Consider the following 72,089-nt stretch of genomic DNA (forward strand, 5'->3'; position numbering starts at 1 on the left):
GCGGAGAGGTCTTCGCACTTGCTTCGCAACTGGGACAGCAGGTAAGTACTGTGGTGTTTGTTTTTCTGATTCCTGCAGTAACCCCTTTGTCGCATTTCAGGTTTCAGGTGCTGCCATGTATCCTCCCCTCTCTTCTCGCCACTGTTTCCATCTGCGTTCCCCGCCATATACCGGTTTTAAAATTTTGTTTCGATTTTTTTTAATTTGTTTTTTTAAACTTTATTTCGGTTGCTCCTCAAACACCCTCGTGCCCGCGACCCCTAACGTAACCCGGAACGCGCGCCCATCTCTCCTTATGCGCACGCTGCCCCTGCCGCCCAGGATGCGGGCCTCTCTTACCGCCGGTGTCTCCGCGATCCCCTCGGGCCACTCGTGCTCCTCGATCGCGCGCCACCGCTGGCCCCCCGGCGCCGACACCGTCCGCGACAACTTCGGACGTGCCACCACCTCGGACACTTCGGGCGCAGAGTGCTGCCGCTTGAGCGGAGGTCGGCCACCATCCACGGGTTCGGGCCACACCCAGGGCCCCCGTTCCAGCGGCTCGTCTGGATCCGAGGCTGCCGTCGCGCTCTCTGTCTCTGCTGGCGCTGGCGTCGCCGGCCCGGTGCTTGGCGTCCTCGGTCCGGTGCCGGTGTCGGTGGGGCCCAATGCTCCGGTCTGCCGCGGGTCCTGGGGTCCAGTGGGTTCACCCGGGGACCTCTCTCCTCCCAGATTCGGGGCTCCTCCGCCGCCGCCGTCTCCTCCACAGGTTCCTCCGGCCACGTCCAGACGACTGTCTGCTGCCGCCACCTCACCCCTTCGGCAACGAAAGTCCGGGTGCTATGACTTACGTGGGCAGCCGGGATGTCCGTTCGGACGTGGTGTCCCACCGGGTACCCTCGCTGGTGCTGTGGTTGCTCTGGTCGTTTTTGCTCGCTCAGCTGCTCGCGCGTTGGCTCCGTCGTCTGAAAGTATGTAACAGGCAGAAGGGAGCGTTTCCGACCCCATAAAGTATATATATTCTTGATCAGGATCACTAGCCGAGTCGATCTAGCCATGTCCGTCTGTTCGTCTGTCTGTCTGTCCGTATGAACGCTTAGATCTCGGAAACTATAAGAGCTAGGATATTGGGATTTGGCATGTAGATTCCTGAGCTTCCTGAACGCAGATATCTCGGAAACTGTCAGAGATAGATAATTGGGATTTCGTAGCCTTGAACGCAGCGCAAGTTTCTTACGTGAATATGCCATGCCCACAAGCCGCAAAAGCCAGTGGCAGCCACAATTTTCATGCTAGAAAAAAATTTTAACTGATATGTATGATATATCTAATGCCCATAACGCTTAAATCAATCTACCGCCCACATAACCATATATTGAGATCAAGGGTAGGTGGCGCATTAAATCTCGCTTTGCTGCTTGCATATCTCCATATCCCTTTGGTCCCTTAGGCTGAGTAACGGGTATCTAGTAGTAGAGGTACTTGACTAAAGCGTTCTTCCTTGTTTATACTTTACAGTCTGATTTAATTGCTAAAGCTCATGGATTTTCGGTCTGTAGAGCTACGGAGCCTTCATTTGCTGAGACCTGACTGGCATTCACAGGCCAAAACAAGGTCAAAGAAGCTGTTACCAGATCGGAGGATATAGGTTTTCCATTTGATGTTTAAAGTCCAAGAGGAAATTTTAGTGATTTTTTAAATTCCAAATAAGGGTCTGCGAGAAAGTCTGTACTTCTGTTCAAAATATTGTTTGGAGAATTAATTTTGTGAATACATGTCTATAATAATAATTGTAAAAAATAAATCGAAGTTTTAGTACTTTTTGCAGGTCTATCGACATGGATCGAAAAACAAATACCAATTATTAAATATAAAACGTAGTAAATATCTTTAAAATCACATTAATCTGATGGTTTACAGTATTCTTCCTATGGTAGGTATAGCCAATTTGGCACGCAATAAATAAAAAGACGAAACTGACGTATTACTCGAGTTGGAATGGGACTATTTTGTCACAACACAGCTTATTTTATATATATGATGGACGTTGATACACTACGAGCAGAACAAACAAGTGGCCCAACGACACCAAGCACGTGCTTGTTACGCGCGGGGCCCTTTTATCAATTTGGGCAAAAATGCGAGTTCGCGAGATAGATACAAAAAACAAATAGAGACGGGACACAAATGAAAATAAAAGAAGCAACTAAGAATGAAGCAAATGAGTTAAAATATTAGTTTTTAGTACCGGGATAGAAGTTGAAGTGCAAATTAAATGGTAAAGGTTGTTATAATTATTACATAGAACGCGAAAGGGCTCGTGCAGACAAATTTTGATGTACATCGTGGCAAATTTAGGGGACAATAATTTCGTGTTAGTTTAGCAGGGACACTGAAAGTTAGGCGGCTTACAAGTTCTACAGAATCAATATCACCTCTAATAAGATTTTGCATAAAAATAGTACCAAGCATTGTTCTACGATTTACAAGTGTAGGTAAATTAAGCAATAGTAATCTACTCTGATAGGAAGGTAGCCTTACGTTTTGATCCCAGTTCAAACTACGAAGGGCAAAAAGAAGAAATTTTTTTTGTACCGACACAATACGGTCAATGTGCACTTGATATTGTGGACTCCAAACCGAAGAACAATATTCTAAAATAGGACGGACAATGTGGTTGTGTAAGGGTCATCAAATTCTTCTGACCAACGCTTTATAAACCCAAGAACACTCATGGCCTTGTTGACAGTGGACATTATGTGGCAGTCAAATTTAAGTTTTGGGTCCAGAAGAACGCCTAAGTCATTAACTGAATATATACGGTCGAGTGACGTATTTTGAAGAGAGTAACTAACAAAAGTAGGAGTACCCCTATAAAAGTCATAACGTTGCATTTAAGGCAGTTCAAATTTAAAAGGTTGTACTCACACCATCCCTGAAAACAATCAATATCTGACTGTAAGTTGAAACCCGACGCTATATCATTATATGATAAACAAAGCTTAACATCATCAGCATACATTAGTACACGAGAATGTGTTATGGTAGAGGGAAGATCGTTAATAAACAAAGTAAACAGCAAAGGACCCAAATGACTACCCCGAGGCACTCCAGATGTCACGTAGATCAATTTTGAAGCAGCGTTCTTGAATATAATTCTCTGGGTCCTACCATTCAAATAACTTGAAATCCGAGTTAATAGATAACATGGAAACCCAAGCTGATTTAATTTGAATAATAGAAGAGAGTGGTTGACAGAGTCAAAGGCCTTACTAAAATCTGTATATGTAACGTCAGTCTGCATTTTTTCTTAAATCCATTAATAACAATAGATGACAATTCAAGAAGGTTGGTGGCGGTCGATCTTCGCTTAACAAAACCATGCTGACACGGTGATATTAGCGAGGAACTTAAATGTTGCAAATGAGAAGTAATAATTCGTTCAAATGCTTTAGGAATTGCCGATAATTTAGAAATACCTGTATAATTCTGGGCATCCGCCTTCGCACCCTTTTTGTGAAGTGGAATGATAAAAGAGTCCTTCCAGATGGTAGGAAAAACTGATGCTGAAATAGACAAATTAAAAAGTTTAAGAATCCGCTTACATATGGGGAGTCCATCTGGACCGGGAGAATAATTTGGCGTTGTTGTTGCTAAGTCTCTTAAGAGAGAACTTTCCGTGATTTCAGGGGTAAAAATACAATTCGCCCTATTTAAGGGATTAGGGTAGTTAGAATTTGAGCCGAGCAGCCGAACTATAAGTAGTTTGGAAAAACTCGGCAAATAAATCAGCAATTTCAGAATCCGTCGATGCCTCCATTGAGTTAAAACGTACCGATGAAGGCAATGCCGACGACTTACGCTTGGCATTAACAAAGTTATTAAACTGCTTCGGATCATTTGAAAATTCGAATTTACATCGACTTAAATAGAATTAAATAGAATAGCAATGACTTTTGAGAACATTAAAGTCCGATCGAGCCACCACATATTTCGAAAAATCCGATGGCTTACCCGATTTTTTATACTTCTTATAGGTGTTTGTTTTGAAGTTTTTAAGTCTTTGAAGCGCATTGGTAAACTAAGGAGGCCTGTTTAGCTTTTTGAGATCATCTCATTTTAGTTTGAGGAACTAAAGGAGAGCGGGTATCAACGCATCCATTGTTGGATGATATCGGTCTTCAGGTACAACAAGAGCGTCAATTCTAGATACCGTGACTTCAGACGGGTCTGAAACAAACACAAGATCTAGTTGTCTATTTAATGAATTCCGTATAAAGCTTACTTGCTGTAACGGTAATTCTAAAAGACCATCTACAAAATCATGGACGGATAAGGGTATAGCGACAAGTGAGTCAGTAGGAGGATACCAAGAAATATCAGGGAGATTAAAGTCACCCAAAACAATCAAAAGGTCTCTCTTAGAAAGAAGGGATAGAACAGATTTTATCGCAGACAGATGGTGCTCATAAATTATTAGATCAGAGCCAGGTGGAATATAGGAACATGTATCAAAAATAGTTAAGGATTGCAAGGAAACTTTCACACTAACAAATTCAATTTTTTTAGGGGTATGATAGTGAATTTTTTCAGATGTTAGGCTAGTGGTAACGGCAATCAGCACACCGCCTCCCCTACGTGAGGATCGATCGGTCCTATAGGCATTAAAGTTATTTGACAGAACTTCAGAGTCAGATATCTCTGGGTTCAGCCAAGTTTCCGTAAAAGCCAAAATATCTGCAGTAAATGCAGAGGAGTCAGCATAAAGCTTGGGTAGCTTCATATTTAGTCCCCTAACATTTTGATAAGCCAAAAATAAACTTTTTAGTTTTTTGGCGCAGTGGAAGGTCTGTTACTTGTTCTCGGTTTATTGGGAACAAATTCTTTTATTACTAAATCATCATTAAGCCAAAAGCTTTCAGAAAGTAGTACCTTAAACACATCAAGCGGTGCAAATATTTTAAAAGAGGATATACTACGAGCGTATGAAAATCGAAATTGTTCAACTGAAATATTCTCGGATGGGAATTTTTCACGCATACATTTTCAAAACATTCTCAGATGTGGTTTCTGGTGTGAGTCTATTAACAAATAATTGCTTCCTATGTGGAACAACTGACAGAGCCAGAAACGGTACCTTATGTACCTATAGGTACGGTAGGCACCGTAGCCGACACTGAAGATTTTTTTTACCACCAGACTTCGAGAAACAGTGACTCTACCTGAATCAGCTGTATCCCTAGGTGCAGTTGGTTCACTTACTGCAGTGTCAACAGAAACTGCTGCAGCTACCAAGTTCGGATTTGGGGAGGATATCGGGACCGTAGTAATTGGGCACAAATGGAATTGAACCCCTCATTGAGCTGTTTAAAAGCACCTGAAAGATTCAAAAGGCTTTCTCGAGTCTGCTTCATAAAGCCGCTCATCTCAACTACCATTTCCTTGCAGGATCCACATAACCACATGAGACCAGAATTCAGATCAATGAAGTCTTTGACTCTGCCAGTAAATCCTGCGCATTTAACGTGCATCATCGATTCGCAGAGCCAGCAGAAAATAAAAGGGTCTTTAGTTGAAGACGAAAGAGTACAATTTTTCTTAGAGCAGACAAGAGCCATTTAAAGGAGATGAAATAAAATAAAATAAAATATGAAAATACCTCAAGTAAATTTGGCACTGGGATCAAATTCCAAAACCACAAAGGCACAAAACACGAAAAAAATAAGAGCGCGAGATCGCATTTTAATTTAATTGTAAGAGAGCACGAGAGAATAAATCTTCTATCAACTGAGCGTTGCTTGTGGGACACTGACAACTTTACACAGTTACAATGTAAAGCAAGCAAGAGAGAGAGAGAATAAGGAAACAGCACATTAAAAGTCTACCAAAAATTCGGCAGGTTCCGAGAGAGTTTAAATTACAGATGTAATAAAGAGATGGAGAGAAAATGGGAATAAAAGAGTTTTAGCAAGATTAGTGAGTGTTAAATTACACTAACAAAGCTAGGAGATTAAACAAATCTAATATAGATGTTAAAATAACTATAACCACATACCCGTTTAATGGGGGATCTAGTCAAAAACACTAACACAACTATTAGGCTAAGCTTTGTTAAAAAACAAACACAAGAAACTCGCAAAAAATCACTGAATAAGACAAAAACTCAGAGCACAAAAGTAAACACATCTGTTCACAAGCGACGCTAAATCGAATATGTTGATATAAATAATAATCTATTTCATATTGGTGATAAAGTAATTCAACTTCCAATAGGATCATATGAACTCAATGATATTAATGATTTTCTAAAAAATAAACTATAAGATTATGATCTTGAGAAAACATTTCAAATGGAGATTAATAATACCACACTTCAAGTTCATATTACAACAACCAAGGAACCTATTTATTTTAATAGAAACAATTCCATTGGACTATTGCTTGGTTTCAATAAAAAAATAATTTACCCCGACTTGAAAAAAACATACATATCTCATCAACCTGTCAACATTTTAAAAATAATCACAATACGCTTAGTATGTAGTATTGTAAGCGGATTATATATTGATAGTAGACAAGATCATTCATTATACGAATTTGGAATTAATGTTTTACCGGGCTATAAAGTGAATATCACACCACACAATCTTATTTACTTACCAGTCAACACAAGAGAAATAATTACACTCTCTATACACATAACTGAACAGAACGGTGAACTAATAGATTTACGCGGTCAAAACTGTACAATTCGTTTACATTTAAGATTAATACAATAATTATATACAATAAAAGAGGTGATACTTACCATCATCAGCACACTTTAAAACATAAAGTTATAGGAAGAGGATCGAAACCAAAAATACACACACTTACATTAAAAAATAACTTAATTCTTAAATCACTGGGCTTCAAACTGCGAGTTTAACTAAAGTTATGGGGTTGAATGAAATATTGGCAGTACGAGAAAATCCTTTCTCTGATGATAGTATCAACAATCATTTAAACCAAATGATGAGATAAGAATTACAATCCAAAATCAAGATTTATATGTACTCCCCCATGACAGTCTTCTAAGTTTTCAAGGAGATATTACCCTAATTAAGGAAGGGGGAGCGGTAGAAACTCAAAATGTTATTGGGAGGATGAGAAATATTTGTATGGCATACTTTTTAGATGAAATACGCTTTGAAATAAATGGTGTTGAGATAGATAGAACAAGATTTAGTGGTATTACTTCTACAATAAAAAACTTTGTTTCTTTAAATCAATTTGAAAGCAAGAGACTTTAAAATTCTGGATGGAGTGGAGACTCCGATTTCAATTTAAGCCCTCACTTGGATTTGCTGAAGATTTCAAAAAAGTATTATTAAATTGAAAACATGAACTAGTACTATTAATATCAAACATTTTTAATGATGTACTTGAGCAAGATAAATTTGAGAATGCAGAATTAGTCGGAAAACATCATCTCAATATGACTAATATTACATGGAAAATTCCTCATATAACACCCAGCGATTCAACGAAAATTAAAATGTATGATATTATAAAAAGTGAAACCAATCTACCGATTGCATTCCGTAGTTGGGATACATACATTAATCCTAAGCTTAGTAATGGAACAGATCATGTTTGGAATGTTAAATTAGTTGCAAACCGAAAACGTCCACGATTTGCTTTAATTGGATTTAAAGATAACCACCATCTGATTACAAACAATTTAAGTAATCAAAGGTCTACTTAAACTCTGAAACATATCCCTACGATGACTTAAGCTTAGACTTTGAAAAAGATCGATTTGCTCGCCTATATGAAATGTATTGCAAGTTTCAAACTAGCTACTATAACCGAAGTGAATCTCCTTTACTTTCACCTACAGAGTTTAAGACTAAAGCTCCTATTATCGTAAGTGACTTATCATATCAAAATGAAATGGTTAAATCGGGACCCATTGATGTTAGGATTTCAATTCAACTTGCCAATTACACTATCGAAAATGTTCAAGTAAATTGCGTGCTCATACATAATCGTTTAGTTGAATATAACCCGTTGAATGGTCTAGTTCAGCGGATTGTCTAACAATCAATCAATCAATAATGAGTGAAGACATTGTTGCGATTGATGTTCAAGGATTTCTTGGGAATAATAATAAATTTATTCTAAAAGAAATTGGAGTCGTATTCAAAAACGAAACAATCTTGAATTCTAACTTTATTATACACTCTCCACATGATTTTATTGATTTGAATAAAACATGTAGAAAAACAGCTACTTGGCTAACATAAAAACATCATAAAATTTATTGGAATGATGGAGTATACTTTTTCAAAGAAACACAATTGTATTTAAGAGATATAATTAGAAAAAAGGAAATAATTTGTAAGGGATATCATAAAAGGTTATTCCTACAAAAATTTTAAAAAATTGATGATGTAATTAACATAATGAAATTGGTTGTTCCTCTCTAAAAATAATGGATGGAAATCACTTTCCACATTGTTCATTACATGCTCAGGATGGTGTCTGCTCTCTCAACAATGCTCATAAAATCTTAAACTTTCACACAAACGAAAACTCCTAAGCACCTTTTCACCATTCATTCACATTTTGAGAGTCGGAAAAGAAGTTAACGATATGACTGATTCTAATAACAATCTTTATATACCGACTTATTCTTTTTTAATAAATAAGATTTATTTATTTATTAATACATTTGGAAATATGATTTCAAAAGAGAACTTAAAATTACTACTGGAGTCAAGGAACATGTTCATGGGTATTGACGTAAAGGAGTTTATACGTATTTGACTAAATAAAAGATCTCATTTGATTTTGTGTATATTCTGTCAGGAACCACCACCACCATCATCTCCACCTCCACGATATAATTGAAACATTTAAGATTACCCTCCCCTTAACTTAATATAAGTTAGAAGAAACATACTTTAGATACTCATGCTCACTTTCCCATCTAATGCTCGCTAAAGCGGGGGATCGATCTCACGCTTGTTTCACACCACAAAAGTATGCGGTCTAATATCCCTCAAACCAACACCTTTTGACCACAAGACCGAAGACAGGTTACACTAACAGATATCATATACAACCCTAATTGAATCAACAAAACGGCCACGCATAATAAAACAACTTCCGCCTCTTCCTTCTCCTAAATGTCGTTTTACAAATTCCTACGCATGACAAAAGGGCAAGCATAATAAACCACTCCCCCCTCCTCCTCCACCTCCTCCACCGCCTAAATATCGTTTTACAAATTCCTACGCATGACAAAACACCCCTCTCACACTCCTACACACCCTTTTCGGGTAAAGATCACTCTAAACAAAAACAAATTCCTACGCATGACAAAACATACCTCACACACAAGCAATCACAAATTCCTACGCATGACAAAAGACCCCTCTCTCACACTACGACACTCCCTATTCGGGTAAAGATCACTCTAAGCAACCACACATTTTTACGTATGACATTGGCACCCCTCACACACAAGCAATCACAAATTCCTACGCATGACAAAGCACCCCTCTCTCACACTCCTACACACCCTATTCGGTAAAGATCACTCTAAGCAACCACACATTTTTACGTATGACAAAACACCCCTCACACACACACACCTTTGGGGTGAGAAAAAGACAAGACAAGACAAGACATGACATGACAAAATACCCCCACTCTCAGCATTTCTTTGGGGTGATCCTCACACTTCACACACCTTTCTTACCTCATTAAGTCACCTTTTTATACTAATTAGGTCATTATAACACCTGTGTGCAACCATGCGTGACTAATTAGGGTCACCACCACCCCCTTTTTCGAACACTTTTATTACTTAATTATGCAAATAAGGTCATTAAAACACCTGTGTGCAACCATGCGTGACTAATTAGGGTCACCCCCACCCCCTTTTTTGACATGATTTATTACCTAGTGAGCCAGGACCCATATTATTATACTACTAACCCGGCTCCCACTTCCTCAAAGGAACTCGGACTCGGACTCGGAGCTGGGCTGCGGTGGCGCAGGAAAGATGGCGAGGCATCCGTGGGACGAGGAGGAAGCTTTAAACTACTACTTCCAAATAAGGGTGTGCAAGAAAGTTATTAATTCTATTCCAAATACTGTTTGGAGAAATAATTTTGTGAATACATGTCTATAATAATAATTGTAAAAAAAATTGAAGTTTTAGTACTATATGCAGGTCTAACGACATGGATCAACAAACAAATAGCAATTATTAAATATAAAACGGCGCTGGTGGAATGGCGTGGGAGGCGACGGCGGGAAACTGGCGGCGTCGGCGGGCTGCTGCGCTGGGCTTCGGCGGTTAGCTGATGGTGCGGTTTGCTGCTGGTGCGGCGGAAAGCGTCTCAGCTGTAGGGGAGAAAACCACTCGAAAACGCGAATTGCCCCTTGACCGAAAAGAAATGTACGCACGGGGGTACGACCGCGGTTTATTTCAGTAAGAACTCCAAAATCGAACTAACTAAGTCTAAGCTCCGCTCTGCGCTCCAAAGCGCAGCGGAGACTTCATGGAGGGAGCTGGGAACAGCGCAGGAGAGGTGGGGGTGCGAGCGAGCGGGAGAGCGGGAGAGCGGGAGAGCGGTAGAGCGGTGCAGCTGGATAGCGGGGCCAGTCCAGATTCGCCGGACAGTGGGCCTGAACATTCCGCCCCCTTGCAATCGCTAGCGTTGCAAAAAATAAAGGAGACGGAACTTCGGCCAGTCGCCTACGCCTCAGGCCTGCGTACAGGCGCCGGAGAGGATCCACCCGAACACCGTCTTCTGGGCTACTGGCAGTCCCTCGTCGACCGTGTGGAAGCCCGGCTGTATCACCTTCGGGTAGACGTCCGCGCCCAGGATCAATGAAATAGTGGCTGGCCGGTGGAAACGCTCATCCGCGAGCGGTAGCTCCTTAAATTTCTGGACGACGCTCTCAATGAGCGCACGGATGGGGGTGCGGATGCGCACGTTCGGCTCGATCTTGAGGACCACCTCCAGCTTGATGGCCTCGTCGACCTTCGAACGAATCGTCGCCGTGCATATGCTCTCATCGCCCACGTTTGTTGTCGGCAAACTAAATGCGGCGGCCAGGGATGCATCGATGGAGCTTGTCAGGGTGCACGGATCGATGAGTGCGGCGGTGTCGAACGTCTTTTCTCCGGTCTCGACGATCACCAAAGCAGTCGGGAGGACATTGACGCTATGACGCTGGAGAAGAGTGGCGAGCGACGGAGCTGGTGTCGAGGATGCTGAGCGCGGTGGAGGGGCAAGCGTTTGGCGAGTTGGCGGATCTTGCCGGCGCGAACGCTGCGGAGAAGCGGGCTGTTGCTTGGAGCCGGACTTTTTCCGGAAAACAAGGTCGTGCATGTGCAGCAGCGTGTGATGGTTCCGGTTGCACGTTCTGCACCGGTTACCGCTACGACAGCTCCCAGTGGAGTGCTCGTGTGCGAGACAGTTCGCGCAGTACTTGTTTATGAGAACTGCCCGCAGCCGCTTCTCTGCGCACAGCCTTAGGAACCTCTGACACTTCCGAAGAGGATGAATTCCGCGGCAGACTCGACATCGGTAGGACTGAGTACCTCTCGTACATCTGCTATCCAAATCCTGAGCGCTACGTTGACGGGGAGCCATTTTCCTGTTTAGAGTGTGGATAAGGAAAAAACAAACAGGGCTGATTAACAATGACGTGGATAATGGCTACGGACTAAGGTGTGTAAGAAACGCGGCTCGTTACGAGGTAGTTTTGGGCGGCTCTCTTGGAAGAAGAACCACCTTGGTCACTGGACTCCCGGAAAAACGGAGTCTATTCTTCCGAGTCGCCACTCATTTGAGGGCAAATTGTCATCCTTAATGACGACCAGATCGCCAACACGCAGATTTTCTGTGGGGACTTGCCACTTGTTGCGCTTGTGGAGCTCCTTAAGGTACTCATCCTTCCATCGAGTGCGGAATTGTTGATGGAGAGACTTTAAGTGCTGCCACCGGTTCAGAATGGACTTGGATTCGCCCTTTACTTCAGGTTCCACTATGGATAGAAGAGGTCCACCAACAAGAAAGTGCCCTGGTGTCAACGCTAAGAGATCAGTTGGATCCTCGGACATGGGAGATAGCGGTCTGGAATTCAGACAAGCTGCGATTCTCGCTAGGAGGGTGGACAGCTCTTCAAAGGTGTACTTCCGTGTAGCGGTGGACTTGTAAAACAAGGTCTTGAAGCTCTTGACACCAGCTTCCCATAGGCCTCCCATATGGGATGCCCCAGGAGGAATGAATTGCCAGGTGAGCTGCTGATGACTATACGCATCGGTCACAGACTCCTTAACGGCTTGCAGGAAGTCTCGGGAAAGCACGGTGGAGGCGCCGACGAAGGTCTTTCCATTGTCGGACTGGACTTGACGAGGACACCCTCTTCTAGAGACGAAACGAGCGAAAGCGGCAAGAAACTTTTCAGTCGTTAAGTCGGATGTAGGCTCTAGATGGATGGCCTTTGTAGAAAAACAAACGAAAACCAACACGTACCCTTTCGTAATGAGGCAAGCTCTTCCGGTATAATTTTTTATATCAAACGGGCCGGAACTACGCCGGAACTATCCCTGTGTACGTGAACGGACGGGCGGCAACGTCCTTGGCCTCTAGACGGACCCAGGAAAGCGGTGATCGTCCTCGACATCGTTGGACAAATCGATGGACATACGCGAGGACCCGCAAAGCTCTATCTAAATTGGAAAAGCGATCTAGGAAATCTTCTGTCGGCATAGACCCCACATGGACTTTGACGGCACGCTTTTCGATCTCAGTCACCGGCAGGTCGGTTCCCTGGCTGGGCCAATGATCGCTTGGACGTTGCAGCCAAGTGGGTCCATGCCACCAAAGCGGGTTATCCACCAGCTCTTGAAGGGGAACTCCTCGACTAGCCAAATCAGCAGAATTATATTCGGATTGAACGTGCGACCAATTGGCCGTCTCAGTGGACTCGGTGATCTTCGCCACCCTGTTGGCAACAAACGTTGTCCAATGGCACGCTGGTTTGGCTAACCATGCTAGCACAATCGTGGAATCGGTCCAACAATGGAATTTTGAGGTCAGCCTCGGCATATTAGGAAGAATGGCTTCGGCCATCTCTGACAAAAGGAGAGCCCCACATAACTCCAGCCTGGGAAGGGACACCGTTTTGACTGGCGCTACACGCGTCTTGGCCGTGAGCAAGTGCACCATCGTCTTGTGGCCCACTTCTACGCGCACATATATCGCAGCACCGTATGCCTTTTGCGAGGCGTCACAGAATCCGTGATGCTCTACGCGGAACTCTGGACGAAAGGAAACCCATCTGGGTATTCTGACCTGGTCTAGGACCGAATAGCTCTGGAGAAAGCTGTTCCACCTTTGGCACAGATCAATTATAAGTTTATCGTCCCAGCCTAGATCCTGAAGCCAAATCTCTTGCATAAAGATTTTGGCACACACAACAAATGGAGCGAGCCAGCCTGCTGGATCAAACATCTTGGCAATTTGGGAAAGGACTTGGCGTTTCGTGTGGGAGATTTCCGTTGCTAAATCTGGTGGGACGAAAAAGAACTCATCGGACGTCGCCTTCCATCGTACGCCGAGAGTTTTGGCTGTGCTCTCAGTGGCAATCTCGAGGAAGTCGGTTGTCAGAAGATGATCGCTTTGGATACGAGCTAATATTTCTTTGTGGTTGGAGGTCCACTTTCTCAATGGAAACACCGCGGAATCTAGAGCACTTTGTAGCTCGCGAACAATGAACTTAGCGTCCTCGGCGGAGTCAGCTCCCGAAAGGACATCGTCTACATACATATGATTTCGAATGCCGTTGCTCGCTCTTGGATGGCTGAGCTGCACGTCAGTTGCCAACTGTTGCAGGACTCGAATGGCCAGGAATGGCGCGCAATTGACTCCAAAAGTTACCGTCTGTAATTCGAAATCTCGAATGTGCCCCTCGCTGTTGCGGAACAAGATGCGCTGGAACGGGGAATGCTTCGGATCTACTCATATCTGCCGATACATTTTCTCGATATCGGCACTGTAGACGTATCGGAAATATCGCCACTTCAGGATCTGGATAGTTAGATCGGACTGTAAGACTGGGCCAGCATGAAGGATATCATTTAAACTGACCCCATTCTCTGAAGGGCTGGAGGCATTGAAAACCACACGTAACTTAGTGGTTGTACTTTCCGGCTTGAGCACGGCATGGAGCGGAAGGTAATAACTGGCAGAATTATGGGTAGGACGGACTTCTTTCATGTGATGGAGGTCGAGATACTCTTGAATCACGGAGTCGTATTTGGCTTTCAGCTGACCGTACCTCTTTAGACGTTGCTCGGTTCTTAGGAACTGCGACAACGCGGAGGGTCTGGAGTGACCGAGGGCGGATTTTACGTTTTGGGGATCACGAAACGGAAGACTTACGACATACCTGCCTATATCGTCTCTCGTAGTTGTTCGGAGAAAATGTTCCTCACATGTAAAATCGGAAGATTTTGTCACTTTTACTGGCAGATCCTCCACCTCCCAAAATTTGGTGAGAAGCCTATCCAGGGACGTGTCAACCGTGTGGGAACTTCGTGTAGAAAAAACGGAAATCTGATATTCCCTTGGAGCAGGAACGGGACCTGTTAGGATCCACCCGAAAATGGTTTCTTGACCGTGGAGAGAGTCACAAATGTTCGGCCGGGTGCCGCTTAGGAGAACGGATGGCAGTATGTCGGCCCCGACCAGAATATCTATCTGTGCACTCTCGTAGAACTTTGGATCCGCTAGTGACAGTTCGGGAAGATCCCGTAGAAACTGTTGCGGAATCGGACAAGATGGAAGGTTTCCAGCTAATTGAGGAAGAACATAGGCCGTCGTGTTTATTTGCAAGCCAGGCCTGGTCGGAGAACGGATGGTAAACTGACAGAGCTTTTTGGATTCAGCGGATACTGTCTGGTTTAAGCCTGATACTTGGGCTCGGATTACCTGGTGAGGCAACTTTATTAATTTGAACAGCCGCTCAGAAATAAAGGTTTCCTCTGATCCTGAATCTATCAAGGCACGAGCTTTAAAATTCGACCCCAGGTGACATATGTCAATTATGGCGGTGCCCAGCAAGACGGAAATATACCCCGTCGCGAAGTAATTTTGGACTGTAGAGTCCGTGGACCGGGAAGCGGTGGCAACTGGTGTACTTGGTCTTGATCTGGGTCTTGGGGCGGGATTCGAAGGCGATTGGGAGGAGTTGCCTCTGTGTAGTAAGGTGTGATGGCGGCCGCGGCACGTAAAGCAACTATGAGTGCTCTCACAATCACGCAGCTGATGCCCTCGTGCGAAGCAGTTTAGACACAGCTGCTTCCTCTTTATGTATGCCGAACGCTCGTCGACCGTCATCTGGAGGAACCGTGCACATGTGCGGACAGGATGGTTTTCCTTCTTACAAAGGTCACATCCTTTTGGCTTGGGTGCTACCCTTGTCTCGTAAGAATTTATTCTTCGAGGCGCTGCAGTGGGGGCGGATGTTTTTGGCAGAGATGGACTCGAGCCTGACGGCCGTACGTCGTCTATGGCTTCTAAGGTCCGGTGACGCTCCGTAAGGAAGGCGTTCAATTCCTGCCACATCGGAATCTCTGCCTTATTGTGCAGGGACTGTTCCCACAAGGATAGCGTGAGCTTAGGAAGTTTGGAGGAGCACATGTACACTAAGAGGCAATCCCAATATTCGGTTTCAATTCCGGACATTTCTAAAGCCGTGAGGCAACCCTGGATGGTGCGTTGAAGTTCACGGATAGCTGACCCAGATTCCTGATTAACGGACTGCACATTGAAAAGTATTTTTAATTGGCTATTTACTAACAACCGCTTGTTTTCGAAACGCTCAGTTAGGTTAGCCCAAGCTGAGCGAAAGCCGTCGTTAGTAAGGGGGGAGTTCGACACTATCGTGTGTGCATCGCCGCTTGTTTTGGCATTTATGTAGGTGAAACAATTTTTCGACTGGCGTCAGCCTTAGATTGTTTATAAAAATGGCCGTAAACAGATCCCTAAAGGGATCAAATTCCAAAACCACAAAGGCACAAAACACGAAAAAAATAAGAGCGCGAGATCGCATTTTAATTTAATTGTAACAGAGCACGAGAGAATAAATCTTCTATCGACTGAGCGTTGCTTGTGGGACACTGACAACTTTACGCACGAACAGTTACAATGTAAAGCAAGCAAGAGAGAGAGAGAATAAGGAAACAGCACATCAAAAGTCTACGAAAAATTCGGCAGGTTCCGAGAGAGTTTAAATTACAGATGTAATAAAGGAAGGGGGAGCGGTAGAAACTCAAAATGTTATTGGGAGGATGAGAAATATTTGTATGGCATACTTTTTAGATGAAATACGCTTTGAAATAAATGGTGTTGAGATAGATAGAACAAGATTTAGTGGTATTACTTCTACAATAAAAAACTTTGTTTCTTTAAATCAATTTGAAAGCAAGAGACTTTAAAATTCTGGATGGAGTGGAGGATCCGATTTCAATTTAAGCCTTCACTTCAACTTTTCAATACCCCTTAAAAATCTACTTGAATTTGCTGAAGATTTCAAAAAAGTATTACTAAATTGTAAAAATGAACTAGTACTATTAATATCAAAAAATTTTAATGATGTACTTAAGCAAGATACATTTGAGAATTCAAAATTAGTCGGAAAACATCATCTCAATATGACTAATATTACATGGAAAATTCCTCATATAACACCCAGCGATTCAACGAAAATTAAAATGTATGATATTATAAAAAGTGGAACCAATCTACCGATTGCATTCCGTAGTTGGGATACATACATTAATCCTAAGCTTAGTAATGGAACAGATCATGTTTGGAATGTTAAATTAGTTGCAAACCGAAAACGTCCACGATTTGCTTTAATTGGATTTAAAGATAACCACCATCTGATTACAAACAATTTAAGTAATCAAAGGTCTACTTAAACTCTGAAACATATCCCTACGATGACTTAAGCTTAGACTTTGAAAAAGATCGATTTGCTCGCCTATATGAAATGTATTTCAAGTTTCAAACTAGCTACTATAACCGAACTGAATCTCCTTTACTATCACCTACAGAGTTTAAAACTAAAGCTCCTATTATTGTAATTGACTTATCATATCAAAATGAAATGGTTAAATCGGGACCCATTGATGTTAGGATTTCAATTGAACTTGCCAATTCCACTATCGAAAATGTTCAAGTATATTGCGTGCTCGTACATAATCGTTTAGTTGAATATAACCCCTTGAATGGTCTAGTTCAGCGGATTGTCTAACAATCAATCAATCAATAATGAGTGAAGACATTGTTGCGATTGATGTTCAAGGATTTCTTGGGAATAATAATAAATTTATTCTAAAAGAAATTGGAGTCGTATTCAAAAACGAAACAATCTTGAATTCTAACTTTATTATACACTCTCCACATGATTTTATTGATTTGAATAAAAAATGTAGAAAAACAGCTACTTGGCTAACAAAAAACATCATAAAATTTATTGGAATGATGGAGTATACTTTTTCAAAGAAACACAAATGTATTTAAGAGATATAATTTGAAAAAAGGAAATAATTTGTAAGGGATATCAAAAAAGGTTATTCCTACAAAAATTTTAAAAAACTGATGATGTAATTAACATCGATGAAATTGGTTGTTCCTCTCTAAAAATAATGGATGGAAATCACTTTCCACATTGTTCATTACATGCTCGGGGTGGTGTCTGCTCTCTCAACAATGCTCATAAAATCTTAAACTTTCACACAAACGAAAACTCCTAAGCACCTTTTCACCATTCAGTCACATATTGAGAGTCGGGAATAGAAGTTTACAAAATGACTGATTCTAATAACAATCTTAATATACCGACTTATTCTTTTTTAATAAATAAAATTTATTTATATATTAATACATTTGGATATATGATTTCAAAAGAGAACTTGAAATTACTACTGGAGTCAAGGAACATGTTCATGGGTATTGACGTAAAGGAGTTTATAAAAACAACACTTGGAGAACATTTAAATTTATGAAAATTTTGTAATGATAATATAGAAACTTGTGCTTGTTTCCATTTTGTAATTCAACAATATAGAGTTAGAAAATTAATTTCATCATATGTTGAAATTCTAAAATAAAGAGAAGTCAAAAAAAAAAAATTTTCATCAGCTGTTGCATTTTTAACATCTGTTTTCTAAGTGTAATACAATGATTTATCTCTACCAAACTTTAGCTTAAGATAAACATTCAGACTATTACGTTGAAAGAAAAAATGATTTCCTCAAAAATTGAAGAGTTCTTAAAGGAGCATGGAAGTGAGATCTTCAAGGAACATGTTACGAAATTGAAATAATTTCATACATTTTTTAAAGATGTAGAAGCCACCCCAGTAATTAATTCCAACTATGGAGAACACCTATCATCCCGTGAATGGACATATGATGATTGTAAAGTTTGACCTGACACTTGCATGTGAATGCATGTTGAAAAGAAAGAAGAAGGTGCCTTAAAATTGATGGAAAGATACATAAATTTATTTAAAAAACTCAATCGAAACTAATTTAACACGAATATGATTAATAAAAACGTATTTGACTAAATAAACGATCTCATTTGTTTTTGTGTATATTCTGTTAGGAACCACCACCACCATCACCTCCACCTCCACTATAGAATTGAAACATTTAAGATTACCCTCCCCTTAACTTAATATAAGTTAGAGGAAACATACTTTAGATATTCACGTTCACTTTCCCATCTAATGCTCGCTAAAGAGGGGGATCGATCTCACGCTTGTTTCACACCACAAAAGTATGCGGTCTAATATCCCTCAAACCAACACCTATTGACCACAAGACCGTAGACAGGTTACACTAACAGATATCATCTACAACCCTAATTAAATCAACAAAACGGCCACGCATAATAATATAACTTCCCCCTCCTCCTCCTCCTCCGCCTAAATATCGTTTTACAAATTCCTACGCATGACAAAACACCCCTCTCACACTCCGACACACCCTTTTTGGGTAAAGATCACTCTAAACAAAAACAAATTCCTACGCATGACAAAACATCCCTCACACACAAGCAATCACAAATTCCTACGCATGACAAAAGACCCCTCTCTCACACTCCGACACTCCTTATTCGGGTAAAGATCACTCTAAGCAACCACACATTTTTACGTATAACATTTGCACCCCTCACACACAAGCAATCACAAATTCCTACGCATGACAAAGCACCCCTCTCTCAAACTCCTACACACCCTATTCGGTAAAGATCACTCTAAGCAACCACACATTTTTACGTATGACAAAACACCCCTCACACACACAAACCCTTGGGGTGAGAAAAAGACAAGACATGACATCACATCTCACACACCTTTCTAACCTCATTAAGTGACCCTTTTATGCTAATTAGGTCATTATAACACCTATGTGCAACACCTATGTGCGTGACTAATTAGGGTCACCACCACCCCCTTTTTATACTACTAACCCGGCTCCCACTTCCTCAAAGGAAAGATGGCGAGGCATCCGTGGGACGAGGAGGAAGCTTTAAACTACTACTTCCAAATAAGGGTGTGCAAGAAAGTTATTAATTCTATTCCAAATACTGTTTGGAGAAATAATTTTGTGAATACATGTCTATAATAATAATTGTAAAAAAAATTGAAGTTTTAGTACTATATGCAGGTCTAACGACATGGATCAACAAACAAATACCAATTATTATATATAAAACGTAGTAAATATCTTTAAAAGCACATTAATCTGATGTTTTACAGTATTCTTCGTATGGTAGGTATAGCCAATTTGGCACGCAATATATACAAAAGCGAAACTGACGAATTACTCGAGTAGGAATGGGACTATTTTGTCACAACACAGCTTATTTTATATTAAATTAACTTTTCTATTTAGGTGAAACTTATATGATTTAGAAAAATTGATTATATTTGACCGCTTTTTAAAAAACGAACACTTATTTTGTGTGACATTTTTGATTTGCCTTAAACTTTTTTTACGTATACTATTAATTACTGGTAATTAAAACACATTTATCAGGATTTGGACGAAAAAAACATCTTTTTTTAGTTGGAATTTTTTCAAATAGCTGCTTCGTTTAAAAATCTATTTATCCAGTTGTAGTTATCCGACGACTTAAATTTTTTTGTATTTAATCCTCTGAAACATCAACTTTTAAAATACATTTTTTTAAAGGCACTTATTTTTAAATTTCTTATAAATAAAAACAAATTAAGTTAAACAAAATTTTTGGGATTTTTAATTTAACAAATAAGCCGGTTTAACATACAACAGTTTTTTGTGAACAATTTATTTCTGACAAGTCCTATGATTCCTTCTACGAACGCACGATGCAGCAAGCAGTGCATATCACTCACTCGCACTAGATTTTTTTTTACGTCAAAATCTTGATACACGTGCTTATTTATTTACCAAATAATATAATTAAAAAATAGTTTCAGGGAAATCATTAATGTGAAAAAATATTTTTGCAACATCCGTTCGGTTTTTAAAAGAACGGCCTATGACTTTATATATATTTCAAGTTTTTCGTGATAACTTTGACATTAGCGAACACGCACGCAGTAAGTGAAGTAATCGAGATATTGGCTCACTCGATAGGAAACCGACATTCATAACACCAGCTTACAAAAATAATCGACAAAATACGCCATGAAGGTGACCTTGGTTTTCCGGTAAGGTACATCTCCCTGATTAAGTAAAGGACTCTTAAAATTTTTTGTATGGTACCCATTTTTTTAAGTGTAAAAAACGTTTTTGGAACTTATTTATTTTCTAACTCGAGTTCTGATAAGCCGAATTCGGTCATTTTACAGGTAATAGAATACCCTTTAAATTGGTTACATTGTACTAATAGAGGGATCCTTTTTGCAGAACCACCAGAACGATCTCCGACAAGCATTACATTGGGGAACCACTGGACTCCACCTCCACCAGCTACTTGGCGGCTAAAGAAAATATGGAGGACGCGCTGATTTCTATAGGAAGGAGCAACAAAGGGCGCCCACTGGAGGAGCCATTTCACCATTTCCAGGATGCTGGGCGACTACCTGCAGCATAAGCTGCCCATGCTGGCATATTGGGATTCGGAGCTGAACTGCAGATAGCGCGGGGAAGATAGCAACGGATCCGTGGGACGGGAAGGAAGCTTAAAGCTATTAACTAACATACAGAGAAGACATCTTTTTATTTTTAATTCTTTGTGCACCAGCAGATTCGTATTTTCTAATTGCTCCAATTTTTCGTTTGTCAACAAAGCAAGCCCATCTGCTTAACAGTAAGACCAGACCATGCTACACGCATTGCGGGTGAAGTTTGACAACTTTGGTCACACTATAAAGAATACGATTTTTCGACTAGTGAAAGTCTTAGCCGATCTGAGTACTAGCCTTAAACCTTAAGCTTTAAGCCCAGTACTCACATCGACGAAAACTGCGCGCTAGCCATAGGAAAGAGCGAGAGGCAGACAGGCGGCTAAAGCTTTTCGTCGGGTCTGTTTTTCAGCGCGGTACTCAGATGAGCTAAGAAATTATCAGAAAAAATACCAGATTTCGCGAGTGAATTTTCGATGAACGCCTTAAGCCGCGGCCCAAAGAATCAAAAATTTAATCTTTGGCGGTGTTCGTGCGGAATTTAAAAATTTAAAATGGAAGAAAAACCCCAAAAACGGTTAAAGGAGGTCAGTGCAGATGAAAATGGACGCCTAATCCAAGCTGTTGCCTATTATTGTGGGACTTGACTGACAGGAAGCAATACCACAACAGGGGCGAATCCGCAGAATAGTTGAAGTGCTGGAGGGGAACCACTAGTGAATCCCAGTGGGAAGGAAGACGCCGAGTGGGAATTCGCTCTCTACATGGACATCCTGCCGGGCGTGTCCTCGCAAAGAAATTAAGATCTGGCCAAAAGAATTCGGTTGCGTTGTACGAATAGAAGTATCTTTTTAGCAGAACCACCAGTAATATGAACTCCGACGAGCTCTCCATTAGGACTCTGTACACCACCACCACCAGCTACTTGGCAGCTTACGCGGATCTGGAGGACCCGCTGGCTTCTATAGGGAGGAGGAAAATAGGGCGCCCGCTAATGAACAGTTGGAGAAGCCATAGCCAGCCACTGCCAGGATGCTGGGCGACTTCCTTCAGCATCAGTGGATTTACCCCTGTCCCAATTCGAGTAGTAGAATAATACGGGTCCTGGCTCACTAGGTAATAAATCATGTCAAAAAAGGGAGTGGGGGTGACCCTAATTAGTCACGCATGGTTTCACACATGTGTTTTAATGACCTAATTTGCATAATTAAGTAATGAAAGTGTTGTGGTGGTGGTTCCTAACAGAATATACACAAAAACAAATGAGATCGTTTACTTAGTGAAATACGTTTTTATTTAGTCATATTTGAAAATTTTTTCTCATGCGCTTATAGAAAGAGAAAACGGTTATCTTCTAAATTTTTCAAAAAATGTTTGTGCTAAGGAGGATCGTGGAAAGTAGTTCAGTTTTAGAAAACTATTCGAGTTGAGCGAAGCATCTAAAATCGTCGTGCGAACCCTCCGGTAATTCCAAGTTAAAGTAAAGTCGTGTTAATTTACGTTCCATCCGAATTCGATTTGTGTAAACTTATCAAATTGATAAAAATTAAAATACTTGACTAACTGTAAAGTAAAGTTGTGTGAACTTGTGAACTACCCAGATTTGAGTTGTGTGAACTTATCAAATTGATAAAATGTAAAATACTTTACAGTTAAAGTAAAGTATAATATAATTAAGAGTACAAATAACAATACAAAGTAATATTTCCAAAAACAACCCGTTACCCGTTACTCAGCTAAAAGGACCAAAGGAAAATGGAGATATGCAGCAAAGCGAGGTTGAAATGCGCCACCTACCGGCGGTAGACAGATTTAAGCGTTGTGGGCGTTAGAGTGGGCGTGGCAAAGTTTTTTTTGGATCAATCGATAGGTATTGACAAGACCAATACATTTCAGTTAAAATTTTTTATCTAGCATGAATATTGTGGGCGCCACAGGCTTGAGCGGTTTGTGGGCGTTAGAGTGGGCGTGGCATATTCGCGTGACAAACTTGCGCTGCGCTCAAGCCTACGGAATCTAAATCTAAAATCCCATTTCTCTATCTTTGATATTTTCCGAGATATCTGCGTTCATATTTACGATTTTTTGAAGTTTGTGGGCGGTTTGTGGGCGTTCAAGTGGGCGTGGCAAACTTTTTTTTGGGTCAATCGATAGGTATTGATGAGAACAATACATTTCAGTTAAAATTTTTATTCTAGCATGAAAACTGTAGGAGCCTTAGTTTTGGGCGGTTTGTGGGCGTTAGAGTGGGCGTGGCACTCTGCTGAAAAAAAATTGCGCTGCGTAAGAAGCTCAGGAATCTGCACGCCTAATCTCAATAGCCTAGCTCTTATAGTTTCCAAGATCTCAGCGTTCATCCGGACGGACAGACAGACGGACAGACGGACAGACGGATATGGCTAGATCGACTCGGCTAGTGATCCTGATCAAGAATATATATACTTTATGGGGTCGGAAACGCTTCCTTCTGCCTGTTACATACTTTCCGACGAATCTAGTATACCCTTTTACTCTACGAGTAACGGGTATAAAAAGCAATTATAAATGTGAAAACATAAATGACGAATATTGTTTTAAATGAAGCTTAATCGCAGCATTAAGTAATCTAAATAAGAATGCAAACAGATCTACAACCTACAAAGTTAATATAAATTATGATCTCATTCAAGTCAATGGGATCACATTAAATTTCACTGGATTGGAATTTCCACTTAAGCCAGATATATCTAAATTTATGGAAATAAATAAAGATGTAAATGTTACACTTTTCGGATTCGACGATGGAGTTATATTTGGACCTATATTTTACTCCCCTGAAGTGAGGACAAATTCTATAAATATGCTGCTACTGCAGGAAGGATGTAAGGCACATTATACTTGGACTAAAAATCTCTCAGAGTAAGTTGTTTTATCATATCATTATTATGAATTTTTTTTTTTTTTTTTTAAATTTCATATTTATTTGATTTCATATTTAAAAAAATTTTTTCTTGTGCTTATCTTTACTTTAGTTTGGTTTCCTTTCAAGTTTCGAGAGATAAATCAAAAAAATGGTTCTGTCAAATTTGTTTAAATTATTCGTTGAGTGAAGATGCTGCTAAGCGACATTCAGAAGTCTGTGGTAAAAAAGTCTCACGCTTACCCAACATGAAGGATGCCACTTTACGGTACACGAATATTCAAGGAAGTGATGGTAACATTCGCAGATTACGCTGACTTTGAATGCATCCTTCAACCGATTGATAAAAAAGAAACGTTAAATTTAAATACTATAAATATACATAAACCTGTTTCATATGCATACTATATAAATTGTGCACATAATAACAGTTTAAATAAGTTTGTTTTAGATACTAGATTCAACTCAGGAATGAATTTCCTCTTATCTCTAATAAAAAATTTAACTTTTATATACGAAAACCATATTTCAAAACCTGTTCCTATAGTAATGTCTGATGTTGAAGAAGATGATTTCAAAAAATCTAATAATAATAACTAATAATAAACACTCCTATTTTATTAGATAGAGTTAGGGATCATTGTCACTTCACAGGAAAATTTAGGGGTGCAGCACATAATGCGTGCAATTTAAAATATAAAGATCCAAAATTTATTCCTGTTTTCTTCCACAATTTCAACAGGTATGATTGCCATCTATTTATAAAGGATTTGGATTTCATACCTGGTGAAATAAAAGTAATTCCATTAAATAAGGAACAATATATATCAATTTCAAAAATTATAACTATAAGTAATGTTGACAACTTTGAAATTCGTTTTCTAGATTCGTTTCGATTTATGCCTTCTGCATTAGATACATTAGCTTCAAATCTAGATAGTGAACAAATGTATATAACAAGATAATTTTTCCCTAATGAAAATCATTTCAACTTAATTCGACGAAAGGGTGTATTTCCATATGAATATTTGGATTCAGTTGAGAAATTTAAATAAAGTAAATTACCTCCTAGAGAAGCTTTCTATAGTTCCTTAACCGAAAATGAATGTTCAATTATAAAATAATTTTCAAGCGCAAAAGGTATGGAATGAGTTTTTTTGTAAGAATCTTAAAGATTATTTATAATTATTTTTGAAAACAGATGTTTTATTAATGTTTGATGTCTTTGAAAACTTCCGAAGACTTTGTACTAAAATTTATTACCTCGATCCAGCACATTTTTTCACTACACCAGGATTATCATGGGAAGCTATGTTAAAATGTACTAAAATGAATTAGATTTATTAACTGATATAGATCAGTATAAATATATTCAAAATGGTATTCGTGGTGGCTTAGTACAATGTACATGTAGATATCCTAAAGCAAATAACAAATATGTTGAGAATTTTGATAGTATTCAAAAATCATCATGTTTGATTTGTTTGGATGCAAATAATTTGTATGGTTAAGCTATGTCACAATTTTTACCATATGGAGGTTTTAAATGGATTTTAAGAGGAGAACTTGATAGTATAAACATTACAGAGATTTCAGATGATAGTGAATATGGATAAATTTTTAAGGTAGATTTAAAATATCCTTTTAAATTGCACAATAAACACAATGATCTTTTATTTTGTTGTAATAATCAGTTACCAACAAAGTCAGATAAAATAAAAAGAATTAATTGCTAATTTAAGTGATAAAGAAAAATATATAATTCATTATAAAAATCTTCAACAGTGTATAAAAAATGGATTAGTTCTAACAAAAATTCATAGAGGTCTTCGTTTCTTTCAGAAGCCTTGGTTAAAAACATATGTTGATTTGAATACATTCCATACAACTAATGCAAAAAATACATTTGAAAAAGATTTTTTTAAACTTTTAAATAATGCTGTCTATGGAAAAACCATGGAAAATGTGGACAAACGCGTTGATATAAAGTTAATTACTGAATGGGAAAGTGCTTCACCATCAGATTCTTCTGGCGCAAAAAGGTATTGTGGTATTTCAAAGTCAAACTTCCATAGTATAAAACAGTTTTCAGAAAACTTCTTTGCATTTCAAATGAAAAGATTAAATGTGTTGTACAACAAACCTTTATATTTAGGTTTTGCTGTATTAGACTTATCGAAATGGAAAATGTAGGATTTTCATTATAATTATATTATACCTAAATACAATGATTCGGCCAAAGAGCTAGTGGGATAGCTCTGAGGGCGCCGAGCTGAAGGCTACCGAACGGGTCGCAGGTTGCGGATAGCGAGCGCCCTGGTTCTCCAGGGTAGCTACGAATAAGCGTGGAAGTTGGACACGGCCCGGCTACCGCCAAGCCCCCAACACGAAGCGCAAATAAGTAGCCCCGGACAGTCAGCGGGTATCTGCGCCGTAGCAGTACCGACGTCGCGCTTGTGCTGCCGCCTCCGACAAATAGCTCACACATACCCCTTCCCACACTCTTTGAACCTACCTCTTCCCTACCCACACAACTCATCTCACCCCGGGCTGGACTAAGGTGTCACTCGTACCGTGCCGAGAGTCAATCTGGCTGGGAGCCCGAGTCATCAAATAACTTAGTCCCAAACGGTGAGCTCAGGCAAGTGGCGACCGCCTGTTCTAAGTCAGCCTTACCCGGGTACGGCGGATCTCTGCCCGGGTGGGCCTGTCCTTTCTCCGCAGCTCGTGGGATTTAACATGGAGAACTTAACAAATGAAAAACAAAAAGACTGCACCAGACAAGAGCCCGACACTCTTAAAAAGTCGGAAGTCGTAACCAACAACGAGAGAAAGAGCAAGATCACGGCTCCGACCACCCCAGTCCATGTGACGTCTACCCCTGCCAAGGCCAGCGAACAACGCAGCCGGCTAAGCCCAACTCGTCATAGCGACAAGCCCAAGCCTCCCACCAGCGTAGGTGTGGCTAACCAGCCACTCCAACCTGAGGGGAGCGCTAAAGCCGCTCTCGTGGTGAGTACTAGGGCAAAGGAGTTTAAGAGGATACCACCTAACCAGGCAGGACCTCTTGAACGAAAGAAGGCTTTTAGGATCCTCAAACGGCTGGCCACCAATCCGATACGTGAGGATCAGACGTCAATATTGGATTACCTGAAAATCCAAGAGGACATAGCCTGGGCAAAGGCAGTTATCCCAGACTTCAACATCGCTATGACTACCAGCAACAGCAACAAGCGAGAGAGGTCGATGGAGTCAGCTCAACCAGCGAGCAAGAAGGCTAAGGTAACCAACCGCGGCACATGGTCGAGATCCTTTGCGGAAGTGGTAAAGGATCGGAAGATCATTGGTGTCATCGACCAGAGCGATGAAGGCGGTAGGATCCCAAGAAACCAATGGGGTCTGGTTAGACGGGCCCTTGCGTCAGTGGCCTTGAAAGTGCTCGACGAAAACCCAGGCCCGTCACCCGGTTGCACAGATGCAGGGTGGTACCAGGGCAATGTAAAGTTGATCGCCTGCGAAGACGAGAGATCGGCAGCACTCTACAAGGCTGCAATTAACAAAGTCGGCGAGGTCTACCCCGGGGCCAAGCTGGCAGTTTGTGAGGCTGCAGACATCCCGTCTCGACCGAGAGCGAGGGTGTGGCTGCTGTCGGAATCATCGGAACCAGAGGCTATACTCAGCCTGCTGACCAGGTTCAACCCAAAACTGGTGGAGAAAACCGAGCGCGTCACCATGAACGTGGTTATCCTCCTGAACCAGGCCTGCTTGGAACCTCTCGTAGCCCAACAACACCGGGTGAACTACGGGTTCGATAAGGTGCAGCTACGAATATACGACACCGATAAGTTAGCGGCAGACAACCTGGCTGCCTGTGCGTCGTACGAACCCCCGAGCGACGACGAACTAGATCATGAAGAGGCCACCCTCACCGGCTACGTGTCAAGCGACTCGGAGCTGACAGAGAGCCTGAAGCAGCTGTGCACCCAGGACTCAACCCGACCAGGGCGCTCTGTTCTCCAGGACATAGCGGAGGAAGCGGAGGGTACCCAGCCCGACCCCAGTCCCAAAGATGGTGCAGTTTCTGCAAATTAACCTGCACCACAGCAAGGCAGCATCCGCTGCCCTCCTCACCCGCCTGGCTACAGGCAACATAGACATAGTCCTCATTCAAGAGCCATGGATTGTTGGTAACAACATCTGTGGCTTATCAACCCCTTTATACAAGCTATTTTACACCAAGGATAAGGGTAAAACCATGCATTCTTACAAAGACACACTTTAACACATTTCTTATTCCACAGTTTAGCGAAGGCGACCTCACCACGGTCAGACTGGAGCTAAACGAACACACTCATCACACCATAGCATCATTCTATCTGGCTCACGACTACAAAGGGCCACTACCAAACACCACTACACATCAACTCATACGCACTCACTCATCTAAAAAAACTCATCCTGGGTGGGGACGCTAACTCACACCACACACAATGGGGAAGTACAAACACCAACGAAAGCGGTGAGTTGCTCTACGACTATCTCCTTCAATCAAATCTATTCATCTGCAACAAGGGCAATGACCCAACTTTCATCACTAGAAATAGGAGGGAAGTACTAGACATTACTCTAATATCTGATCCCCTACTTAACCAGCCAGAAGCGTGGAAGGTGGGGATCGAATATTCGCAACCCTGGCGAACCTTAAAAGAGAGTGTAGAACTTGCTTCAATAAAGCTAAATACAATAATAGCGAATCCTTCTGGAATTTATATCATACAAAACTAAGCCTAGCTTGGGATAACTTCTGCAGTAGCATAGAATCTACTGTGGAGGCATCCAGACTCAGAAAAATTCTAGCTAAAGCTCCAGCAACCATTGGCTATCTTAAAACCAATGCTGACAGTTGGACGAAAAACAGTCAGGAAACCCTTGAACTACTGTTAGACACCCACTTCCCTAAGAACACCCATAGAGGAGAATTTAGACCACCAGAGTATTGACAACATTTCAAACCCTGGCCGCATTCAGTGGGCTGTTAACTCTTTTAAGCCCTTCAAATCACCTGGCCCAGATGGGTTCTTCCCGGCCCAGCTACAACGGACACTAGATATGTCCCTTTCCTGGCTGACAGCCATCTTCCACGGCTGCCTTGCTCTAAACCATATTCCAACAAGGTGGCTGGACGTTAAGGTAATTTTTATACCGAAAGCCGGCAAGCCCTCTCACACCAACCCAAAGGACTTCCGCCCGATCAGTCTCTCTTCCTTCTTGTTGAAGACCCTGGAAAGGTTAATTGACACCAATATCAGACTAACCATCGACCATAGCCTACTCTCTGACGCACAGCATGCGTACCGTAAGGGTAGATCAACCGATACCGCCCTCCACTCTCTAGTGTACAGTATAGAAAGAGGCTTCCGCAATAAGGAATACTCTCTTGCAGCGTTTCTAGACATAGAAGGCGCCTTTAACAACGTCACCCCAACGGCGATTACTGGTGCTCTGACTGAACTGGGCATTGAGCGGCCCATATTGGGACTCATACACACCATGTCAACCAGCAGGGTAGTGTACTCCACTATGGGATCGGCCCACTCGACCAGGAACGTCAGTAGAGGAACCCCACAAGGGGGCGTACTCTCACCTCTTCTATGGGTTTTAGTGGTCAACAAACTGCTATCACTTCTAGAAGAGGCGGGCACAAAAGTGGTAGCCTACGCGGATGACGTGGTTATCCTACTGCAGGGCAAATTCCCGCAAACCCTTTGCAATCTAATGGAGACAGCCCTATCCACCCTCTCCCGGTGGACGGCTGGCTGTGGACTGGGAGTTAACCCGGAAAAGACAGAACTAGTTCTCCTTACAAGGAAGTATAAGGTACCAATTCTAGTTCCCCCAAAACTACACCAAACGCGCCTAACCTTTAGCAACCAAGCAAGGTACCTAGGTGTCATCCTTGACAAAAAGCTCCTTTGGACAGATAACATCCTAGATCGCACACGCATAGCGGCCATAGCCCTCTTCGCTTGTAAAAAAGCCATAGGGAGGAAGTGGGGTTTCTCCACCATGATAGTTCACTGGCTATATACTGCAATAGTCAGGCCCATTCTCCTCTACGGAAACATCGTTTGGTGGCCTTCTCTAGATAAGAACTGCAACCTCCGGATCCTTCACAAGATCCAAAGAAGCGCAGAGCTCTGCATCAGTGGGGCGCTTCGCACTACCGCCACTGAGGCACTAAACACAATTCTCGATCTCCAACCCCTGGACCTACTTGCCAAAAGCTGGGCATCTGCAACAGAGCTGAGGCTCCGTGAAGCAGCGGCATGGACGACAGGCTCCACGGGTCACTCCAATATCCTATCAAAACATTCACCCCTACCACGTATTACAGACTACGTCCCACCCATAGTCAACTTCGAAAGAAGATACAAGATCTTTATACCCACCCGTACAGACTGGGACAACCTCCCACATCAATTCGTGAACGCCGTCAACATATACACGGACGGCTCCAAGCTTAACTCCCAAACAGGTGGAAGAGTCTTTTCCCCCGAACTAGACATAAAAGTCAGGAAGCCAATACCCATCTGAACACGTCTGTACATCAAGACATAGATATCTTCATCTTCTCGGATAGTCAAGCAGCCCTCAGGGCCCTCGACTCCTACACAACGAGCTCAAAAACAATCTCTGAATGCCGCAAATCCCTTAACGAGATGGCCACTCATCTGAGAATCAACCTCATCTGGGTGCCTGGACACCGCAACATTGAGGGCAACTGCATAGCAGACGAGCTAGCAAGACAGGGCACAACCGCCGATATCCTTCGTGATAAGGACACGGTAGGTATGCCCATGGATACCTGCAAGCTCCATCTCAGGCAGAGATTGTATACACTTTCCAACAACCGTTGGAACTCAATCTCAACATGCCACAATTTTAGACTCACATGGCCAAACTACAACACGAAAAGAAAAAAAACTCTCCCACAATGTAGCAGGGAGGACATCTCCACTCTCCTAAATGCCCTCACGGGCCACTGTCTTATAGGGACTCATGCGATAAGGCTGGGTCTAAGTAACCACGACTTCTGCCGCAGCTGCAAACAGATAGACGAAGAGGAGAGTATCGAACACCTCCTATGCTTCTGCCCAGCGCATAACCTAAAGCGCTTTCAAACCTTAGGTAGCTACACACTTCCGAACCTTGCGGCCATTCAGGACGTAAGCATTCAAAAACTACTATGTTTCTTGAGAAGAACAGAATACTTCGCGAAAGCAGAAAACCCATGAGCTAGGGATACGGATCTTTCAGAGATCATGTGGTATCACAAGGGGCCCATTGTGGCCTAAGTGAGGGGACTAATATCTAGTCTCCAACCACTCCTACCTAACCTAACCTAACCTAAATACATTGAAAATGTTCAATTAAATTATATGGATACAGATTCTATTATATATACTATTAAAACTGACGATTTTTATAAAGATATTCTGAATGATATTGAGATGATGTATCAAATCAGATTATTCTGATGAATTACTTCATCTCTATAATTTTCCTAAAGCCAATAAAAAAAGTTGGGGTTTTTAAAGATGAACTCAATGAAAGACCTATGACTGAATTTTTTGGTTTGAGATCAAAAATGTATGCCTTTAAAGCACCTAATAGTAATGACAACTCTAAAAAAACATCAAAGGGAGTTAAAAGAAGTGCAAAAGATCAATTAACTTTAAATAGTTTTAAAAAATGTTTGTTTTCGGAAGAGGAAGTGGTAGGCTCTATGTCAATGATTAGATCTATAAATCATCTTTTATCAACAGTTAAATGTAAAAAAGTAGTTCTCAGTCATAAAGACACAAATGTTCTTATACAAAACAATCAAATTAACACTACAATATGGACATTATAAAATAGAAGAAAAATGATTACAAAATAAAGTTAATGAAATAGATTCAAATATTTATGTTTATGAACAAAGAATAAAAGAAATAGAGAATTGTCCTAATAGAAATAATTATCAAGACATTGAAATAGAAAAATTTAAGAAAAATATAGATGATTGTACATTTGAAATATTTTATACAGAATTAGAACTAAATTTACTAAATTATGAAAAAGAATAAATGTAACCCATAATTGTAAATAAAACAGAACAAACATCGCTTTTTATTGAAAGGTTACAACTTATGGTAATGTATAAACCAAATATTACAATTCACAACAATAACATAAAATTTGTATTTAACAGAATTAGCATCGCTTATATTTAGAGGTTAATGTTAAGACTTAAGAAAATGTATTAGCCAAATATAACAATTCAGAACATTATCAGATTTGAATTTAACACAATAAATACAATATTTTCTTGGAATTGCATTCAATTTGCCTACATTCTTCTATATTTAGTGGTATAGTTTGATTATTGTTATCTCTAATCTATACACTTTATTGTCATTATTACTTAAAGGAATTAATTTAATGTATTTATCATTATCTTCATCTAAATTAAACGGTATAGTTTGAACATAGTTATCTATACCTCCCTCAACAACAATAGTTTCATCCTCACTAGATGATCTTGGAATACACGTTTCCGGATTATCATAATCATAAAGGATTACATCATCATCATCATCGTCATCATAAAAATGAAGAGAAACTTTGCCAACCTCTTTTTTATTAATGTTTTGGAGTTCTGAAAATATAAATATTATTAGTATATATAAAAATATTATTTTGTATATATATATCAAGCTTACCTTTTTTTAATTTACTCGAACTATTATTTTCATCTTTTTTTTATATTCGGCAAAAACAAACAAACATATTTCCCAGCTCAATCAGATTATGATATAATATCACTATTAGTTATTTTTAAATCGTTAATATCGTTAATTGGTATTTTATTTCACTTTCTTTTTTAGTTAAATATTCAATCATCATTTTAGCTGCTAAATTTCTCTTTATTAAATATAACCCATTAATTCTTTCTGCTTCATCGACTTCAATTTCATGGATTTGTGGGCCATCACTAAGATTACCTGGTTCTTCTTCTTCTACTTCTTCTCGTTTACTTTCTTGTTTGGAAAGAAGATCAGCATCTTTCGATATTCTTTCATAAACAATCCTATCTTTCCGTCTCTCTGCATTAATTACTGAATGGGACAAAGCTTCTGCAAATTCAAAACGTTGCTAGGGGGGTATTAATATTGCATTTAGATTTTCGGTGGTTAGAAAAATATTTTAAATTTGTACGTTTAGATTTACTCGGACTTCGCCTAGAATGTGATTTTCTATATATATTATTATAATGGCATTTAACTCCTACCGTAGCACTTTTGTATTGGATGGTGAAGAATCTGTTTAGACCCCTTCTTCCTAAATCCATATTCTCCTTTCATTCTCAACTATTAGGGTATACTAGATTCGTCGAAAAGTATGTAACAGGCAGAAGGAAGCGTTTCCGACCCCATAAAGTATATATATTCTTGATCAGGATCACTAGCCGAGTCGATTTAGCCATGTCCGTCTGTCCGTCTGTCCGTCTGTCCTTCTGTCCGTATGAACGCTGAGATTTTGGAAACTATAAGAGCTACAATACTGGGATTAGGCATGCAGATTCCTGAGATTCCTGCGCAGCGCAAGTTTGTTTCAGTAGAGTGCCACGCCCACTCTAACGCCCACAAACCGCGCAAAACTGTGGCTCCTACAGTTTAGATGCTAGAACAAAAATTTTAACTGAAATGTGTTGTTCTCATCAATACCTACCGATTGACCTAAAAAAAAGTTTGCCACGCCCACTTTAACGCCCACAAACCGCCCACAAACTTCAAAAAATCGTATATATGAACGCGGATATCTCGGAAAATATCAAAGATAGAGAAACGGGATTTCAGATTTAGATTCCGTAGGCTTGAGCGCAGCGCAAGTTTTTTACGCGAATATGCCACGCCCACTCTAACGCCCACAAACCGCCCAAGTCTGTGGCGCCCACAATTTTCATGCTAGATAAAAAATTTTAACTGAAATGTATTGGTCTTGTCAATACCTATCGATTGATCTAAAAAAAAGTTTGCCACGCCCACTCTAACGCCCACAACGCTTAAATCTGTCTACCGCCGGTATGTGGCGCATTTGCTGCTTGCATATCTCCATTTTCCTTTGGTCCCTTTACCTGAGTAACGGGTATCTGATAGTCGAGGTACTCGACTATAGCGTTCTTCCTTGTTTTTGTTTGAAATTCTCCTTTATTCCTCTCTTTGTAAATTATTTAGATTTTTGAATTATGCATGTTTTCAGTGCTTTTTAATTTATAAATAGTGTTTCTTTTTATTGGAACCCGACTTACACTTTCAAGTTCTGTATCACTATCATTGATCCCCAACACTTATTCTTGTGATGTATTACTAATTATAAGAGCTCGACTTACGTTTTCAAATTCTGCCTCACTATCATTTATACCATTATCAATTTTTTCTGATTTTTCATCTCCTATGTTTTTATTTTCTATTTGATCAATTGTATTTTCGCTATTAAAATCAAAAGGATTGGGTGGGCTTGTAGTTGTTGCATATGTTGTTGCTGAAGATGTTGTTGTTGTTGTTTCTTCTTCCGATGAATATTAATTGCTAATAATGAGGAAAAGAATACATGATCAATATTGTCACATGGGGATGTGGGGGCGATGGGGGCAATTAAGTATACTCTTTATAGACATGATCGCGACATTTTTATGACTTCAAAGCCCATTAAAATCAGTTAATTTATTGGATTATGCTAATTGTCCCAGAACCCGCATACGTTAATGAGGGGGGGAGGGGGGGCCGGGGGCCATTAATATGCTAATTGTCCCAGAGCCCGTCTTTCCCTACTACTGCCTTCACTTTTGACTTCTCCAGGCGCGATTTTTTGGGTTTCGGCTCGTCCGTCATTTATGTCCTCACGACCACTTTGAAAACGTTGAAACCACTCGTGCACTCTGCTACGGGATAGGCAATCATCGCCATAAACTTGTTTCATCAATTGAAACGTTTCGGTAAAAGTTTTACCAATTTTAAAACAAAATTTAATGTTGGCTCTTTGTTCGAAGCTCATTTTCGCACCGATGACAAAAACATACTGACACTTAAAACGCAATAACCTCACTTCCAATAGATGAAATGTCATGAAATTTTTAATGGAAGTCGATAAACGATAGCAGATTCTAACGCACCAGTTGACATATAGATGGCGCCACTAGAGGGCGCTAGATTCAAAAAGTCCTGTTTACTTTGGAACTCACCTTGTAGTCAATGGTGTTTTTGTATGTTTGGTTGTTTTGGATTTTTTGCATTTTCTTATATAATTTGTTATAAATCAGGTCATATTTTTCCAATAATAATGCCTTCTTATCTTTGCTAATGTTCTAGCAATGCCTGTATGATTTTGGGAATTTTCTTATATAATTTGTTATAAATCAGGTCATAATTTTGCCAATAATAATGCCTTCTTATCTTTGCTAATGTTCTAGCAATGCCTGTATGACCTCCTTGTATTGGATCGTCATGGAATGTAAACAGTAATGCTTATTTTTCTTCATCATTATATGATAATAGGGTCACCGGCTTGAGTAGCGCTACTTTTAGAGATTGTAATATTTTACTGCCCATTATTTTACAAGATTCTATTGATATAGTGTCAAAGATCTTTTCGCTCGGTGCCTCTTTGAGTTTGCTGATATTAAGTATACCGGCTTATTTTTCAAGCCTTTGAAAGAACTGACCTAAGTCGGGAATTCCATTGGTGTACATATAGCAAACATCAATTCTTGCCATAACTTTTTTCCATGCTTTAGTAAACATAGTGAATCTGTTATTGGCAAGGTCACTACTTTTCGTACCTCGTCATTTTCAATGACTTCGTATACGTTGGGCTGAGAAGCTTTATTTAGAGTTTGCCTCGGCAAATCTATTTTTTCTTTTTCTTTTTCTTTTTCTGCGCAGGAATTTGTTTACTTTGGTTTCTGGTAGTGACTGTCAGAATTTTATTATTCGTTTGAGTATTTTTTAAATCCGTTATAGTTATTCTTGAAAGCGCGTCGGCTATATGATTGTCTTTTCCCTTAAGATATTCCACAGTAAAATCATATTCTTCTAAGTCTAATTTCATTCGCGTTACTTTTGAGCTCGGGTTTGTCATTGAAAATAAGTAAGTTAATGACCTATGGTCTGTCTTGACTGTGAAATGTCATCCATAAATATATGGTCGAAAATAATTTATCGCCCAGTGGATAGCTGCTAATTCTTGTTCAGTTGTATTTTTGTTGCTTTCTCCTTTATGATCTTGATGCATAGGCTACTGGTAGCTGTGTGTTATTGTAATCTTGAGTAAGAACAGCTCCACACGCTTGTTTGCTTGCATCTTTTGTTATACAAAATTCTTTAATTAAATCTGGATACTGCAGTAGAGTAGGTTTCATCAATTGAATTTTAAGGTATTCGAATGCGTTTTGACATTCATCTGTTTATTCGAATTTAACATTCTTTTTACATAATCTAGTTATGTGTCGTGATTAATCGGAACATTTTTTAATAAAACGTCTGTAGTAATTGCAAAATGCAACGAATCTTCTAGCGCTGTCTGAGTCCGTTGGGACTGGGTATTTTTCTATTACATCGTATTTTTTACTGTCTGGCAAAATACCTTTGTCAGTATACTTGTGTCCAAGGAAGGTCACTTCGTGTCTGAAAAAAGTGCACTTTTCTGTGTGCAATTTAAGGTTGTGCTCCCTACATAAATCAAAAACGTTAGTAAGATTTTTAATCATATGTTTTTCTGAACAACCGATGACAATTAGGTCATCCATATACAAGAATGCCTGTGAAGGTTCGATACCTGAAATTGCAATTGTCATCATTCTTTGGAAAGAATTTTGAGCTATTTTTAAACCATAAGGTAATCGCGTGAAGCGATAGGAGCCATTGCTCGTGGAAAAGGATGTTATATTTCTAGACATTTTTTCGAGTTCTATTTGATGAAATCCTGACATCAGATCTAAACATGAAAAGTATTTAGCTCTACCTAATTGGTCAAGAATATCGTCTATTCTTGATAAAAATTTATCTGATAAAATTTTTTTGTTAATTTGGCGGTAATTAATTATTAAGCAATCTTTTAGTATCGCAATTTGGTAATGATTTTTTCGGGACGATTAATAATGGACTGTTGTATTCAGAAACTGAAGGATCTACTATTTTGTCTTTAATTAATTTGTCTACTTGTTTTTCTACTTCGTCTTTTTGACTGTGGGGAATTCTATAATTCTTTATTCATCATCTTTCATTCTTATTTTTTGTTTGTAAAAATTATTAGTTGATATCGATTCGGATTCTTTTCCGGATATATCTGTGTATTTCGTGCATAATATGTTAAGTATTTCCTTGAACTAAAGTGTTCAATTTTTCTAAAATTTCTTCTTTGTTTACATTTTTATTAGATTTAATTACGTCGTAATCATCCAATGGTTCAACTTTTAGTGTATTTAATTGAATGATTGCAGTTTTATTAGTTGTATTCAAAATTCGGACAAAAGTGTTTTTAGAATCTGCAATGGAATTTCCAGTGAATACACCATTTTGGATTTCTTGGTTTGGTATTAATATATTCCTGGTTGCTGAATTTATAGCAATTTTTCGGACTACTTCGGATCTTGCTGGTAGAATTGTCAAATTATTTTCTAGTGTATGGCTTATTGGAATATGAATCGGATTATAGGGGTTATCTGGTCTCAGTATGAGCCAATCGTTTTCTGGTTTTAAATCTATTTGACAATTGTATTTTTTCATAAAATCTATGCCTATAATTCCATCACATGGAATAGGAAAATTTGATGTTGCTAAATGAAAACATGGAAGGACGCTATAGTCGAGTACCCGACTATCAGATACCCGTTACTCAGCTAAAGGGACCAAAGGGAAATGGAGATATGCAAACAGCAAAGCTAGATTTAAATGCGCCACCTACCGCCGGAAGACAGATTTAAGCGTTGTGGGCGTTAGGGTAGGCGTGGCAAATTTTTTTGGATCAGTCGATAGGTATTGACGAGACCAATACATTTCAGTTAAAATTTTTTATCTAGCATGAAAATTGTGGGCGCCACAGGCTTGGGCGGTTTGTTGGCGTTATAGTAGGCGTGGCATATTCGCGTGACAAAATTGCGTTGCGTACTAGGCTACGAAATCTAAGTCTGAGATCCCGATTCTCTATCTTTGATAGTTTCCGAGATATCCACGTTCATACTTACGATTTTTTGAAGTTTGTGGGCGGTTTGTGGGCGTTAGCACTTCCCATAAGTTGGGCCCTGAGGCGCATTCATATTTCGGCTGGCCGCACGAGTTTAGCGGCCGGCACTTTTGTATTTGTTTAAGTACACTGTAACACAATGTTGGTGTCGGTACAGTGGGTACTCGATACAATGATACATGCATACTACATCTCCCTCCTTTTGAAAAAAAACGTAATGTAATGAAGTTATTTTCTAAAGAATATGTTTTTTTTTTTCAATTTTAAAACGTAATAAAATGAAATTATTTCTGGCTATGAAATTATCTTCTAGAACTAATATATTTGAAAATTTAAAAATTATAGAAATTATTTTATATTGTAAAGGAAATATAAAAAAATGGAAAACATTATGTTATTCAAAACAAAATTTTGTTTTAATGAGAAAGTATGATATCCTGATTTTTTTTTAAAGTAATTCTATGAAGTTATTTTCTTACTATATGTATGTAAAATATAAATGAACATCTTGTTTTATAATAATATTTTTTTTTTTTAGAATGTGGTATATATTTTTTTTTTCGAATCAGAAAGTATTATATATTAATTATTTTTTTCTTATTATATTTCCATTATAATTATGGTTCTTAATTTATGTATGGCCATAGGTGATGTTTTTGTAAGAGAATTAAAGTGATTATGAAATAAAAATTTTTATCCTATCCTTATGTACTGTTTGTTTCTTATTTATGTTATTTGAAATTACTATGTTATCTTTTTCTTCTATACTTTCGACCTTATAGGGTCCAGTATATTTAAAGTCTAGCTTATGCCCTGTTTGATTTTTCAATAAAACCTGATCTCCTATTTTTAAATCAAAATCTAAAGTATTTTTGTCAAATCTAATTTTTTGTTTCTTTTTATGAGATTCTAACATTAATCTAGCTCTCTTAAATGCTTGATCTAGTCTAAACTTAGATTCTTTAGCGTAGTCATCTACATTATATAGCGGTTTTATTTTATCTATGCTATTAAAATGTTTAGGTAAATTTGAAGTTTTACCAAAAACTAACTCATATGGACAATAGTCATGTGCCATAGAGGGTGTTGTGTTGAAACAACATACGAAGTATTGGAGCCATACATCCCAATCCGTTTTATCAACTGAGATGTGGCTTTGCTCCACGGTTCCTACAGTTTGGTGATGGTGTGCGGTAGAAGTTATGTTTTTGATACTTAAATGTTTACATAAATCTTCAATTATCGAATTTTCATATTCTATTCCCATGTCCGTTATGAACGTCTTTATTGGACCGTACTTCAGAATAAAATCTTCAAATATAGCTTTTGCTACTGTTTTTGCACTTTTGTTTTTAAGTGGTATTGCCACAAGGTATTTAGATAAATCGCAGATTAGGGTTACTGCATATTCATTTCCTTGTTCGGATTTAGGCAGTGGACGGATCGTATCCACAATTACCCTGTCAAAAGCCATTTGTGGCGTTTCAGTTATACAAGGTGAGTTCCAAAGTAAACAGGACTTTTAAAAAAAGACAGAACAAATAGTTTTTTCGGCAAAATCAATTTATTTTATTCAAAATAGTCTCCTTCTGCTTTAATACAGCGTTTTGCACGGTCCAAAAGCATGTCGAACGAGTGTTTTAGCTCGTTGCCCGGTATGGCCGCCAGTATGCCGGTGCAAGTCTTTTGAATGGCCTCTATGTCTGCATAAAGCTTTCCTTTTATCGGCAAATGCATTTTTCCGAAAAGGTAGAAGTCGCACGGTGCCATATCAGGTGAATACGGGGAGTGGGTAATGGTTAAAATGTGATTTTTGGTCAAATAGTCGGACACAAGCGTCGATCGATGAGACGGCGCATTATCGTGCAACAAACACTTAAAACGCAATAACCTCACTTCCAATAGATGAAATGTCATGAAATTTTTAATGGAAGTCGATAAACGATAGCAGATTCTAACGCACCAGTTGACCTATATGTCAATGGCGCCACTAGAGGGCGTTAGATTCAAAAAGTCCTGTTTACTTTGGAACTCACCTTGTAGTCAATGGTGTTTTTGTATGTTTGGTTGTTTTGGATTTTTTGCATTTTCTTATATAATTTGTTATAAATCAGGTCATATTTTTCCAATAATAATGCCTTCTTATCTTTGCTAATGTTCTAGCAATGCCTGTATGATTTTGGGAATTTTCTTATATAATTTGTTATAAATCAGGTCATAATTTTGCCAATAATAATGCCTTCTTATCTTTGCTAATGTTCTAGCAATGCCTGTATGACCTCCTTGTATTGGATCGTCATGGAATGTAAACAGTAATGCTTCTTTTTCTTCATCATTATTTGATAATAGGGTCACCGGCTTGAGTAGCGCTACTTTTATAGATTGTAATATTTTACTGCCCATTACTTTACAAGATTCTATTGATATAGTGTCAAAGATCTTTTCGCTCGGTGCCTCTTTGAGTTTGCTGATATTAAGTATACCGGCTTATTTTTCAAGCCTTTGAAAGAACTGACCTAAGTCGGGAATTCCATTGGTGTACATATAGCAAACATCAATTCTTGCCATAACTTTTTTCCATGCTTTAGTAAACATAGTGAATCTGTTATTGGCAAGGTCACTACTTTTCGTACCTCATCATTTTCAATCACTTCGTATACGTTGGGCTGAGAAGCTTTATTTCGAGTTTGCCTCGGCAAATCTATTTTTTCTTTTTCTTTTTCTGCGCAGGAATTTGTTTACTTTGGTTTCTGGTAGTGACTGTCAGAATTTTATTATTCGTTTGAGTATTTTTTAAATCCGTTATAGTTATTCTTGAAAGCGCGTCAGCTATATGATTGTCTTTTCCCTTAAGATATTCCACAGTAAAATCATATTCTTCTAAGTCTAATTTTATTCGCGTTACTTTTGAGCTCGGGTTTGTCATTGAAAATAAGTAAGTTAATGGCCTATGGTCTGTCTTGACTGTGAAATGTCATCCATAAATATATGGTCGAAAATAATTCATTGCCCAGTGGATAGCTGCTAATTCTTGTTCAGTTGTATTTTTGTTGCTTTCTCCTTTAGTAAATTATCTTGATGCATAGGCTACTGGTAGCTGTGTGTTATTGTAATCTTGAGTAAGAACAGCTCCACACGGTTGTTTGCTTGCATCTGTTGTTATACAAAATTCTTTAATTAAATCTGGATACTGCAGTAGATTAGGTTTCATCAATTGAATTTTAAGGTATTCGAATGCGTTTTGACATTTATCTGTTTATTCGAATTTAACATTCTTTTTACATAATCTAGTTATGTGTCGTGATTAATCGGAAAATTTTTTAATAAAACGTCTGTAGTAATTGCAAAATGCAACGAATCTTCTAGCGCTGTCTGAGTCCGTTGGGACTGGGTATTTTTCTATTACATCGTATTTTTTACTGTCTGGCAAAATACCTTTGTCAGTATACTTGTGTCCAAGGAAGGTCACTTCGTGTCTGAAAAAAGTGCACTTTTCTGTGTGCAATTTAAGGTTGTGCTCCCTACATAAATCAAAAACGTTAGTAAGATTTTTAATCATATGTTTTTCTGAACAACCGATGACAATTAGGTCATCCATATACAAGAATGCCTGTGAAGGTTCGATACCTGAAATTGCAATTGTCATCATTCTTTGGAAAGAATTTTGAGCTATTTTTAAACCATAAGGTAATCGCGTGAAGCGATAGGAGCCATTGCTCGTGGAAAAGGATGTTATATTTCTAGACATTTCTTCGAGTTCTATTTGATGAAATCCTGACATCAGATCTAAACATGAAAAGTATTTAGCTCTACCTAATTGGTCAAGAATATCGTCTATTCTTGATAAAAATTTATCTGATAAAATTTTTTTGTTAATTTGGCGGTAATTAATTATTAAGCAATCTTTTAGTATCGCAATTTGGTAATGATTTTTTCGGGACGATTAATAATGGACTGTTGTATTCAGAAACTGAAGGATCTACTATTTTGTCTTTAATTAATTTGTCTACTTGTTTTTCTACTTCGTCTTTTTGACTGTGGGGAATTCTATAATTCTTTATTCATCATCTTTCATTCTTATTTTTTGTTTGTAAAAATTATTAGTTGATATCGATTCGGATTCTTTTCCGGATATATCTGTGTATTTCGTGCATAATTTGTTAAGTATTTCCTTGAACTAAAGTGTTCAATTTTTCTAAAATTTCTTCTTTGTTTACATTTTTATTAGATTTAATTACGTCGTAATCATCCAATGGTTCAACTTTTAGTGTATTTAATTGAATGATTGCAGTTTTATTAGTTGTATTCAAAATTCGGACAAAAGTGTTTTTAGAATCTGCAATGGAATTTCCAGTGAATACACCATTTTGGATTTCTTGGTTTGGTATTAATATATTCCTGGTTGCTGAATTTATAGCAATTTTTCGGACTACTTCGGATCTTGCTGGTAGAATTGTCAAATTATTTTCTAGTGTATGGCTTATTGGAATATGAATCGGATTATAGGGGTTATCTGGTCTCAGTATGAGCCAATCGTTTTCTGGTTTTAAATCTATTTGACAATTGTATTTTTTCATAAAATCTATGCCTATAATTCCATCAGATGGAATAGGAAAATTTGATGTTGCTAAATGAAAACATGGAAGAACGCTATAGTCGAGTACCCGACTATCAGATACCCGTTACTCAGCTAAAGGGACCAAAGGGAAATGGAGATATGCAAACAGCAAAGCTAGATTTAAATGCGCCACCTACCGCCGGAAGACAGGTTTAAGCGTTGTGGGCGTTAGGGTGGGCGTGGCAAATTTTTTTGGATCAATCGATAGGTATTGACGAGACCAATACATTTCAGTTAAAATTTTTTATCTAGCATGAAAATTGTGGGCGCCACAGGCTTGGGCGGTTTGTTGGCGTTATAGTAGGCGTGGCATATTCGCGTGACAAAATTGCGCTGCGTACTAGAATACGAAATCTAAATCTGAGATCCCGATTCTCTATCTTTGATAGTTTCCGAGATATCCACGTTCATACTTACAATTTTTTGAAGTTTGTGGGCGGTTTGTGGGCGTTAAAGTGGGCGTGGCAAACTTGTTTTGGGTCTATGATAGGTATTGATGAGAACAATACATTTCAGCTAAAATTTTTATTCCAGCATCAAAACTTTAGGAGCCACAGTATTGGGCGGCTTGTGGGCGTTAGAGTAGGCGTGGCACTCAAACAAACTTGCGCTGCGTAAGAAGCTCAGGAATCGGCACGCCAAATCTCAATAGCCTAGCTCTCATAGTTTCCGAGATCTACGCGTTCATCCCGGACAGACGGACAGACGGACATGGCTAGATCGACTCGGCTAGTGATCCTAATCAAGAATATATATACTTTATGGGGTCGGAAACGCTTCCTTCTGCCTGTTACATACTTTCCGACGAATCTAGTATACCCTTTTACTCTACGAGTAACGGGTATAATTATGAGGTATAGCATAGTTGCTTGAAAGAAGTTCTATTGATACTAATCCCTTTGAGTTGGTTGTTCCTTCACCAACACCTGATATTTGGGTAATATTTTTATAGTCAACATTGTTAAACGAGTCCGAAGTTTCTTTTATTAAAGAGATGTCTGCACCTGTATCAACTTATAATGTATATAATTTATTTGTGTATACATTTTTGAGAGAAACGAAAAGATTGAACTTAAGATTGATAGTATGAACCGTATTCTTTACTGGGTTTTTTATCTTAAGGGTCTTTATTGGTTTTCCGACGTGGTTTGTACCTGTCGGACATTGTTATTGTTCTGTCTGTTGGTATTCGTATTTGCATTGTTGTTATTAAATCTGTTGTTATTGGTGTTTCCACCACGGTTGTTTCCTCTATAATAACCACGAACTCTATAATTGTTGTTGGTCTGATTATTATTGTCTCGGATATAACCGTTATTTTGGTTATAGCCATTATATTGGTAATATCAGTTATGCTGATAATTACCTCGGTTATTGCCCCTACCGCGGTAATTATTTCTGAAGCTGTTACTGCGATAGTTGTTTCCTCTTTGTGTGTACAGTGTTGAATTTGCATTGCCTGTCATTTCAGTACTGCATTGTATATACTTAGTGACGGCTTTATTCATAGTTGTGAAGTTGCCTGCCTCTAAAATTGTTTTTAGGCGGCAATGCTCACAATTTTTAACCATTGTGGTAATAGCTTCTTTTGTGCTGAATTTTTCAGCGTGTTCGGCTGGTAGGCCTTCGTCAATGTACGAAGCTTCAAGGAGCCGACTATACTGTCTTGCAATTTCTTTATTATTGAATTTATTGTTGTTTCATTCTGTACTTGGTATAGTGTAGATCCTATAATTTTGGCTTTAATGACTTCTACAGCGAAATCTTCGAATGTACTTTAGTCAAGTTAACCAACTTCAAGACTGTGATGAATCTTTGAAGATGTATCTTTTGCCCGTTAAATACCGGAATGGCATTCAATATATATTTTATATATGCCCTATGGGCTGCAGGATCTGCCATTATGTTTTCTTTTGTGTCTGGCACCCTTACATCTGATTCTATATCTTCTTCTTCTTCTGCTTCTGTTACTGTTATAACTGCAGGAATTGTTAGATCATATAGATCTTTTTCTTTTATTTCGCTTCCTTCGCTCGAATCGGAATCTTCATTTTCCGTTAGGTCTATTTCTTGATCTATTGTCAAAGGGGTATTGTTCGTGAACGGTTGCAGTCTTTAATAAGCTCTCATATTTAGGCGCATAATGCCATCTCTATCCTATATAACAGAAAACCGATATACACATATATATACTTTTTTGTTTCTGGCAACTGGCTGCTACGACGGCGTCTTTTTGTGAAATTCGTATTAGTATCAAATAGGCTTCGCAACTGGCAAGAATAAAATTACATACAGTCCACACATCCAAATCGTTTATATTTCTAACCATAGTGCTGGTCCATCGTTCCGGATTCTTGGACAGTTTTGAAGTGCTTTGATTGCAATGGAACAATTAAAATCATTGGTGAAAAGCCGTGCCAGACTCAAGTCCAACATAACACGTGTCTTGGCATGGGCTGAACAAACGGAGATTGCTACACACACAGAGATCGTCACACGGATAGATCTTCTCAACGAAGTATGGAAGGAGTTCAACCAGTTTAGCGATTGCATTGCGCTTCACGAGGAAGTGGAAGGCTATGTCGATCCGGAGATCGACAATGCGGTCTATGAAGCAAAATACCTAAGGGCAAGCGCTATTCTCAAGGAAAGGAGTAATGATCTACAACCGGGGACATCTACGAGCAGTGCGAGTGGCAGCAACGGGCTACATTCAAACAACGATGCAATCTTGAACTTGCTGCAACAAAACCAACAACTATTTGAGCGACTTGCTGTAAGTCAGAGCACACCGAACACGCCTGATCATGTTGGTGGTGACGTCACATTAGCGAATTCTCGGAACTCGGTACTCACGGCGAATTCGAATCTGAGCGAATTGCCAAAAATTCAAATCAAACGGTTCTCGGGCAACTACATCCTTTCAAGACATTTATGAAAGCACAATTCATAACAAACAGCATTTGTCCAACACCCAGAAGTTCCATCACTTAAAAACACTACTCGTTGATGAGGCTGCCAACTTGATTCGACACTTGGCAATTACGGACACGGCTTACAACACTGCATGGGAACGTCTTAAGGAAAGATACGATTGTATCCACGGCATATTGTAAACTCGTATTTGGAACAGTTTGTGAGGATGCGTGAAACACACCCTCCACATTTCGCCACTTCTACTCTTACCGCCACGAAGGCATATAATTGGAGATTACGCCACGAAGGCCATTTATTTATAAGTTATAAGCATAAGTTAGCCATAAGTCGTTACGCCACGAAGGCAACTTATTTAAGTTCAAACTAGAAGCTAAGCTTATCAGATTTAAATATCGCGCGCACCAGGGCTGGAAAACCCCCCAGTGTTGGTCTACCGAGGGCCAACAGCTGATAGTGCCGATAGCGATAGGCGGGAGGTTCGATAAGAAACTGTGTTGGGAAACGAAGAAACCCGGCCAGCCGGGCTTACATGCGGCCGCAAGGGCGGAAGCTCGGTCTCTTTCTCGAATGGCAGCCAAGGCGAGCAGACCTAGGAGCGGACTTCAACCCGGAGTGGTACAGCGGCACGAGCGTCGGCACGCCGGATCCAAGGAGTAAGTGGGACAATAGGAGACAATAGCGATCAGACTGAGTGCGAGTAGGGGTAGTAGTAGTAGTACTAGCGGATAATAAAGACAAGAGAGAATGAAGAAGTATGTGTCCGTGTGAATTTGTGTATTTTTCGGGAACCCACGTGCAGTGATTTGTGCCGGTCGGGAATCGTGTTGCGCCAGAGCTGCCTACTCAGTGCAAACGACCCCCCCGATCGCCCACAAGGAGCATAAGAAAGGATCGCCTCTGGCCACCCTCTCCTGGGAACCCCGCCCCAATTACGGTTTAGGTAGGCGCGAGCCACGTGCAGTGATTTGTGCCGGTCGGGAATCGTGTTGCGCCAGAGCTGCCTACTCAGTGCAAACGACCCCCCGATCGCCCACAAGGAGCACAGGAAAGGATCGCCTCTGGCCACCCTCTCCTGGGAACCCCGCCCCAAATACGGTTTAGGTAGTCGCGAGCCACGTGCAGTGATCTGTGCCGGTCGGGAATCGTGTTGCGCCAGAGAAGCTTACTCAGTGCAAACGACCACTCGATCGACCACAGGGAGCACAGGGAAGGGTCGCCTCCGGCCATCCTCCCCTCGGATCCCTACCCCCTACCCCAGTAGCTTGTGAGTCGCACATCCAGGGGGGAACGGCCACGCCGTGCAGTTTTGTTGGTATTTTCTCAGGGATCGGCTACGCCACTCGTTTCGTTAGTATTTTCGCCGGGAGCAGCCCCGCCCTCCACTATACCTTTCGGGTTCCGTGTTGCGCTAGAGCTGCTTACTCGGTGCAACGCGGATACTCTGGCCTCCTTTCCCCACAAATCCCCGCGGCAACTCCCCGTCCAGTTTCGTCCCAATACTTTTCTACAAATTTAACTGTAGAGGACCCTGGCCGGACTGAGTTTTATCCCAGCCCATGAAAAAGGTCCTTACAGTTTCGCGCCCGAACAGGGACGAATAAGGATGACTAGATATCTTTCAGGAGAGTTGGGTTTTTACCACCAACCGCATGGCCTAAAGACCCATGTCCAGTAGACGAGATTTAGAGAAAGATAGGAGACCGCAGGAATAGTTAGAGTAGGGGATCCCGTAGCGCTGCGCCCGCCAACGCCAACCCACTCCCGGAGCGCCACATAGCCACGTGGCCTCCCACGAAGCCGTCAAGCGCATACCGCGCCCCGAGCAGCGCCCACAGAGCGGCCCAGCAGCGCCCAGCCGCGCCCTCAGCAGCGCTCCCACCAGGAGCACCCACAGAGCGGCCCAGCAGCGTCACCCGCGCCGCCAGCCGCGTTATCAGCAGCGCAGACCCAGCAGCGTCCCGCGCCGCGCAGTGCCACCCACGTGGCCATCAGGTGCCCACAGAGCACCACCAGCAGCGCCAACAACAGCGCCGGACACGTGGTCACCAGCCACACAACGAGCGTCACCAGGAGCACGCAACGAGCGGCCCCGCGCCCTCAGCAACGTTCAGCGCCCATCGGGCGGCGTCATTTGCACCACCAGCAGCACCCACCGAGTGCCTACCGAGTGCCCACCGAGCGCCACCAGCAGCGCCCACAGCAGCGCCCATCAGCAGCACCCGCCACGCTACGAGCGCCACCAGGAGCGCCCAACGATCAGCGCCGCCGCTCACCAGCCGCACTCACCGAGCGCCAACGGGAGCGCTAGCCGCAACCACATCGGTCAGCCAGTGCCGCACGTCAGCAGCACCTGCCGTGCGCCCAGCGCCCAGTCACGCCACTAGGAGCGCTCACCAAGTGATCCCCAGCAGAGCCATCGGCAGCGCCACCGCGCGTATGCCCAGTGTCTCGGGAAAGAAAACGTCAGAGGACGCAGAATCAAAGCCAGATCCGGCAGCTGCCGGACTGGAAGAGGACAGGTTTTTCACCGCATCCGGGGGTGATTCCACGACCACAAACATGGGGGTCAGGTGGATAGCCTACCGCCGGAAGGACGAGCTGCAGGCTCTGCTAAAAGAGTTTGGACTTGACGCGAACGGCCAAGTAGACGAACTACGACCACGATTGGCTTCCTTCATCGGAGGAGGAGACCACAGCCCGGCTCTACGAGAGCGCTTTGCCGCACTGGAGTCAATGTACCCGGAAGCACCCACCCAGAGGACGTCCACCAGTCGGGCCACCTCACCGATGCCCGGAATTGAGGACCACACGCTTCCCGTGCCCTGCTTAGGGAACCTACGGAAAAGCCCTGGACGGGAGATACCGGCCGCCAACCCAGCCGCCCATCTTCCGCACAGCTCCATATCCGCGGCAGTGTTCGCCGAGAAACTGCGAGGATGGGGCGTACTGTTTGACGGACAGTCAGACCCCGTTCATTTTATAGAACGCATCGAGGAAGGTGCCACTGCCTACAATGTGAGAACGAGTGACATACCGCGGGCCATCATTGGACTTCTCTCAGGCCGCGCCGAAGGCTGGTACCGGGCATACCAAATGCACACCGAGCCATGGGAAACTTTCCGGAGAGAGTTTCTGGAGTTTTTCTTGCCTCCGCGGTACTACCAGAGCCTAGAAGATGCCATCCGGACCAGGCAACAACAAGTGGGCGAGCCCTTCAAAATATACGTAGTGGAATTACGCCTGATGATGCAACGCGCCAAGTACTCACTAGACCAGGAGCTCGAGCGGATCTACGAGAATTTGATGCCGGAGTACCAGCTTTTCATACGGCGACATGAGTTCTCCTCACTAGAGGGGCTTACCCAACTGGCAACTGCGTTCGAAATCGCACGGGATCGAGACCCCGTTCGACATGCAGCCCTAATTCCAACCGCAAGCTGGTATTCCGGCAGGGAGAGCAGCGGAAAACCCGCACCTAGACCCCAGAACTTTCTCGCTCCAACGCCCTCTGGACCCAGGAGGCCTGCGATATCCAACGGGATGATCGCTCAGGCAGCGGAACCACCGGTTGACGTCGGCCGAGCTTGTCACCGCTGCGGGGAAATTGGACACTTCACACGAGAATGCCGAAACCCACCGCTGATGTACTGCTGGGACTGTGGGAAACGAAGCATCCGTACCATCGACTGCTGCCGCCGGACGGAAAACGGCCAGGGTCGCCGCCCACGTCGGGAGCCCGCGGTGACCCACTCGGTGCTCCCCCATCACTAGATTCCCCACTCCGCCTGGCGGGGGGGCGAATTGTTGCCAATGTTACCATCGAGGGACAACCTTTCTCGGCAACAATTGACACAGGAGCCTCGCGAAGCTTTGTTAGCGAAGCGATCGCCAAGCGCTTAGACTCAGGAAGAAACAGCAGAGAAGTCCGCTCCCGCATCTCTCTGGCGGATGGATCCCAGAAAGAGGTGACCAAGGCCCTCCAGGCGCAAGTCGGCTTAAACGACCGACCGATCGGGCTGACGCTACTAGTCCTGCCAACGATCCTGGATGAAGTGATTTTGGGCATCGACTTTCTTTGCGCCATCAGCGCAACTCTAATCTGCGGGCAAGTCTGCTTGCAACTAGCCCCACCTGCCACCCGGAAGGTAGAACCAACCCGAGATACGCGGGCGACTCCTACGGCCGCAACCGCGCAATCCCCAAGCACACCCGGTACGCCGCAATCATCGCAAGGCACCGAGGGGGGGACCAAAACAGTTCCAAAGCCTGCTCCGAGGACTCACATAAAGCCAAACGCGCCAGTGCGGAAGACAAGTCCTGACCCCTCGGGACCCCCGTTGTCAAGGAACCCGTCAGGCGACACCGCGGGAACCTGCACCCCCACGGATAACAGGTACGGCCTACAACCGCAGGCGGACGCCGCCACGGCAAAGGAGAAGAACCCGTTTCGACGCCCCTCCACGAGCGCCCTGTTGGCCACCACAACGGTGGAAATTCACACGCGCAAACCAGCCACCTCACCTGGGCCTGGGGAACCACAATGGAAAATCGGTGTATATCAGCTGCCAGCCCAGTCGGACGCAGCCAGCGCACGGAAGCACAACCCGTTCCGGAGCCACTGTCCCCACGGACACCTGGCCACTGTAGCGGAGGACCCAACCAGGCTACAGGTGGCCGAAGAACCTCACGCCGAGGAAACCGCCCACTTTCTGCAGGAGGAGCTACAGCTTTTCGACGAGCTAAGCGGGCCAACGGAGATCGCCGAGCATACCATCACTCTCCGGGAGAATAAGCCACTAAAGCAGCGGTATTATCCAAAGAACCCCGCCATGCAGAGCATAATCAATCAGCAGTTGGACGAGCTATTACGCGACGACCGAATCGAGCCCTCCCGTAGCCCGCACAGTGCCCCGCTGGTGCTCGTGCGGAAGAAGACAGGGGATATGCGGATGTGCGTCGACTATCGACAACTCAACGCACATTCCATACCCGATGCGTACCCACTCCCACGAATCAACCACATATTGGAGCGGCTACGGAACGCCCGGTTCATCTCAACGCTGGATCTTAAGAATGGATACTGGCAGATCCCTATGGCGGAAGGAAGCCGCGAATGCACGGCTTTTACCGTCCCTGGGCGTGGACTCTTCCACTGGAAAGTCATGCCCTTTGGACTGCATTCTGCCCCAGCAACGTTCCAGCGAGCCCTTGACAGCGTCATCGGGCCGGATATGGAACCCCACGCCTTTGCCTACTTGGATGACATCATCGTCATCGGGGCGACGTGGGAGGAACATGCCAGGAATCTCAGGGAAGTCTTCCGACGACTACGGGAAGCAAAGTTTCGGCTGAATCAAGGCAAGTGCAAGTTTTTCCAGAAAAAGCTGGTATACTTAGGCCACTTGATCAGCGAAGAAGGCATCAGGACGGACCCAGATAAGATAGCTGCTATCCAGGGACTACGCCCGCCAACCAACGTCAAGGAACTCCGTCGCCATTTGGGCATCGCATCTTGGTATCGACGCTTCGTCCAGGATTTCGCCTCCATCGTTCAGCCCATGTCCCGACTCCTCAGGAAGGGGGTCAAGTGGAGCTGGGAGGAGCCCCAACAGCAGGCATTTGAGACACTCAAAGCCAGACTAACGGCCGCACCGGTACTGGCCTGCCCAAATTTTGAATACAAGTTCCAGCTTCAGACGGATGCAAGTGATACAGGACTTGGAGCAGTCCTCACTCAGAGCATCGATGGAGAGGAGAAGGTCATCGCCTACGTAAGTCGACGCCTCGAGCGAGCCGAGGAAAACTACTCCACTACCGAAAAGGAGTGCCTCGCCATAGTTTGGGCCACGCGGAAGCTACGCTGCTACTTGGAGGGCTACCAGTTTGACGTGATTACGGATCACCTCGCTCTCAAGTGGTTGAACTCGATTGAAAACCCCACGGGCCGTATAGCCCGGTGGGCTCTGGAGCTGCAGCAATACCAGTTTACCGTCCTCTATCGGAAGGGCAAATACAACGTTGTCGCCGACGCCCTCTCCCGACAACCCCTAGGGATGCTTCAGCTGCTCGCGGAGCACGGAACTCAGTGCAAATGGATCCGGAGGATGCAAGAAGAAGTCCAGAGGCGCCCCGAAAAGTTTCCGGATTACACTCTGGATCACGGACAGCTGTATCGACACATCGGACACACCTCAGACGTGGGAAACAGCAACCCATGGAAGCTTTGCGTGCCTCGGGAGCAGAGACAACGAGTGCTGGAGGAATGCCACGACCACCCTTCTGCTGGTCACCTGGGCATCCGGAAGACTCGCAGACGGATTGCCCAACGATATTTCTGGCCGGGATGACATCGAGACGTTGTGCGGTACGTCACCAGCTGCTTGGTTTGCCAACAATACAAGGTGAGTCAACGCAAACCGGCGGGCAAAATGCTCACCCGCCATCCCACGGAGCCATTTGCGCTCGTCGGAGCCGACTTCGTTGGACCTCTTCCTCGGACCCGACGAGGGAATACCATGCTGCTCGTATTTATAGATGTCTTTTCCAAATGGGTCGAGATCATACCCCTAAAGAAGGCCACAGCCGCCCAACTGGAGTTTGGATTTCGGGAAAGGATAATATCCCGCTTTGGAGCACCCAGGACTTTGATCTGCGACAACGGCACGCAGTTCACCAGCCGCGGTTTCAAGACATTCTGTCGTACTAACGGCATCAAACTGGAATACACAGCTCCCTATTCCCCGCAGCAGAACCCCACCGAACGGGCAAACCGGACCATCAAGACAATGATAGCTCAGTACGTGGACCAGGATCACCGGACATGGGATCAGCTACTGCCAGAGATCTCGCTGGCCATAAACACGAGCATCTCAGATAGCACCGGTTTCAGCCCCGCCTATCTGGTGCAGGGTAGGGAACCCAGATTGCCAGGGGCCCTCTTTGATGTGGTCACGCCTGGTCTACACTCGTCGCCGTTGGACCCCACTGAGCGAGCTAAACGACTTCAGGAAGCTTTCCGCACTGCGCTGGAAACCAACCAGATGGCTTCTCAGGAACAAGGCCGCCACTACAATTTGCGACGTCGCGAGTGGAGACCTCAGCTCGGATCACAGGTGATGGTCCGCCTCCACCACCTGTCAAAGGCCAGCGAAGGCTTTAACGCAAAGCTTGCTCCTAAGTACTCGGGGCCATTTAAGGTGCTGAAGTTCCTCTCCCCGAATATCGTCAGGATACAACATATGGAAAACAGGAAGAGGCGAACAGCAGGAGTAGGCGACCTGAAGGAGTACCACCAACGCAGCGACCAACTAGGGGACCCGGAAGAAGCCACCGGAGAGAGCGCGTGCCCAACATAAGGGAGTCGACGAATATAAGTCGATCCTCGCACTCAGGCAGGACAAGTCATGGAGGAGGCCCAGTGGATCGTCGCCCCAGTCGGCTGGAGGGTAGACACCCACCAGCGACGACTGCCTACAGCCCTAGTCGCATCCATCCAGGAGCAGGATCGACGGAGGGTGCGCTACCTGCGACAGATCGAGAGTCATCGGTTCCGAGTCACCATCACCGCCGGGCGGGAGGTGATCGTTTCCCTCCGCCATAATCACGCCGAAGAAAGGGGGGGGTGTGAGGATGCGTGAAACACACCCTCCACATTTCGCCACTTCTACTCTTACCGCCACGAAGGCATATAATTGGAGATTACGCCACGAAGGCCATTTATTTATAAGTTATAAGCATAAGTTAGCCATAAGTCGTTACGCCACGAAGGCAACTTATTTAAGTTCAAACTAGAAGCTAAGCTTATCAGATTTAAATATCGCGCGCACCAGGGCTGGAAAACCCCCCAGTGTTGGTCTACCGAGGGCCAACAGCTGATAGTGCCGATAGCGATAGGCGGGAGGTTCGATAAGAAACTGTGTTGGGAAACGAAGAAACCCGGCCAGCCGGGCTTACATGCGGCCGCAAGGGCGGAAGCTCGGTCTCTTTCTCGAATGGCAGCCAAAGCGAGCAGACCTAGGAGCGGACTTCAACCCGGAGTGGTACAGCGGCACGAGCGTCGGCACGCCGGATCCAAGGAGTAAGTGGGACAATAGGAGACAATAGCGATCAGACTGAGTGCGAGTAGGGGTAGTAGTAGTAGTACTAGCGGATAATAAAGACAAGAGAGAATGAAGAAGTATGTGTCCGTGTGAATTTGTGTATTTTTCGGGAACCCACGTGCAGTGATTTGTGCCGGTCGGGAATCGTGTTGCGCCAGAGCTGCCTACTCAGTGCAAACGACCCCCCCGATCGCCCACAAGGAGCATAAGAAAGGATCGCCTCTGGCCACCCTCTCCTGGGAACCCCGCCCCAATTACGGTTTAGGTAGGCGCGAGCCACGTGCAGTGATTTGTGCCGGTCGGGAATCGTGTTGCGCCAGAGCTGCCTACTCAGTGCAAACGACCCCCCGATCGCCCACAAGGAGCACAGGAAAGGATCGCCTCTGGCCACCCTCTCCTGGGAACCCCGCCCCAAATACGGTTTAGGTAGTCGCGAGCCACGTGCAGTGATCTGTGCCGGTCGGGAATCGTGTTGCGCCAGAGAAGCTTACTCAGTGCAAACGACCACTCGATCGACCACAGGGAGCACAGGGAAGGGTCGCCTCCGGCCATCCTCCCCTCGGATCCCTACCCCCTACCCCAGTAGCTTGTGAGTCGCACATCCAGGGGGGAACGGCCACGCCGTGCAGTTTTGTTGGTATTTTCTCAGGGATCGGCTACGCCACTCGTTTCGTTAGTATTTTCGCCGGGAGCAGCCCCGCCCTCCACTATACCTTTCGGGTTCCGTGTTGCGCTAGAGCTGCTTACTCGGTGCAACGCGGATACTCTGGCCTCCTTTCCCCACAAATCCCCGCGGCAACTCCCCGTCCAGTTTCGTCCCAATACTTTTCTACAAATTTAACTGTAGAGGACCCTGGCCGGACTGAGTTTTATCCCAGCCCATGAAAAAGGTCCTTACAAGTTTATGAGCCTGCCAACAACTACAAAGACCGATTCACAAGTCCTACGGAAGGTTTCGGACGGAGCAAACGAAATTGTTCGTGGATTGGATGCGGTTAATCAGACGGGACGCGATTGTTGGATCATCTATCTAGCCCTAGAGAAACTTGACGCTGACACACGGCGCAGGTGGATTGAGCGCAGCATGGAGACAGACTCATCCACTCTGGAGGAATTCTTCAAGTTTCTCGATTCTCGCTGCGAGGAACTGGAGCTGAGCAAAAGGGAGCTTGCGACTGGAAGCAAGCCAACAACACATCATGAAAACCCAAAAAGGATCACACAATCGATGGTTGCGGTTGAAAGTTGTGGCTGCACCAAATGTAGCTCTACAGAACACACTCTTTATGGCTGGATATGTCTGGACTGCAAAGGCGATCATTTGTGAAGGAGAAATCACTATGCTACAACTGCTTGCGACCTGGTCATGGGGTCAACAGGTGCAAGTCAACATACAAGTGCAGGCAATGCAAAGGGAATCATCACTCTCTTCTTCATGTCCAACCGATTTCACAGGCTAGTGGGAATCTTGCCCAGATAGCGGAGGGGGACGAGCAAAACTTAAGCGCATCTAACACAAACTCAGTGACACTCAGTCATTTGGCCCAAGGAGCGGGCACCCAAAAGGTTGTATGTGCACAAGGCACTGCAAAATCTACACATCTAACGGAAATCAAACGGAGCATATTACCAACTGCTATGGTGTATGTTAAAAACGCAAACGGTGACCACGTAACATGCCGTCTTCTATTGGACACAGGATCAGAGCTGTCTTATGTATCTGAGCGTTGCCTCCAAGCTCTCGGATTGACACGGTCGGCATCACGTATTTTCGTTACGGGAATCTCTTCCGTAAAAGCAGACACGACAAGGGGATGCAGCACGCTGCAAATCAAGTCTCGCATATCCGATGATCGTTTGGTTGGCTATGCCCACGTGCTAGGCAGAATCACCTCATCTCTGGAACGCCAAAATATCGACGCATCCACACTCAAGGTATTCAAGGACCTGCAGCTGGCGGATACACACTTCAACGCAAACACACCAGTTTATATACTATGTAGTGTTCACAGGACGAAAGATGTACGACAACAAAAGTAATCTTATCTCTATTTCGTCGGTATTCGGATGGGTTATCACTTCACTCATCACATCGAACGCAAGCAACGCTATTGCACTAACCACAACAATGGATATCGACAACACGCTACAGAAGTTTTGGGAACTGGAGAACGTTCAAAGCAACACAAAAATGGAACCGGAAGACGAACAGGTCGAGAAGCACTTTCTCGCCACCCACAGTCGCGATGAAAACGGGAAGTATGTCGTGGAACTTCCATTCAACACGGAAAATCCTGAGTTCGGAGAAACTCTACAAGGAGCTCTTAAACGTTTCAAATCGGTGGAGCGACGACTACAACAAAACGAGCAGCTGCGGACACAGTACGTATACTTTATGCGGGAGTATATCAACCTGGGGCACATGCGTGAGGTGCCGCCAGAGGAAATCGCTACTGGGAATCAGTTCTATCTTCCCCACCACCCAGTACTAGGCCGAAAACTGCGAGTGGTCTTTGATGGATCCTTTCGCGACGCCAATGGTAAGGCCTTAAATGACACTCTTTTCACAGGGCCCAGTATCCAACGCGATTTATTTGCTGTGTGCCTACGCTTTCGAATGTACAAGTTCGCATTCTCAGCGGACATCGTTAAAATGTTCCGCCAAATATGGGTGAACGAAAAGCACAGAAACTACCAGAAGATCGTTTGGAGAGAGGATCCATCCGATCCGATCAAGAATTTTCAATTGTGTACTGTAACCTACGGAACGTCATGTGCACCATTCCTGGCGGTACAAGTGCTGGAACAACTCGCTGTGGATCATCAAGAGGAATACCCGAATGCTTCAAAAATCCTACTGGAGGATTTTTATGTCGATGATGTCCTTACTGGGTCAAACAATGAGGATGAACTACGTCGAAACCGAGACGAGTTGATTCAGCTGATGTCGTGCGCAAATCTGGAACTCGGGAAATGGGTATCCAATACCTCATTCATACAAACGGATGATACCGACGCACAATCGTCGCCAGTTAAGGTTCTCGGACTATACTGGCATCCTAGAAAAGACACTTTAACGTACAACATCGGTCTAGCGGCAAATCCTGATTGCACAAAGAGACAAGTCTTGTCCGACGTCTCCAGGATATTTGATCCTCTCGGACTCTTGGCACCAATTGTAATCCAATTTAAGATTATTTTCCAAAAACTCTGGCTCTTAAACTTGAATTGGGATGACCCGCTCCCAACTAAATAAGCGGACAACTGGCTGAAGTGGAGAGCAGATCTAGACACTCTACAAAAGTTCCAATTACCACGCTTCGTTGCCAACGACGCAGACAACATCGAGCTCCACGGATTTTCGGATGCCTCAACCTGCTGCTGTGGTGTACAGCAGAGTTACAAATGACGACGGATCCATCTCGGTGTGCCTTGTGGCTGCGAAGACAAGGGTGGCGCCACTGAAACAACAATCATTGCCACGCCTGGAGCTTTGCGCAGCGCTTCTTCTAAGCCAACTCATTCGTTCGATCTCTTCTGGATTACGCCACAAGAACATAACTGTTTTTGTCTGGTCCGACTCATCAATAGTGCTCTTCTGGTTATCCTATGCACCAGCCCAACTAAAGACTTTTGTTGGGAACAGAACCTCGGAAATCCTTGACACTATCCCTAGAAAGGCCTGGCGGCACGTAGACTCCAAATCAAACCCAGCTGACTGCGCTTCCAGGGGTATGATGGCTGCTGACCTCATCGACTTCCATCTGTGGTGGAATGGACCTTTGTGGCTACGGGACCAGGATCAATACCTGGTAAAGTTGAACGATTCACGATTTGGTTTATCACTTTCAGACAAACGCATTCAAGGAGAAGTCAAGACAAACTGTTTGGCTACACTGGCTGTTGCAAGTCAGGTTCATCCACTCGATGAGCTGATCGCACGAGTTTTTTCTTGGCTCAAGCTAGTTCACATTGTCGCCTATGTGAAGCGATTCATTCAACGCACACAAAATCCATCCTGCGATAAGGCCTCAAGAGCTCTTACATTTGAAGAGATTAAGGCAGCAAGGATCATTTGTATAAAACACGCGCAACGCTGTTTTCACGAGTACTATCAATTGCTCCTTGCCAAGAAACCCCTAAGGAGCCGATCGCAGCTGGTCAAACTTGCACCAATGATAGACGAAAACGATTTGCTGAGGGTAGGCGGACGACTGCACCAATCGCAATTGTCCCGAGAGGCAAAACACCCAGTTTTGCTATCAAAAACCCACCGCATCTCGAAGCTGATCCTGGAACACGAGCACCGAGTAAATCTTCATCCTGGCGTTTCTTCCCTGTTTGTAATCGTTCGTCAGAGATTCTGGATAATTGGAGCACGTAATCTCATTCGCAGAATAACACACGACTGTTTATCCTGCTTTCGTCAACGCTACCACACTGCCCAACAACAAATGGCTGATTTACCCAGCGTGCGTGTCACTCAAGCCCTTCCATTTGTCAATACTGGTTGCGACTATGCAGGTCCAATCTTTCTGAAGGATGCCAAAGTTCGGAAGCCACGTATCAGCAAGGGCTACATTTGCCTGTTTGTCTGCATGGTCACCTCGGCCATACACCTGGAACTTGCCACAGACCTGACAACAGAAACCTTCCTGGCTGCCTTGCGGCGCTTCATATCCCTGCGTGGCAAGTGTAGCAAGATCTACAGCGACAACGGAACAAACTTTATTGGAGCTAAGCTATCCTTCAACGAAATGCAAGAATTGCTTTCATCACAACGACACAAGGACATTGTCACATCCACTCTGGCGGATGATGGAATTTAGTGGGTACTCATTCCCCCTAGAGCTCCTCATTGGGGAGGGAAATGGGAGTCGGCAGTTCGCTGTGTCAAACTGCATCTGCGCCGCGTCACCGGCAATTCAACGCTCACCTTCGAACAAATGCGCACCTTGCTTGCTCAAATCAGCGCAGTGATAAATTCACGCCCTTATGCTACACATCGGATACCGAAAACAACTACTTATCACCCGCCCACTTCTTAATTGGGCGACCGTTAACCACCGTTCCAGATCCTGACTTAAGCCACATCCCTGTGGGCCGATTAGGATATTGGCAAAGCATCCAGGCTATGCTTCAAGGATTCTGGAAGAACTGGCATCAGGAGTATCTGACTACTCTGCAGCAACGTCCGAAATGGACCACTTCAACACCCAAACTCTCGATTGGTGATGTAGTTCTCGTTAAGGAGTCCAATACACCACCAGCATCTTGGCACATCGCACGGGCTATGGAAACCTATCCAGGGAAGGACAACCTCGTTCGAGCAGTCAAATTGAAGACATCAACTGGAGAGATGATCAGACCGATCACGAAGGTTGCTGTTTTGCCCCATTCAGAAACTGTGTTTCAGGGCGGGCCGGAATGTTCGTGAACGGTTGCAGTCTTTAATAAGCTCTCATATTTAGGCGCATATTGCCATCTCTATCCTATATAACAGAAAACCGATATACACATATATATACTTTTTCGTTTCTGGCAACGCTGCTACGACGGCGTCTTTTTGTGAAATTCGTATCAGTAACAAATAGGCTTCGCAACTGGCAAGAATAAAATTACATACAGTCCACACATCCAAATCGTTTATATTTCTAACCAGGTATTTAAAATTGTCGGTATCGATATATTTAAATTATACCTTTCTTTGACAGTTATTAAATTTGTACGTAATTTGATTAATAATTTTGATAAGTTTGACCAATTCGTTTTATTTATTGCTTTTTTTATGTTTTATTTTTATGTACTAAAGTTCTTGCAGTATTGAAAGAATCTACAAGAATCTTTGCATGTTTATTAATAGTGTCTTCATGTATTGGCCTATTTTGGCTTATACATTTGTAAGACTTGTCAAATGTGTCCTTTAATTCTCATATGTGGAGAGTTAATTGCTCCCATTCCCCTTTTTTTTTTTTTGTATTAATTATGCATAATTTTTAGCACATTTATATGTCCTTGCACTGGGTGTATGTCTACTTCAGAGAATACTTTACAGTTTCTTACTGTAGACAGTACTATTGCTTTTTGCGTACAGCTGCAATGAATAAGCGGGGAAAAAGCTAGGTCGTACCTTTTCATATATTCGTCTTCAAAATCTGAAATTGATAGAGGCTCTGCTCTGTTCCTAAGTATGGCTAATACCCTATTCTCAAAATATGGTGGATTGGCTATAGTAATTCTGCTGCAATCTGTGGTGTTCATTTTAGGTTGTTAATAATTCTTATTTCTTTTCAAAATTTTAATTTTCTTATTTTTAGTATGTCACTGCATACATATACAAAATTTGTATTTTATTTTTATTTTGAAACATATTTTTATAATAATTAATTGTGCTTTATTAATTTAAATCTTATCCAGATCGTTGGCCTGGCCTCTGTTTATAGCTCTTTTTGATACACACTTATTGTGGTACATATAGGCTTTATACAAAATGTATGCACTCATAATAAAAACAATTATTGATGATAATATGTTTGTTAAATCGGTATCTATAGTTTTTGATTCGATTTTTTTAATTAAATTGGCAGTGGAGTCCACTGTATTAGTCTCAATTAAACCCATTTTGGGTATTATTTCTGTAACGTATTCAAAATCTGTTTTATTATTATTATTAATTTATTTTCCTTATTTTCATATCTTTAATTTTTGTTATGACACGTATACTCCCAAGCTGTATTTTCGAAAGGCACTTTAGAATCTGCAGGGCCCTTTGGTTTTCTTGCTTCTTTCATATCTTTTTATACCCGTTACTCGTAGAGTAAAAGGGTATACTAGATTCGTCGGAAAGTATGTAACAGGCAGAAGGAAGCGTTTCCGACCCCATAAAGTATATATATTCTTGATCACTAGCCGAGTCGATCTAGCCATGTCCGTCTGTCCGTCTGTCCGTCTGTCCGTCTGTCTGTCCGTCCGGATGAACGCTGAGATCTCGGAAACTATAAGAGCTAGGCTATTGAGATTAGGCCTGCAGATTCCTGAGCTTCTTACGCAGCGCAAGTTTGTTTCAGCAGAGTGCCACGCCCACTATAACGCCCACAAACCGCCCAAAACTGTGGCTCCTACAGTTTTCATGCTAGAATAAAAATTTTAACTGAAATGTCTTGTTCTCATCAATACCTATCGATTGACCCAAAAAAAAGTTTGCCACGCCCACTTGAACGCCCACAAACCGCCCACAAACTTCAAAAAATCGTAAATATGAACGCGGATATCTTGGAAAATATCAAAGATTGAGAAATGGGATTTCAGATTTAGATTCCTTAGGCTTAAGCGCAGCGCAATTTTGTCACGCGAATATGCCACGCCCACTAGAACGCCTACAAACCGCCCAAACCTGTGGCGCCCACAATTTTCACGCTAGATCAAAAATTTTAACTGAAATGTATTGGTCTTGTCAATACCCATCGATTAATCCAAAAAAAACTTTGCCACGCCCACTCTAACGCCCACAACGCTTAAATCTGTCTACCGCCGGTAGGTGGCGCATTTCAATCTCGCTTTGCTGCTTGCATATCTCCATTTTCCTTTGGTCCCTTTAGCTGAGTAACGGGTATCTGATAGTCGAGGTACTCGACTATAGCGTTCTTCCTTGTTTATTTTTGTAAGCATCTGATTCCCTATACGTGTTCTCTAATTGTATCTTAATTTCTACGATTTCATCCCAGGGTACTGGGGTAGTTTTATCAGCATATAGCTGCCTATTTAATTCTTTTATTATACCCGTTACTCGTAGAGTAAAAGGGTATACTAGATTCGTCGGAAAGTATGTAACAGGCAGAAGGAAGCGTTTCCGACCCCATAAAGTATATATATTCTTGATCAGGATCACTAGCCGAGTCGATCTAGCCATGTCCGTCTGTCCGTCTGTCCGTCTGTCCGTCTGTCCGTCTGTCCGTATGAACGCTGAGATCTCGGAAACTATAAGAGCTACAATACTGGGATTAGGCATGCAGATTCCTGAGGTTCCTGCGCAGCGCAAGTTTGTTTCAGAAGAGTGCCACGCCCACTCTAACGCCCACAAACCGCCCAAAACTGTGGCTCCTACAGTTTTGATGCTAGAACAAAAATTTTAACTGAAATGTATTCTTCTAATCAATACCTACCGATTGACCTAAAAAAAGTTTGCCACGCCCACTTTAACGCCCACAAACCGCCCACAAACTTCAAAAAATCGTATATATGAACGCGGATATCTCGGAAAATATCAAAGATAGAGAAACGGGATTTCAGATTTAGATTCCGTAGGCTTGAGCGCAGCGCAAGTTTGTTACGCGAATATGCCACGCCCACTCTAACGCCCACAAACCGCCCAAAACTGTGGCGCCCACAATTTGTATGCTAGATAAAAAATTATAACTGAAATGTATTGTTCTCTTGAATACCTATCGATTGATCTAAAAAAAAGGTTGCCACGCCCACTCTAACGCCCACAAACCGCCCAAGCCTGTGGCGCCCACAATTTTCGTGCTAGATAAAAAATTTAAACTGAAATGTATTGGTCTCGTCAATACCTATCGATTGATTAAAAAAAAACATTCCCACGCCCACTCTAACGCCCACAACGCTTAAATCTGTCTACCGCCGGTAGGTGGCGCATTTGCTGCTTGCATATCTCCATTTTCCTTTGGTCCCTTTAGCTGAGTAACGGGTATCTGATAGTCGAGGTACTCGACTATAGCGTTCTTCCTTGTTTTTAAATTTAGGATGTTCTTCTGACTTCCTCTCCTTTTTTTCTTATTGTTTTTTTTGCTTTAGGCATTTATTATTATATTAATTATATTTTTTTACCCGTTACTCGTAGAGTAAAAGGGTATACTAGATTCGTCGGAAAGTATGTAACAGGCAGAAGGAAGCGTGTCCGACCACATAAAGTATATATATTCTTGATCAGGATCACTAGCCGAGTCGATCTAGCCATGTCCGTCTGTCCGTCTGTCCGTCTGTCCGTCTGTCCGGATGAACGCTGAGATCTCGGAAACTATGAAAGCTAGGCTATTGAGATTTGGCGTGCAGATTCCTGAGCTTCTTACGTAGGGCAAGTTTGTTTCAGCAGAGTGCAACGCCCACTCTAACGCCCACAAGCCGCCCAAAACTGTGGCTCCTACAGTTTTGATGCTAGAATAAAGATTTTAACTGAAATGTATTGTTCTCATAAATACCTATCGATTGACCCAAAAAAAAGTTTGGTACGCTTACTTTATGGCCCACAAACCGCCCCAAACGTCAAAAAATCAAAAATATGAACGTGGATATCTCGGAAACTATCAAAGATGGGGAATTGGGATCTCAGATTTAGATTCCGTAGCCTTGTACGCAGCGCAAGTTTGTTACGCGAATATGCCACGCCTACTCTAACGCCCACAAATCGCCCAAACCTGTGGCGCCAACAATTTTTATTTTAGATAAAAAACTGAAATTTTAACTGAAATGTATTGGTCTCGTCAATACCTATCGATTGATCAACAAAAATTTTAACACGCCCACTCTAACGCCCATAACGCTTAAGTCTGTCTACCGCCGGTAGGTGGCGCCGTAAAGCGCTCGCTCGATGCTTGCATATCACCATTTCCCTTTGGTCCCTTTAGCTGAGTAACGGGTATCTGATAGTCGAGGTACTCGACTATAGAGTTCTTCCTTGTTTTTTTAAAATTTTTTTGAGGGTATATATAAAATTTGACATGTATACCTACCTAGGTAAAAAAAACTTAAGACCCGCAGCTAGAAACTGCCTGGTCTGTACAACTTGTTTTAATTATAAGTTTGTGCATCGCAGATGCATATAAATATAATAAAAACAAGGGAGAACGCTATAGTCGAGTACCTCGACTATCAGATACCCGTTACTCAGCTTAAGCGACCAAAGGGAAATGGAGATATGCAAGCAGCAAAGCGAGATTTAAATGCGCCACCTACCGGCGGAAGACAGATTTAAGCGTTGTGTGCGTTAGGGTAGGCGTGACAAATTCATTGTTCAATAGAATAAGTTAGCCGCGCACTTTGCTCTCTCTGAGCGCCGGCAGTGCTTTTCTCTTTGCCGCTAAGTTCGGCCGGCAACTATTTACATACACACACATACACGCGTAAAAACATTTCGCACTGTCTGGCTCTGACGTCATAGCTTTTTTTCTTGGGAGGTTTTTGGGCGTTGGAGTGGGCGTAGAAAAATTTTTTTGGGTCAATCGATAGGTATGGACAAGACTAATACATTTCAGTTAAAATTTTCTATCTAACATCAAAACTGTAGGAGCCACAGTTTTGGGCGGTTTGTGGGCGTTAGAGTGGGCGTGGCACTCTACTGAAACAAACTTGCGCTGCGTAAGAAGCTCAGGAATCTGCTCGCCAAATCTCAATAGCCTAGCTCTCATAGTTTCCGAGATCTCAGCGTTCATCCGGACAGACGGACAGACGGACAGACGGACAGACGGACAGACGGACATGGCTAGATCGACTCGGCTAGTGATCCTGATCAAGAATATATATACTTTATGGGGTCGGAAACGCTTCCTTCTGCCTGTTACATACTTTCCGACGAATCTAGTATACCCTTTTACTCTACGAGTAACGGGTATAACAAGGAAGAACGCTATAGTCAAGTACCTCGACTATCAGATACCCGTTACTCAGCTAAAGGAACCAAAGGGAAATGGAGATATGCTAGCAGCAAAGCGTGATTGAAATACGCCACCTACCGGCGGTAGACAGACTCAAGATTTATGGGCGTTAGAGTTGGCATGGCAAACTTTTTTTTTGGACCGATCGATAGGTATTGACGAGACCAATACATTTCAGTTAAAATTTTTTATCTAGCATGAAAATTGTGGGCGCCACAGGTTTGGGCGGTTTGTGGGCGTTAGAGTGGGCGTGGCATATTTACGTGACAAACATACGCTGCGTACAAGGCTAAGGGAAATGGAGATATGCTAGCAGCAAAGCATGATTGAAATACGTCACCTACCGGCGGTAGACAGACTTAAGATTTATGGGCGTTAGAGTAGGCATGGCAAACTTTTTTTTTGGACCGATCGATAGGTATTGACGAGACCAATACATTTCAGTTAAAATTTTTTATCTAGCATGAAAATTGTGGGCGCCACAGGTTTGGGCGGTTTGTGGGCGTTATAGTGGGCGTGGCATATTTACGTGACAAACATGCGCTGCGTACAAGGGTACAAAATCTAAATCTGAGATCCAAATTTTCCATCTTTGATAGTTTCCGAGATATCCACGTTCATAGTTACGATTTTTTGACGTTTGTGGGCGGCTTGTGGGCGTTAAAGTAGGCGTGGCAAGCTTTTTTTTGGGTCAATCGATAGGTATTGATGAGAACAATATATTTCAGTTAAAATCTTTATTCTACCATCAAAACTGTAGGAGCCACAGTTTTGGGCGGCTTGTGGGCGTTAGAACGGGCGTGGCACTCTGCTGAAACAAACTTGCACTGCGTAAGAAGCTCAAGAATCTGCACGCCAATAGCCTAGCTTTTATAGTTTCCGAGATCTCAGCGTTCATCCGGACAGACAGACGGACATGGCTAGATCGACTCGGCTAGTGATCCTGATCAAGAAAATATGTACTTTATGGGGTCGGAAACGCTTCCTTCTGCCTGTTATATACTTTCCGACGAGTCTAGTATACCCTTTTACTCTACGATTAACGGGTATAAAAATTTAAGATGTGCGCTCTTGGAAGCGCTGTCGGTTCACTTTTCCAGGGTCCGGCTTGGCGCGCCGAACGGGGCCGGTGCTGGCTGCGCAGGCTTCTCCTTCTCCACTGTATGCTCTGGTGTGGCACGTCGTCGTTTATGCTTGTTATATTTCCATCGTATGTGTACGAGGATTTGCCATGCCTCTCACACTTTTTATCCAGTTATAGTTGTCCTTGGCCTATGGGTTTAGGCGGCGCCGGTGCTGGTCCTCGCCCAGGCAGTGATTGTTTTATTTTGAATTCGTAGGCGCTTGCTCTTTCTTCTGACCAGTTGAGTCTCTCATTAATAGCATTTTCCCAGCATTTGCATTTTCTCTAACATTTGTTGGTTATACAAACTGTACCATAACCATTTTCAATTTAATTTTGTTGGACTTTTTTTTTTTCGGTCTAGTCTTTTGTTTTGTTTGTATTCGTCTCATTCATTAGATAGAATTATCTTCGATTCTGTCACACTGGATTCAATAGACACACGTTGTTTCACTTAAACATTTTCGCTCGTACTCTTTCACACAAGTGGATGTAGTGGCAATCTTTCTTTACTGCTTGGTCGGCTCTCTTCTAGCTTCCCTCGCGTTTCTTTCACTTTCAACTTTGTTTTGTTGCCGGATCCAACATAGCTGTCACGGTCGCCATGTATTAATTGTCCTCCTTGTAGTAGAATCTATGTTGAACCCATAAAAAATGCATAGGTTTAAGTCCTAGTGGCCAACGGCTACGGGCCGATCTTTATTCTCGAATTCGCGGCTGCGCTGCCTGCAAACATTTAAGCCACTATAAAAAATGAATTTTATTGTAATGTGCGTTCTTAGAATTAAATCCTTGTCAAATTACACAAGCTTACAAAAAACAATGGAGTCGAGTACCTCGATTATCAGATACAAGTTACTCAGCTAAAGGGACCAAAGGGAGATGGAGATATGCAAGCAGCAAAGCGAGATTGTAATGCGCCACCTACCCGCTATCTCAACATATGGTTCTGTGGGCGGTAGACAGATTTAAGGGTTATGGGCGTTAGAGAGGACGTGGCATATTCGCGTAGCAAACTTGCATACAAGGCTAGGAATCTAAATCTGAAGTCTCATTTCTCTACCTTTGATAGTTTCCGAGATATCCGCTTTCATACATACGATTTTTTGAAGTTTGTGGGCGGCTTGTGGGCTGTTTGTGGGCGTTAAAGTGGCCGTGGCAAACTTTTTTTAGGTCAATCGATCATCAAAACTGTAATAGCTACAGTTCGGGCGGTGTGAGGAGTTGAATATCTCCCCACAAATCCCAGCAGCAGCAACAACAGATGGCCGGCTGCTTACCATATACGCGGCGAATTCGTGTAGTAACGGCGCGGCGAGGAGCGGTTGAAGAAAGAAAAGTTTGGAGACCAATGTGGGAAAATAAAAGAGTTTGGAGACCAAAAATGGAGAATGAGAGAGTTTGGTGCGGAGAATGATAGAATGGACACTTGGCGGGCAGAGCGAGAGTGCCGTGTGCAAAAGGGAATAAAGGAACTCCAGCGGACCTTGGACTTTGCCGTGAGCTTTGGACCGGGGTAAGAAGTGCCACTTCTCGGCAGCGGAGCAGCTCACAGGCATGCCGCATGCATCACGGGAACCAGCGGGACAGCAGCCTTAATCAGAGATTCAGCGGACCATGCGCAAAAGGGAAATAACGGTTCCCGGAAGCCCTATATAAAAACGCAGGGCGCTAGCAGCAAGATCATCAGTCGATCACGACGAGTCAAACCGTCAATATCAGTCAAGATACCAAAGTGAACAGTAAGTCAACCAAGTAAACTACAAGGGAGCCACAACAAGACGAGTCGTCGGAATGCAGCGCTGTGGGAGCCTTCTAGGAGCAAGATCGAGACGTTCGGGATTAGGGTGCCAGGAATCTCCGAAATGAGACGCAGGTAGCTGAGGTCCAGAGGGCATCACATGGCTAGGTCAAGGCGATCTGCTTATCCCCGTTAACTAAGTCCCGGCGTTACGTCTGGAGAATCCCGAGTTCAATGATACATAAATACTACACCGCTCCAAATTCATTTCAGGGAAGAAAAAGAAGACCTGGATAGAATGATAAGAGAGAGCAAACGCAGGTGCTTCAATGATATATGTGTGGAAGTGGTCTCCGATTCGTGGGGCTTCACATATAATCTCGACACGAAACGTCTCCGGACATTTAGTAGGCCACCGCCGTCATGCCCGGTAGGCCTAAAAACGAAAGTGGAAACACAGTAATACAAGAGAGTATGTCGCGAACTTCACATTTAGTGAACATTGCGAGCATAGAGCTCACAACGGCCAAAGAAGTCCTCCTGGTACTGAATAAAATACGGGACGAAAGGCACCGGGACCAGATGGAATCTCAAATAAAGTTGTTTAGGTGCTATTAAAGCAAATACAAAAGAGTATGTTGACATGTATAACGCATGGCTAACAGAGGGTGTGTTCCCTAGTCGCTGGAAAACGCAGCTCACCAAAAGGGGACAAACCGGCGGAGGAGCCTTTTTCATATAGGTCCCTCTGCATGATAGGCACTGTGGGTAAAATTCTCGAAAGAATATTTCACTCTTGGCTTTAAGGTGCACTTGCCAAAATCTACGGCCTCTCAAAGATGCAGTATGGCATTCGGAAGGGTTTATCCACAATCGATGCATTGAGAAATCTAAATGTTCCAATGTATATACAGAGAATAATAACGAGTTATTTGTAAGATCGACTTCTTCTATATGCACTGACTGTGGGCAAGCACCCCATAGGGTCAGTGGGGAAGTCCTCCAAGATGCAGATCTAGGTCAGTTGTTATCGAATGCCATGTACGATGGGATCCTTAGGATCACGATGCTTGAAGGGGCGTGGCTTCGCGGACGACGTAGCCATAACACCTTGATGACCAAACACCTTTTGGATGCAGAAAGTACCAGCAACGAAGCAGGGAATCGAACAAGCGCATGGGTCGATTCCAAGGGTCTCGCCTAGGCAACGCACAAGACTGAGGCAGTTTTGATTAGCACCAAGAAGGAAGTGGAGGCGGAGAAGCCACAATAACATCTCGCTCAACCCTAAAATAATTGGATGTCATGGTTGACCACCGGCTATCCTTCAAAGAACATCTAGCTTACGCTAGTGGCAAAGCAAGTAGGCCGCCGGCCGCAATCTCTCGAATTATGGCAAATGGTCGGGGACTGAGGCAACCAGGACGTAGATTACTGGTTAGCGTTGTCACATCGACGCTGATGTACGCTGCTCCCATATGGGCCCGAGACACTAAACATATAAGTTTCTTGCAGGAATGCGAACCCGTACAGAGACTATTTTCTCTGCTGGTATACTTGGGTGTCATGATTTTTTTTTTTTTAAATGCTTTGCTATTTATTTATTGAATCTTCTCCCTTTGGATACTAACAATAAGTGTATCAAATCTTAGACTAATTAATCTATCTCACAGTCATATGACTGATATTGTGCTAACGGGGCCCGAAAGTTATTGCTGGCTTGGCAGGTCGTTGCGTTGTAGACGGGATCGGCAGGAAACCCAAGTCAAGCCTCTTGCGAGGCGATTGGGGTGCACAGAGAGTTTTTCATTGTAGGACGCTTTTTGTTTGTCTATTTCATATTTTACTGTCAGAATGCCTACTTTCTTACGTTCGATGTGTCTTCTCCAGGTTAGTCGTCTGTCAAGGTAGACGCCGAGATACGTTACATCGTTGACTTGGGGAATCTGCGTATTATTCAATAATAGTGGAGAGCATGTTTGCCTGTTGAGAGTAAACGTTATGTGTTTACATTTTTGTTAATTTACTTTAATCCGCCAATCAGATAGCCACCTCTCTACTACGAGGAGGTGGTTTGCTAGCTGTGTTGTGGCTCGGCATGGGCATTGTATAGATACGACTCAAGAAGCTTGTAAGTGTAATCAGGCAAGTGTGTTTTGATTTTGTGCATGAGGCCATCTAGCCATTCTCGATCGAAGGCTTGAGATACATCGAGGAATATTGCGCTGCAGTATTCCCGATGCTCAAAGGCTGTGCGTATTTCTGATGTTATTCTGTTAACTTGTTCGATTGTTCCATGGTCTTGACGAAATCCAAATTGATGAGCAGGGATAACATTGTGGGATATGGTGTTATGCAAGTTAGAAGGCATTTTTCGAACAGCTTAGACAGACACGATAATAAACTAATTGGTCTGTAGGATGACGGAATTGTGTGGTCTTTTCCGGGCTTCGGTATCATAATGATGATACATTTTTTCCATTTTTTCGGATAGTAGCCGAGAGTTATAATCCCATTGAAGAGCTTACAAATAACTTCAATGGCGGAGTTTGGAAGTTCAATTAACATTTTTGAGGTTATTTGGTCACCGCCCGGGGCCTTTTTCGGTTTCAGTTCCCCAATGACTTTCGCGATCTCTTTTGGCTGATACAATGGTGGTAGGGAAATAGATTCAGATTCGATTTGTGGTAGGAAAAATGAACCAGTGGCAGGGTACGGCTGGAAGACGTTTCTGAGATGGAAAGCAAAAGTTTCGGCTCTATCTTCGTCGCTGCGGACCCAGATGCCAGATGAGTTAGTACAAGTTGGAAACAACAATCTCCAAAAAAAGCATTTGTACTAAAAACAAGAGCAGGAACGGTCAACAACTTGCTCTTGCACATAGCACATTAATGCATTCCAATGTAAGGAATGTGTTGAGCAACTTGCGTTGCAATCATAAAATCACGATCTAAGTAGATTCCAACGGTCTCACTTAATTGAAACTCAAGAACGCAAAAAGTTTTTTTTTTATAAATGCGTACCCTAATTTACGAAAGGGTGTGCCACTATAAAAAAATGAATTTTATTGTAATGTGCTTCTCAGAATTAAATCATTGTCAAATTAAGCCAGCTTACAAAAAACAATGGAGAACGCTATAGTCGTGTACCTCGACTATCAGATACAAGTTACTCAGCTAAAGGGACCAAAGGGAGATGGAGATATGCAAGCAGCAAAGCGAGATTGTAATGCGCCACCTACCCGCTATCTCAACATATGGTTATGTGGACGGTAGACAGATCTAAGGGTTATGGGCGTTAGAGAGGACGTGGCATATTTGCGTAACAAACTTGCATACAAGGCTAGGAATCTAAATCTGAAATCTCATTTCTCTACCTTTGATAGTTTCCGAGATATCCGCGTTCATACTTACGATTTTTTTAAGTTTGTGGGCGGTTCGTGGGCGGTTTGTGGGTTAAAGTGTCCGTGGCAAACTTTTTTTAGGTCAATCGATCATCAAAACTGTAGGAGCTACAGTTCGGGGCGGTGTGAGGAGTTGAATAACTCCCCACAAATCCCAGTAGCAGCAACAACAGATGGCCGGCTGCTTACCATATATGCGGCGAATTCGTGTAGTAACGGCGCGGCGGGGAGCGGGCAGAGCGAGAGTGCCGTGTGCAAAAGGGAACAAAGGAACTCCAGCGGACCTTGTACTTTGCCGTGAGCTTTGGACAGGGGTAAGAAGTATCACATCTCGGCAGCGGAGGGGCTCACAGGCATGCCGCATGCATCACGGGAACCAGCGGGACGGCAGCATTAATCAGAGATTCAGCGGACCGTGCGCAACAGGGAAATAACGGTTCCCGGAGGCCCTATATAAAGCCGCAGGGCGCTGGCAGCAAGATCATCAGTCGATCACGACGAGTCAAACCGTCAATATCAGTCAAGATACCAAAGTGAACAGTAAGTCAACCAAGTAAACTACAAGGGAGCCACAACAAGACGAGTCGTCGGAAAGCAGCGCTGTGGGAGCCTACTAAGAGCAAGATCGAGAGGTTCGGGATTGGGCTACCAGGAATCTCCGAAATGAGACGCAGGTAGCTGAGGTCCAGAGGGCATCACACGGCTAGGTCAAGGCGATCTGTTTGTACCCGTTAACTAAACCCCGGCGTTACGTCTGGAGAATCCCGAGTATAACGAGCCAGAAGGGAGAGCGGTCAATCGGTACGGTCTCGAGTGGAGTTGTCCAGGAGAGCCCTACGGTTTCGACTCGTGAAGTCCCGGATCGGCGTATACCCGAAACCCCGAGTACCTGAAGGCACGCTACGTCCAGCCGCTCAGCCAGCACAGCCAGGAGCAGTGCGCAGGACATTGTCAGTAGCAAGCCAGCCACCACATCACGACAGCCACGCAATGCAGATCGAGCCACACGGAAACGTCCCGGACAATAAGCAAAAGGGTAAGGCTAGGGTGGAACGTTCGTTTACCCTAGGCGTAGAAGCGAAGTGAAGCTCGAGGCAGCTTCCTGGCGCTTAGCCTTGACTGTCAGCGCGGTC

General features: G+C 42.8%; 1 protein-coding gene across 1 annotated transcript; it reads right to left on the bottom strand.

Moving 5' to 3' along the window:
• Positions 1 to 219: 219 nt before the first annotated feature.
• LOC119559696 lies at positions 220 to 46,149 on the bottom strand. Its single transcript, XM_037872754.1, has 3 exons — positions 46,141 to 46,149; positions 877 to 944; positions 220 to 796 (listed from the first exon to the last, which is right to left on the bottom strand). The coding sequence occupies exons 1-3, from the start codon at positions 46,147 to 46,149 to the stop codon at positions 220 to 222; spliced, it is 654 nt and encodes a 217-aa protein (XP_037728682.1).
• Positions 46,150 to 72,089: the final 25,940 nt, after the last annotated feature.

Source organism: Drosophila subpulchrella, unplaced genomic scaffold (genome assembly GCF_014743375.2).
Source record: "Drosophila subpulchrella strain 33 F10 #4 breed RU33 unplaced genomic scaffold, RU_Dsub_v1.1 Primary Assembly Seq33, whole genome shotgun sequence".
Classification (NCBI taxonomy): Eukaryota; Metazoa; Arthropoda; class Insecta; order Diptera; family Drosophilidae; genus Drosophila; species Drosophila subpulchrella.

Excerpts from the sequence above, each read along its gene's own strand:
- LOC119559696 (XM_037872754.1), bottom strand. Across the intron at positions 797-876 it reads CAACCACAGCACCAGCGAGG|GGGTGAGGTGGCGGCAGCAG; the intron begins GTACCCGGTGGG and ends TCGTTGCCGAAG.